General features: G+C 37.2%; 4 protein-coding genes and 1 pseudogene across 12 annotated transcripts; 2 read left to right on the forward strand and 3 right to left on the reverse strand.

Moving 5' to 3' along the window:
* Positions 1-17,271: 17,271 nt before the first annotated feature.
* Positions 17,272-24,833, forward strand: LOC107823692 (phragmoplastin DRP1E-like; annotated as a pseudogene).
* LOC107823693 (haloacid dehalogenase-like hydrolase domain-containing protein Sgpp) lies at positions 24,644-27,768 on the reverse strand. Its single transcript, XM_016650384.2, has 5 exons — positions 27,347-27,768; positions 25,880-25,994; positions 25,511-25,662; positions 25,155-25,416; positions 24,644-25,074 (listed from the first exon to the last, which is right to left on the reverse strand). The coding sequence occupies exons 1-5, from the start codon at positions 27,379-27,381 to the stop codon at positions 24,883-24,885; spliced, it is 756 nt and encodes a 251-aa protein (XP_016505870.1). The 5' UTR covers positions 27,382-27,768; the 3' UTR covers positions 24,644-24,882.
* An 8,451-nt stretch (positions 27,769-36,219) lies between these two features.
* On the forward strand, positions 36,220-37,784 carry LOC107823695 (expansin-like B1). Its single transcript, XM_016650387.2, has 5 exons — positions 36,220-36,361; positions 36,463-36,569; positions 36,674-36,855; positions 36,977-37,109; positions 37,341-37,784. Exons 1-5 carry the CDS (start codon positions 36,220-36,222, stop codon positions 37,542-37,544), a joined length of 768 nt encoding a protein of 255 aa, XP_016505873.1. The 3' UTR covers positions 37,545-37,784.
* A 489-nt stretch (positions 37,785-38,273) lies between these two features.
* LOC107823694 (pentatricopeptide repeat-containing protein At2g20540) lies at positions 38,274-41,084 on the reverse strand. The gene is given in 2 exon segments (XM_016650386.2): positions 38,274-39,546; positions 39,548-41,084. Coding segments are annotated over 2 exon segments (1,920 nt in total). The 5' UTR covers positions 40,856-41,084; the 3' UTR covers positions 38,274-38,934.
* Positions 41,085-42,110: 1,026 nt separating this feature from the next.
* On the reverse strand, positions 42,111-53,776 carry LOC107781047 (SUPPRESSOR OF ABI3-5). 9 transcript variants are annotated; one of them, XM_075249391.1, is made up of 17 exons: positions 53,572-53,776; positions 51,645-51,779; positions 51,405-51,445; positions 50,970-51,179; positions 50,435-50,858; positions 50,290-50,361; positions 50,076-50,168; positions 49,915-49,994; positions 49,153-49,306; positions 48,364-48,448; positions 47,601-47,692; positions 47,452-47,520; positions 46,834-47,004; positions 45,887-46,070; positions 43,773-44,717; positions 43,267-43,448; positions 42,111-42,592 (listed from the first exon to the last, which is right to left on the reverse strand). In XM_075249391.1, the coding sequence occupies exons 2-17, from the start codon at positions 51,690-51,692 to the stop codon at positions 42,410-42,412; spliced, it is 3,033 nt and encodes a 1,010-aa protein (XP_075105492.1). In that variant the 5' UTR covers positions 51,693-51,779; positions 53,572-53,776; the 3' UTR covers positions 42,111-42,409. The 9 variants fall into 9 exon arrangements, with proteins under 9 accessions (XP_075105492.1, XP_075105497.1, XP_075105493.1 ...); XM_075249396.1 differs by having other exon boundaries at positions 51,527-51,779; positions 53,572-53,774; XM_075249392.1 differs by having other exon boundaries at positions 49,153-49,303; positions 53,572-53,773.
* Positions 53,777-72,089: the final 18,313 nt, after the last annotated feature.

The following is a 72,089-nucleotide window of genomic DNA, read 5'->3' on the forward strand; positions in this document are numbered from 1 at the left end:
ACCCAAACCATGACCTTGTTCATCCTGCGGTGCCTTGAAACAGTTTTCCACCAACAAACCTTTCTCACTTGTTGACTTTTCACCTTATTTTCGCCTTAAGGTGCCCGTGAGGGTTTTCACCAATAAGACTCTCTCATTTTATTTCTCTCAACTCCTGTCGCCTTATGGTGCCTGTGAAGGTTTTCACCAATAAGACTCTCTCGTTTTTATTTTTCCTGCTTGAATCAGAGTGTTGCCCCTGACATGAATTACCTTTACTTGCTCGACTTGGCATTTCTCAAAGACTGATCAGAAGGTCTTTCTTTGGACCGTAATGTGGGCTTTTGGACAAAGTTAGAAAGAAATGGTATAAAAGGCTCAAAACACTTCAAATGTGTTAGAATTACAACTTTCGAAATTAGGTTTCTCACAACAACCACAACTTCTGCCCTAGTTTCTTGCATGAGGACTTTTGGGTTTTTGTTTTGGCGAGACTGAACTGTGAGACTGCCTACGTATCCTTAAAAGGAATCAGGTCGAACGTAAGTCATGTCATAGAGATTACTTTATTGTTGTGATTTTCTTTTCTCTTTCTTTTCTTTCTCTTTTTGCTTTCTTTTTCTCTTTTTATTATTTTTCTTCTTCCTCTTTTTTTCTTTTCATTCTTTTCTTTCTCTTTCTTTTTTTTTTCTTCTTTCTTTCCTTCTTTTTTCATTTTCATTTTTCTTCCCTCCCTTTTATTCTTTTCTTTTCTTCTTTTCCTTTACTTATCTTTCACGTTTGTGTTCTTGATCTTTGCTACTGATTCCGAAAGAGGGGTATGAAAGGAAACAAATAAGTCTCAAGAGGGGTGACAAGGGATAAAGTGTTTAGATAGCAGAACAAAATGCCTTCGTCATTTCAATATTCGAGACATGCTAGATACAAACAAGTACAATCAAAGAAAGAAATCATACATAATATCTTTTGACTGCATCAGAATTGATAGCCATTTCTACATATTTGCCTTCTACATCTGTCAAATACAATGCACCATTGGAGAACACTCTAGTCACGACGAACGGCCCCTGCCAATTTGGGGCAAATTTTCCTTTTGCTTCAACTTGATGAGGAAGAATGTGTTTCAATACTAACTACCCCACTTCAAACTTTCGTGGACACACCTTCTTGTTGTATGCTCTTGGCATTCTCTGTTGATACAACTGGCCATGACACACTGCTGCCAGTCTCTTCTCATCGATCAAACTTAATTGTTCTAGGCGGGTTCTGATCCACTCATCATCATCGATCTCAGCCTCTACGACAATTCGAAGGGATGAAATTTCCACTTCTGCGGGTATCACCACTTCGGTGCCATACACCAACAAATAAGGATTCGCCCCTACTGAAGTACGGACAGTAGACGATAACCGAGCAATGCAAACGACAACTTCTCATGACACTGCCTAGAACCTTCCACCATTTTTCGAAGTATCTTCTTTATATTCTTGTTGGCCGCCTCAACTGCTTTGTTTGCCTTAGGGCGGTATGGGGTAGAATTGCGATGTATAATCTTAAACTGCTGACATTTCTCCGTCATCAGATGACTGTTGAGATTAGCGCCATTCTCCGTGATGATTATCTTCAGAATCCCAAACCGACAGATGATATCTGAATGCACAAAATCGACCACTGCTTTCTTTGTCACAGATTTGAAAGTTTTCGCTTCAACCCACTTGGTGAAATAATCAATGGCTACCAGAATAAATCTGTGTCCGTTTGATGCTGCTGGCTCGATTGGCCCAATGACATCCATGCCCCAAGCAACAAAGGGCCATGGTGCCGACATTGTATGCAATTCAGATGGTGGGGAATGAATCAAATCTCCGTGCACCTGGCACTGATGACACTTGCACATAAAACTGATGCAATCTCGCTCCATAGTGAGCCAGTAATAACCTGCTCGGAGAATCTTCTTTGCCAGGACGTACCCACTCATATGCTATCCACAGACTCCGGAGTGTACCTCAGTCCTGATAGTTGTGGCATGTCTAGCATCTATGCATCTTAGCAATCCTAGATCTGGCGTTCTTTTGTACAATACCCCTCTACTGAAGAAAAATCCACTTGCCAATCGTCGAATTGTTCTTTTCTAATTGCCTGTGGCCTCTACCGGATATACCCCCGTCCTGATGTATTCTTTGATATCATGGAACTATGGCTCCCCATCAAGTTCTTCTTCCACCGTATTACAGTAAGCGTGCTAATTACGGATATGAATCTACAAAGGGTCCACATAAGCCTTATCTGGATGATGTAAAATTGATGTCAGAGTAGCCAAAGCATCGACAACTTCATTATGGATCCTTGGGATATGCCTGAATTCTATCGACTGAAACCGTTGACAAAGATCATGCAAACACTGTCTGTACGGTATGAGTTTCAAATCTTGTGTTTCCCATTCTCCCTGAATCTGGTGCACCAGGAGGTCCGAGTCACCCAAGACCAAGACTTCCTAGACACCCATATCTACAGCTAACCTCAAACCCAGAATGCATGCCTCATACTCCGCCATATTGTTAGTACAATAGAAACGAAGCTGAGCCATAACAGGGTAGTGCTGCCCTGTTTCAGAAATAAGTAACGCTCCTATCCCTATGCCCTTCATGTTTGCAGCCCCATCAAAGAAAAGTTTCCATCCTGGCTTCTCAACTTGTTCCAACTCATCAACGTGCATCACCTCTTCATCGGGGAAATAAGTTTTCAAAGGTTCATAATCTTCATCAACCGGATTCTCGTCCAAATGGTCCGCCAAGGCCTGTGCTTTCATTGCAGTTCGAGTCACGTAGACAATGTCAAACTCTGTTAGCAGGATCTGCTATTTTGCAAGCCTTCCTGTAGGCATAGGCTTCTGAAAGATATACTTCAATGGATCCAAGCGAGATATGAGGTAAGTAGTATAAGATGACAAATAATGTTTCAGCTTCTGTGCCACCCAAGTTAGGGCGCAATATATCCTCTCAAGATGAGTATACTTAACCTCGTACGACGTGAATTTTTTGTTGAGGTAATAGATGGTCTGCTCCTTCCTGCCAGTGATATCATGTTGACCCAATACACAGCCGAATGAATTGTCCAAAACTGTCAAATATAGAATCAAAGGTTGTCCTGGTTCTGGCGGGACCAACACGGGTGGATTTGACAAATACCCCTTTATCTTATCAAATGCCTCCTGACATTCATTTGTCCACTTGACCGCAGCGTCTTTCTTTAACAGTTTGAAGATAGGCTCACAAGTTGTCGTGAGCTGAGCGATGAACCTGCTGATATAATTCAATCTCATCATCAAACTCATCACCTCGGTCTTGTTCCTCGGAGGTGGCAATTCCTGGATGGCCTTGACTTTTGATGGATCCAATTCAATGCCCCGGCGGCTGACTACGAACCCCAACAACTTTCCAGAGAGCACCCCAAAAGCACACTTTGTAGGATTAAGCTTGAGATTGTACCTGCGAAGCCTTTGGAAGAACTTCCTCAGATCCCTGACGTGGTCAGACTGCTTTCTAGACTTCACGATCACATCATCCACGTACACCTCGATTTCCTGGTGTATCATATCATGGAATATTGTTGTCATTGCCCTCATGTAGGTTGCCCCAGCATTTTTCAAGCCAAATGGCATGACCCGATAGCAGTACGTTCCCCACGGCGTGATGAATGTCGTCTTTTCTGCATCTTCCTCGTCCATTAAGATCTGATGATAACCCGCGTAATAATCCACAAAAGAACTAATCTCATATTTGGCACAATTATCAATCAAGATATGGATGTTCGGCAATGGGAAATTATCTTTTGGAATCGCCTTGTTGAGATCCCGATAGTCAACACACACCCTGGTCTTGCCATCCTTCTTCGGCACAGGCACAACATTGGCTAACCAGGTGGGATACCGAGTGACCCGAATGACTTTGGCATCGAACTGCTTGGTGACATCTTCTTTGATCTTTACACTCATATCCGTTGTGAACTTTCTCAGCTTCTGTTTGACAGGAGGGAATGCTGGGTCAGTGGGCAATTTGTGAACCACTAAATCAGTGCTTAAACCCGGCATGTCATCATAGGACCATGCAAAAACATCTTTGTATTCGAACATTGCTTTAATTATCTCCTCCCTGAGTTGAGATTCCAGATGGACACTTATTTTAGTTTCACGGACATTATCTTGGTCCCCTAGATTAACTGCTTCTGTATCGTTCAAATTAGGTTTGGGCTTTTCCTCAAAATGACTTAGTTCCTTACTAATTTCTTCATAGGCCTCATCATCATCAAACTCCAGCTCATCATCACACTCAATTTCTTGTATTATTATTTCAGAGTTAGATTGGCTTTTAAAACTGGGCCGATGATTCCTCATGTATGTCATGTCATTGATATCAGCATAAAAAGAACTGTACAAAAGAAGAAAACAAAAATAAAATTAGAAGAAATAAAGGAAAAGGAACAATTGCATTTCATTGAATTTAAAGATAACATGGTTTTAACACATCCAACTAGACGGAACATAATATCTAAATTACAGACCCTGGAATAGTCCAGACAACTAAAAGAAAATCAAAACCCACTACCAAGACTCCCTCCGGGTAGGAAGAGAAGTAGCTTCCTATTTGTTGACTTTTGCACGTGGTCCCACGAATTGCACATCTGCCTTGTTGGACCCTTCCCCATCCTCAACCATGTTAAACTTGGCGAATAACCTTTCGAACCCCTTTTCCAAGTCTCCATCAGCACCAATCAATGATCTAGGAACCTTTGACAACAATTGCTTTCTGATACCCGGCCTGACGAATGATCTGGACAGACGCGGGATTGGCCTTGGCAATGCCCACGCTTTCTGTTTCATTTTGTGGGCTCGTCTCACATCTGCAACTGTAGGCTTGAACCCCAGACCAAAAGTATCCAGATTCTGTGGAAGAGAAATTGGCTGCACAATACCTTGCAGAGATGCACCCAAACCCTTTCCCGGTACAAAACCATTTTTCAACATTTCAACGGCTACCATGACTGATGCAGCAGCTATCCCTGGAGTTGGCACGCACTTCCCTTCAGAAACTTTCTCCACCACTACCGTGTCAAAAACCTGATAGACCCACGACCCCTTGTCATCTTCAAACTCTATGAATGGAACAATGACATCACTGGGAACACACAAATTGTCTTCGCCATGCACAACAATTTCCTGTCTATCCTATTCAAACTTAACAATTTGGTGCAGAGTAGACGGGACCGCTTTGGTAGCATGAATCCAGGGTCGACCTAATAACATATTGTAAGAAACTGCCACATTGAGCACTTGGAATTCCATAGTAAATTCAACCAGCTCTATTGTAAGCTCGAGCACTATGTCCCCGACTAAATCTTTTCCTCCCCCGGCGAATCCCCGAACGCAGATACTATTCTTGTGAATTCTTTCATCATCCACCTTGAACTTGTTCAGAGTAGAAAGAGGGCAAATATTTGCACTGGAACCATTTTCAACAAGTACCGGAGTAACCACGGAATCTTCACGTTTCACCGTCAGATAGAGGGCTCTATTGTGCTCGATACCCTCCACGGGCAACTCATCATCAGAAAAAGTGACTCTATTTACCTCAAATATCTTGCTAGCTATCTTTTCCAAGTGGTTTACCGAGATTTTGTCAGGAACGTGGGCTTTGTTCAAGATTTTCATCAAAGCCCGACGGTGTTCGTCTGAATGGATCAATAATGACAAGAGCGAGATCTGAGCTGGTGTCTTCCTTAACTGCTCCACAATGGAATAGTCTTGTACTTTCATCTTTCTTAGAAATTCTTCTGCTTCTTCCTCGGTCACCGCTTTCTTCACGAACACTGGATTATCTTTTGAGGTCTTAGCTTTTCTCAACTCTTCGGGGGCAAAGCATCTCCCCAATCGAGTCAAACCATGAGTCTCACACACTTCTTCTTTAACATCTTTCCCTTTGTAAGTCATGGTCACTCGTTCATAATTCCATGTGACTGCCTTGCTGTTGACTATCGGTAATTGAGTTACCGGTTTGATAATGACAGGATCTGTGAGGGCGCCTTTCACAATTACTACAGGCTTGTTCGTCACTCCTGACACAACCACTTTTGCTCTTTCATGTTTTCCTGCAATGTCACTTGAGGACCCCTTCTTGACCTCCACAGATGGTTCATTATTTTCCCCGTTCAACTTGATCACAGACTTCTCACTTGTTGACTTTTCAAATGGCTTGGATTCACTAGCCCGAATCATCATAACGATTTGCGAAGGCTTCTTAGGCTCCCCTCCCTTATGCACTATCTCAATCATATTTGTTTCATGATGGGCTGGAAAGGGATTCTGATTGATATTAGGCGCCTCCGGAGCTTGGACCTCAATCCGATTGGTGTCAATGAGTTCTTGAATAGCTGTTTTCAATTTCTAGCATTTCTCTGTATCATGTCCCGGGGCCCCTGAACAATACTCACAACTCACCGAGCGGTCAAGATTTCTGGGAGGGGGATTCGACAATTTAGCCTCAATCGGATTCAACATACCCAACTGTCTCAGTCTGTGGAATAGATTAGCATATGATTCTCCCAATGGAGTGAAAGTCTTTTGCTTCTGCAACCTCTCATTCTTAAAGGCTTGGTTAGGTCGAAACCTGTTCCAGGAGGAATTCTGTAGGCTTTTGGGGGTGGATAGCTATTTTGTGGAGCTTGGTATGGATTTTTTGGGGCTGGCGCACGCCATTGTGCGTGAACGGGAGATTGGGTATAGGTTTGTGCGTGATGGACGGAAAGATAGGGATCAGGCGGTGGGTAGTAGTGTTGTGGTGGACTATATGGAGTGTGGGGGTAAGTTTGGTGGTAGGGTCGAGGCGGGTTGTAGTAATGTGGAATGTTCCTAGATCTAACCCAAGCTCCCGACTCAATTGTAGCAACATCCTCTTTCCTCTTCTTCCCGAATACCCCTCCAGTATCGTTTTGAATGGCCTGGGTGGTCGCTTTGATTGCTGAATAACTCATGATCTTGTTGGACTTGAGTCCCTCCTCAACCATGCCTCCCATTTTTACAACTTCATTAAAGGACTTACCTACTGCTGACACCAAGTGACCAAAATAAGTGGGTTCCAAAGCCTGCAAGAAATAATCAACTATCTCGCTTTCTTTCATCGGAGGGTCAACCCTTGCTGCTTGCTCTCTCCAACGGAATCCATATTCCCTAAAGCTCTCACCGGGCTTCTTCTCAATCTTTGTCAACGACAGACGGTCTGGGATAATTTCGAGGTTGTACTGAAAATGGCAGGCAAAGGCCTGGGCCAAATCGTCCTATGTGTACCACCTGTTGTGATCTTGTCTGGTACACTATTCTAAGGCCGATCCACTCAGACTTTGGCTGAAATATGCCATCAGTAATTCATCTCTTCCACCTGCCCCTCTCATCTTGCTACAGAATCCTCTTAAGTGTGCTACTAGGTCACCATGCTCGTCGTACAGATCAAACTTGGGCATCTTGAACCCGGCTGGTAACTGAACATCTGGGAACAGACATAAATCCTTATATGCCACACTTACTTGACCTCCCAACCCCCTCATATCTCGAAACGATTGTTCTAAGCTTTTGACTTTTCTGATCATCTCTTCATGCTTGGGATTTTTGGGTGGCTTCTCGGTCTCTACCGGGAGATCAAGATAAGGGGTGTAAGAATATGGTTCTGGAACTTTGAAGGTGGGTTCAGGGGGATATTACTAGTTATCGTGAGTTTGGAACAGAGGTTCACTAGAAGATCGGTGTAATGTAGCAGGTAGAGGTGCCACAATAATAGGTGTAACTGGTGGGGGAGGGTATGGGACTTGTTTGGGTGGTGGAGCTTAAGAAGTATGAGATGTGGCGCCATGGCATTGTTGGTAGAGGGGAAAGGCTGGAGATGAGTTCACAGTGGGAGGCTCCGGAGGTTGGGCTGATGGTGGGATATAAGCAGGATTGGCAGGATAAATCGGTGGTGGATGCCCCTTGGCCCAGGCTTGGTACATTTCAGCCATCTGCTGTTTTAACTTATACATCTCTTTCCTCATTGCATTAACATCTAGTTATTCCACCTCTTTTGACGGGTCAACAATACTTGTCTACGGTTCTTGGTTGGCCATATTCAGCCTGTCTTTTGATTGGGTGTTGCATGAGTGGGTTGTCAGAATGCCAATCAACTAACCACCTGCATGTACTCAATACATCAAAACAACCTTGTTAGCGATTAGGTTTTAATAGATTGGTAACCGCACATTGGGCATGAATGCACCTAAATAGTTAACCGTTTCTATTATGTATTTGATCGGTTGCATGCGTCATCCCAGCCTTTTAATTGCAAACTTCCCCCTTTTCTTTCATTTTCATTTCCTTCCTTTCACTCTTGCCTCTGTTTTCTCTTTGTTTTTATTCTCTCTTTTCTTTCTTGTTTTTCTGCTCTTTTTCTTTTCTTTACTCTCTTGTTTTTCCTCTTATTTTCTTTCTCTTTTTTTTATTTGGTTACGGTCGAATCCTATGGAGATTGCCTACGTATCATGACCCCGCATGAATCAGACCAAGCGTAGTTCTTGGGGATAAGTGTGAAATAAAGTAAAAAACATTTTGGGATTTTTAGTTTTCATATATATAAAAAATGCTATTACAAAGACTCGAAGCTAACAGACTCAAAAGAAACTAACAGACTCTGATGAAAGAACGAGATACAGACTCTAAAATAAGCTATTGTACTCCAACAAAAGAAATTACAGACTCGAAAACAACTGACAAACTCCAGCAAAAGGAAAATACAGACTCAAAATAACTGACAGACTCTGACGGAAAAGGAAATGTAGACTCAAGTGAAAAATCATGAATACATCAATGCCTCCAACCTTGCCCTAAGAACACCAACCGGTCTTGCAGCGGGCCTACTTGCCATGTCATCTTGGAACCGATAGAGTTCCTCCATTATCTGACGAACGAAAATCATTACAGTGGCAGAAAATATGTACCTAGTCATGTCCTCACATGCACTGCACTTCATGGTAATGTAGTCAGCAATCCTTCGAACTCTCTCTCTCATAATGCCCTTCTCTTGCAACAGACGGCCAATCTGATGGGATCTAGCTTCTAAGACCTGAGTGGCAACGCGGTTTTGTTCTTGCAAGTGCCGCAAGTCCTCTTCCAACCATGCCATTAAGGCGTAACAATGTTCTCTTTCAGCCTTAAAATTTTTGGCTTGTTTAGCCATTTCACCCTCGAGGTTGCCAATTGCCTTTTCCCAACCTGTGACCCCTCTTTCATATCTTTCTTTTATCTGTTGAACGAAAGTTGCACGCCTTTTAGTACTTTTAGCCAACTTTGCTTGTGCTTTTGCTAGTTCAGACTCAGCTTTCTGCAGGTCATCTTCATAGTCACGTACCTTTTGAGTAAGGTTATAAATGAGCCTTTCATCTTTCCTGCTTCGGCCTGGGTTCTCGGCTTCGATTTTCAACCGTCGAACCTGAGCTCTGATAGCTTCATTTTCTCGCACCAATATTCTCCTCTCACCCTCGGCCTCTTGTGCCTGTAAATCATTGTTGAAGGTGACATTTCTCAACTCTTCTCGTAGATCATGGATGGTGGCCTTATATTCCTTTTCCTTCTCCCCCAGGCTAACCTCTCCTGAATTTTATCATCAAAGGCTTGAACATGAGGCCTTTTGGCGGGCCTCTCGGGATCTGGCTTGTTATTTACAGAAGACATTTTCTCAAACCAAACAGCATAATTTGGATCTACTTCCCCCTTGGCGATGTCTGGTACCTGGGTGCCATTTTTTAGATACCGGCAGCTATTCCAATCCTGCTGAACTACAGCCTCAGGCAATGCAGCTTCTGGATGTAACTCTATGACCTAGGTGCTTAGATCTTCATCTTCGGGCACAATCTGATACCTTCCCAATTGCCTCAAGACTCTCTATGGTGCTTATGGCTAGATACTCCTTACACCCATTAACCTCAGGTAGCCTTTGGTAGCAGTCATATAGATGGCTTCTGTCCTCGGGAGCCATCCTATAGTCCACTCGACCTGACCTGCATTAAGAACTTTCAAGTGAGAGACTCATGCTTCAAACCCTTCTGGTGCGTTGTAATCTTTTACCCTCTCCTCGTAACTAGTGATGAAGTTATTCGGGCTCGAACCATAACTCATGAATCTGGGATGATGGCGAAGGTGCTCGATCAACCACATTTGCAGAAGGATGCTGCAACCTTCAAAAAATTGAGCCCCTACTTTGCATAGAGTCAATGCTCAATAAATATCCGCCAGCACCAACGGGGCAAGTGTATGATCTTCCTTGGTAGTCAGGATTTGTGCAATTCTAGCCATACGAATATCCACCGTCCCTTTCTCATTTGGAAAAACCATGATCCCCAAGAATGCAACAATAAATGCGAACCGGCGATGAATTTGCCAAAGGCCCTTGTCTTGTTTGTTGCTCAGACCTTTTTCATGCGTTTCAAAACCAGCAGAGTGCCCGAACCTGAAGTATAAGAAATGGAAAGCACAACACCCGTTGCTCACACGTTCTTTATTTGTCTGTTTACTAATATTCAGGAGGTCAAAGAACTTGTGCACCAATGGAGCCCTTGGAAATATAAGTCGTTGCTTCCTCAAATCCCATCCAAATTCAATGTACCCGGCTATTTCCTCCAAAGTAGGGGTGATCTCAAAATTCGAGAAATGAAAGACATTGTGGACAGGATCCCAGAAAGTTACCAAAGCCTTGATCAAATCTTCCCGTGGTTTGATCTCAAAAATGTTTATAAGAGCACCCAACTGCTTTTTCACCCATTTCTGACCATCTTCGTCTAGATCATTCCACCACATACGCAAGTGTAGCTGAGCCTGTTCCCTGACCACTTCTGGCGGTTCCTGGATGGTATTCATTTGTTCCTGTGGAGGGTTAAGGTTAGGGTTGACTCGAGTGGACCCTTTTGTAAATAGTTTTTGAAGAAGAAAAGAAAAAGAAAGAGAAAAGAAAAGAAGAAAAGAAATCAAAGAACCATAATTTCTTCCCCTGTAGGCCAACTTTAGCCAAATGACTGTTTTTGCAAATGCGGCCCCTTCCCAATTTCATGCGAATTTTGAGGTCGGGAGGGATTATTTTATGACCCTTCACAAACTTGTCCATTCTTTTATGAAAATAGCCTTTCGTCAACTGAAGAGTACTCTGAGGCTATCTCGGCAAGAACGGTTTAAGACATTGCCGAAGCTGGATCGGCTTATTTTGATCAAAAATCCAGATTGCATTCACTCGACCACCAACTCTCTTTTCTTGTTTTTCTCCTTTTTTTTCAAAAAATAAGGCCGAACCTTATGTAGGTTACCTACGTATCCCACGTCCAGTGAGAATAAGACCTGCGTAGTTCGGTCAGTTTTGACACATTTGAAAGAACACAGTGTTTGACTCTTTTGAAATAACTCTTTTTTTTTGAAAAATTTTGGGCAGAGTTTCAGGACGTTTTTCAAATACCGGGATTATTAGAACCGGGCTTTATTTCCTTCCCTATATCACTCTTGGTTTTCCTTTTTGCTTTATTTTCCCTGGTCGGTCAGCATGCAAGCCAAAACAAATAAATGTTCACATAGCACGTAGAATGCATCAGGATGGACTGTTATTTCGGGCACACATGTCCTAGACGGACCCAACCGCTGTCTTGAGTCCCCTAAGTCAAATGCACATGATGCAAACAAACGTTCCTACTAGGGATCCGGCATGAGACTATGGTTTTCTAGGTTTAAATACTGGGGTTTTGGTCTAGACTTGGGGTATCCGAGCGGACAACTGGGGCCGAGGAGGGGGCGACGTACCAGGAGCACTGAAGTCTACCCGGCCTTATCGCTTGCCCAGCCTCGTTCTATTTGGTATAATTTCTACAGAAAAAGCGGGCTACGCGAACGTATGCACCATTTCCAGAAGACTCAGATGGGTGGTGTAAGAAGACAGTTATATACAATTCAAATAATATTAAAGCAGTAAACAAATAGCATTTAGCACAAAAGATTCACAGAATACAGTAATATTAACAATAAAGCCAAACAAAATCATATTAACAAGCTCGAATTCTTGAACCCTGAACCAGAGATTCTGGGTTCGGTCCCCAACAGAGTCGCCAGAGTTGTCACACCTCCTTTTTCCACCCGAGAGGGTATAAATATAAGGGAGTTTTTCCAATTAAAGGACAATCGAAACGGGATTTGTTTAAAGATTTAGAGTTGCCACTTGGGATAATTTATGGTGTCCCAAGTCACCGGTTTAAATCCCGAATCGAGGAAAAGCTTGACTCTGTACTACCGTCCGCGAACCAGAAATCCGAGTAAGGAATTCTGTTAACCCAGGAAAAGGTGTTAGGCATTCCCGAGTTTCGTGGTTTTAGCACGGTCACTTTGATCATACCTGGCTTATTACAATTGTTTAATTACTGACTTTAGATCCTATGTGCATTTACCCTTTACCGCTTTTTAATTAAGAAAACTATCTTGAAACGGGTCACGCGTACGTGTACCCTTGTTTGGTGCATCAAAAATCATGTCATGCAAACGTGTCCACAATTAATAGTGCTTTATTATTATTAAGAAAATTTAGTCGAAGTTGCGCGAACGCATACTCCGAATTAATTTTTTTTTAAATCGTAATTATGTTACGCGAATGTATACACAATCTCGGTGGTATCTTAAATGGGCCTAAAACAAACTACAAATATTTGCTGCTTATATCTAAATCACGAGAATTAATAGAAGGCCGTGTGTTTTAAGGTTTGTTTAGTGTTGCACCCCCTGGACTCCAATTTTAAAGGGAATTCATGTTAACCCCCAAAGGCCACGACCACGTCCAATTTAACGACTCGCCTCCGCCTTTTTTAAAAAAAAAACTAATTACTTACTCGTTAATGAAACGGGGATTATGCCACTGTCCAGACCAACTAAAGAATTGTCTGTTATAAGGGTGGATTGATTATTTAAAACAATTGTTTGGGTTTAGCGTGAAGCCCAACGGCCTACATGGCACAAGGCTGCTCCAAAACTGCCTTTTCATTACGCTGGGCCCAAAAGAAAGCCCAAACTGGAGGACGAACCAGCTTTGGCAGCTTTGGGTCCTGAGATCGAGCCTTCACATGACACAAAACAGGAGGCACTCGAATCCACAGCTGCGAATCATATCATTGCATGGAAATTTAAAACAAATATTGGTCATCTTTACACAAATACCATGGCATATTTAACCTTAATGGATTTCTATACAGAAAATACAATAGGACAACGATCATTTCTGCCATCCAGCATTCATACCCATCATCATTTTAACAGTCAGTATACAGATCCTCAAGGTGATAGGAGTAAAAAAAATATGCTAGCCTATATTCCTAACAAGACCAAGCAAAGAGTGGGTTCAGCAGTCCAAAAAATAATGTTAATTAAGCAGTGACCAAGCAAACTTTAAACCAAACCTCTACAAACCCAGATTCAATCCATTTCCACCCCAGATGAATCAGAAACTGTTTCAGAAATTGAAAATTTCAAAAATCACAGGAGAAGTTCAATGAAACAGTGGTTTCATTGAAATTTTCAGATGTTTTTCTTTTGTTTTTTGGTTTTTTATTCCTGAATTCCTCTTCCGCCTCTCAGCTCTTTTTTTCTGCCTTGAAAGGCAAGAAATGATGCCTTTATAGGCAAGAAAATAGGGCAGCAAAGAGTGGGTTCAGTTTTGCACTTGAACCCTTTTTGAATTTTCATTTTTGCTCTTATGTCCTCAGTTTTAAAATCAGTATTTCATATAAGTCTCAATCCCAGCTTCTAGGAAGCTTCCCTATTCAGTTACAAGAGATTCCCCCACCTAAATTTCCTATACTAACCCCTAGACCCTCTGTTTTTACTTTGGGAACCAAATGAGTGATATTGACCCAATAGCTCAAACAGACATGGGCTCAGATCCGACCCCAAAACCCAAACAAACCTTTTGAGGTGAGGTCTAAATTGTCCTCAAAGCCCAAGCAGCAAAGACAACCCAAACCAAATCAGTATTTCATAGCAGGTAAAAGAAAACACTCAAACAATTTTCAAAACCCAAAACCTAAACTAAGTGACTGACTAATTAACAAAATAGGCAGGGACTCAAAATGACCTAATTAAATTAAACTATGCGACTAAAACAAAAGATGAAATGAGAAGTTTAAGCATGACACTAATAAAAACTAAACAAACCACAAACTTCAGATTTGAAAAGGAAAGCTGAAAAGCCAATGGAACAGATACGAACACAAAATCAATCTAGAGGGAAACTAGGTTCCAAACCTTGCTCGAATTTCAATCAAAGTAAAAAAAAGTAAAGAAAGGGAGAAGAAAAGAAGAGGAACAAAAGGTGAAACTCGGACAGAAAAGAAAAAAGGGGAGAAAACTTACCCTAGTAAACCCGACATGGCATTGGACATCTTGATTTAAACGGAACTGATGCTAATCACTTGTTCTTCGTCAAAAACAAATGAGCAGCATCAATTCGCGTTGAATCAGACTTCAAACTTGAACAAATCGGAAGCCTATGGTCATGCATGCTAACAAATTCGACGGAAATTGACTTCGGGCTTTTTAGGGTTCGAACTTGGATTTGAAATTCGAAGAGTTCTGGGGTGATTTGAGGGAATCTAAGTGGGGATTTGGAGTGAAGGAGACGCGGGGGTTCAGGGGTGTGATTTTGGGGTCGAACAGAGGCGGCGCCGCCACCGGAGAGCACAGGGGCGACGCTAGGGTTTTTCTTTTAAACCAAGATTTGAGACGTTCTGGGTTTGTTTGATGGAAGGTACTTGTAGATTTGGACTGAGGGAGTTGAGGAGGATATTTGGTGTTAATTTGAAGTCGGTTCGTGGTGGCGCCGCCTCCGATGGTGGGGGATTTGGAGGCGGCGTCGTTGGGTTTGCAGAGACGGGTTGCGAGGGAGATGAGTGAGGGGTAGGGGGCACGTTTGGACACTTAAATATTAGGTGATCCAAGCTTCAGGACCGTCCGATCAAGAAACCTCGACAGTCCTGATCTGTTGCCAATGAAACGGTGTCGTTAGGGGAAAAGGGTGACCGGACCGGGTTTTGGCTGGTCTGGGCCTGGGTTAATGGGTATTTTGGGCTGGAAAATCAAATTTGGCCCAAAAATCTGATCTCATTTTTTGTTTTTTTTTTTTTTCAATTTTCCCTTTAATTTCTTTTTAATAAAATTAAAATTAAAAATAAAACCTAAATTAATTCCTAATCAAATTATCTTATCAAATTGAATTAATTAATTCTAAATAATAATTACCACTATTAATTAAATACCAAATTAACGAAAAGTTACCAAAATTCGAAACTAAAATTAAGAATGCAAAAATACGTTATTTTTTTCCACTTTTATAAAACAATTGAATTAATAATTAATTTTTTAAGAAAATGCAAAGTTAAACTCTAAATGCAAATGCAATATATTTTGTATTTTTCATTAACTAAAATGCACACACAAAATGCAAACAAATAACAGAACATGTCACGAAAATCTACAAAATTGCGAACACTGAAAGAAATTATTTTGTTTTGAATTTATGGGAGTAATTCATATAGGGCAAAAATCACGTGCTCACAAGAGCAATGGCCAAAGTTTTTCAAAATATCAAATCTTTCACCTATTTATAGGATTGGGAGGCGCCAGAATCGAGGCGGCAAGCTTAAAAGCAGCACCAGAATCGAAGCACCAAGCCGTCAGTCCCCACCTCGAAAATCTGTGCAATGATGATGCACGTAAAGCTGACATCATTTCCCGGAGAAGTGTACCACGCGCATGTCTTGCTAAGCACGATGACCCCCCTCATTTGCCACGTCATAACGCTTCCACAGGTCAAATTTCTCCAAAAAGAGTGCATGGAGTCCGCTCATCGAGGACGCATCCGGTTGCGACCCCGACAAGCGGAGGGACTAACTGTATGAGTCCGAATTTGACCGACCACGACGCATAACGAGTACAACAAACAACCGGGTAATTCCGAACCTGCGTCCCGAGGGAGACGACCGTAAAGCGAAAGAAGAAAATGTACGACCCTTGTAGAAGTGTAAACCCATTAGGGGACATTAAGAATATTTCGTCGAATATTCCTTGTATTGGATTTCTTACAACTCCGAAGGGTTTCTCCCTAGTATAAAAAGAAAAAAAAGACCTTGTAAGGGGTAATGAACATTCTGGGAAGCTAACTAATCTTGAATAAAAAGAAACTTTGCAACTCTCTTCTCCCTACCTATTATTATTCTAGAGATTATTATCTTAAACTATGATTTACTCCTTCATCTTTGATTGATTTGTTCAAAAGGGTTTTAACATCTTTTGAGTCAAGCAGTAACTAGTAAGGATTTAAAATAGGCTGATTTTCCATAAATACACATCATTTCATGTTCCCTTCTTTATTATTATTATTATTATTATTATTATTATTATTATTATTATTATTATTATTATTATTATTATTATTATTATTATTATTATTATTAATTATTAATTATCAATATTAATTCTTTTCTTGTGGATATGTGAGGACGATACATATTTAGGATGCAAATTATCTGAACCGCTTTCTAAGATCATCATGTGATGACAAAAAATAGTAATTTGACTCGTATTGTTACGAATTTGAATTTTAGTGATCTTTTAATCAACATCACCTAGTATAATCATGCGGGGGAGGGGAGGGGGAATATTACTTCGTACGTTGCAATTGAGATGATATGTTCGCTTATCAAGAGTCAAATAATATTCATTTTGACCAATATTTTATATTGTATCTTTTTATTATATTGATACAAGAAAAATTATAATTTATAATAGTATTTTTTGTATAATTTTAAATATCTAAAATTTATTTTTAAATATTGACTAATCCAATTTAACATCAAAATTTAGTCAAATTAACTCTTGATAAGCGAATTATGTCATCTAAATTTGAAATAGAGTGGGTATATAGACGCGCACGAGTAGGTCACTTACTTCTTTTCTTGCCACGTAATTATTATTATTATTATTTTACTTTATATAGTACGTACAGGAGATAAAATAAAGTTTTTTGTTGACATGAAATAAAAAAATAAAGCTGACAACACATAAAAAAAAATGTCGTCAAAAAAGATCCCGCCCAGAGTCAAAATTTTAAAAATGTTGACAACTTCCCATGACCTGAAAAAGACTATCCCACGTGGCGCACTAACTCGACCACCAACACAAACCCCCTGGCAGTCACACTCCTTATCAAGTCAAAAAATAATAATATAAAAATAGATTCCGTCACGTTCTCTACATTGGTACTACTACTATTGCTCGTCGTCATCGCCGATAGGGATCTACGACGTCGGAGAATCGATAGGGTTAGGGTTTTCGTTAAAATGGAAGGCGTCATTGGCCTTGTGAATAGAATTCAGAGAGCGTGTACGCTCCTCGGTGATTACGGTGATGATCGAAGTTTGCCTACTCTTTGGGATGCTCTTCCAACTATCGTCGTCCTCGGTGGCCAGGTCCGTTTCATATACACTTATTTTCGTGTGTTTTCTCTCTGTTTTTGCTTCTTCTTTTTTTTGTTTATTATTTTCTGCTTATGTATGTGTTTTGGTTATTTTATGTACGTGAGAATCTGTAGATGATTGTTTTCTGTTTTATCAGTGTTTGTGATGGTGTTAATGCTTTTTATGGAATTTTATTGGTGTTGCTAGTTAATTTAGCGTTCTTGCTTTGTTTTCTGAACTGTTTTGATTGAATTATGGTGGTTTTGTAGAGTTCGGGGAAGTCTTCGGTTTTGGAGAGCATCGTCGGCCGGGATTTTCTTCCTAGAGGATCAGGTAATGGTTAATGCACGAATTATATATACTTTTTTTAGGAAAAATAAGTGCAAAACTACATTCGTAAAGTTAAATCTGCTGTTCTTTTCAGTTGTTTTAAACTATAATTTCTCAATTGGAGATTTTTTTGCCAGTTGGTTGGTGCTAACAAATTATTAAAAAGCAAAAGAAAAAAAAAAAAAAAACAGAAACAGATTTTTGCAAAAGCCTAGGTGATGTTTTCCTATCTGCCCAAGCCTTGTTAGGTGAAGTTACTCGATATTTGTATTGGTGAGAGAGGTAGCAAGAATCCGGGAAATAGTCGAGATACACACATATATGGATCAGTCAATGGAATAGAATATCAGAAACTTAAAAATCTGATTCTTTTTCCCAGAAAGATAAAATGAAATCAGCTTTAGCAAAATGTTAGCTCTGATTATGTCCAATAAAATAAAGAAGATATAAAAGACACGTAGTTAAGCCCTTAATTACTTCCTTGTAAATTACTATAGTTTTGGCTTTTTTGTTTTTCTGGGAAGAAGAATAGAGAAATACCGGATGGCTGGTATCATTGTAAGTGCTGTACTATTAACACATGCAGGTAGAGAAAACTAAAATAAGCTGTTACTTTAGTGAAAAAGAAACTAGTCTTTTTTAATTGGACCACAATTTACATTCTCAGTGACTCTTATATTGAGATATTTGACTAATTAGGGAAAATGCTACTTTTCTAGCCGGTTTTAGACCTTTTGACCTAATGATTGGAGCTTATGCTTATGTCATTATGTGTATTATCATGATTTGCTCGAGTTAAACTTTTCTTATCACAATGATAGACACAAAAAATAGATAAGACACTGATTCTAAGTGTCTGTTTTTTAAAAGAAAAATTATGTACTATTTATTTCCTTCTCTACCTTTCAGCATAACCCAGTTTTAACCATATTTGCCCTGGACCTACAAACTATACCATTTCACTAGTTTAGAGATACTCCAAATTGATACAATTTTCAGGAAGCTGCATTGCAATTTTATAAAAACACCTTACAATTCTGCTCTATTGCAATCTCGCTCTCCTAATAGAAACAAAAATCTATAATTTATTGGAAAATAAAGCGATAAACCACAATATTTCTCCTTTCCTCCCTTTTGTTCAGTTTTCACATAGCAGTATTTATTTTGGGCAGGAATTGTAACAAGAAGGCCATTGGTTTTGCAACTTTACAAGACTGAGCCAGGACAAGAAGACTATGCACAGTTTCTTCACACTGGAAATAGAAAGTTTATAGATTTTGGTATGTTGGTTTTTTGAAAATGTGGTACAATGCGTAGTTGCCTTAGAGCTTTTTCATTTTTTCCTTTACTGTTGTGCTTTCGACATTACCTTGTCATATTTCTTCTGGTAGTTAGTCCATTACCGTAGCCATTTTGGAAGTGAATCTTCCGTGTAATATCATTTCTAACTATGCAATATTTATGTGTTGATTTGATTTGTACATTTCTTCTTAATGAAGTTATGGTAAGATCAGAGATCCAGGAAGAAACGGACAGGGTGACTGGAAAGACAAAGCAGATTTCTTCTCTTCCTATTAATCTCAGCATCTACTCTCCAAATGGTGCGCCTTTTATGTTACTTTCTTTTATTTACAATAGTGTGCTGGCTTTCATTGTGGATTTAGCAGTGTATCTACAGGAAGGCATGCAACTGATGGTTTGCTTTCTTGCTTCTATATGTATATGTCCATTATGTTGCATTTTGCTGTTCCAAAGTTTTGTCTGTTATTACCTATTGTACATATAGCACACAAAAAAAGAACTTAATAAAGTTATTATATATGTAGTTCATATTAACATGTTGTAAAACGTCCTTGATTTAAGGAGGGTGGTGCAATTGCTTGATTGTAAGTTTTTAGCTTTACTCTATGGTTGATAGATTCTTGGTGGTATTCATATGAGTACTCAGTATTGGGGTTTTGGTTTCACTATCAATCAGATAACTCATATGGGGTTTCATTGCAGTTGTCAATTTGACGTTAGTAGATTTACCTGGTTTAACAAAGGTTGCCGTCGGTATGTTTCTTCATTCTCATGTTGTTGATCTTTCATTCGTACACGTTTCATGATCTATTTTGCTCAATACAATTGTGTGTGTTGACAGAGGGGCAGCCTGAAAGTATCAGGAAATCGAAGATATGGTTCGCTCATATGCTGAGAAGGTAATATGCTGAGAGGCAGAGAATGTCTTTGTTGATTGGCAGAATCTAACTATGTTTCTACCCTTTAGAGATGAGAAAGTGGAACTTTGAGAATTATGATCCTGCCACACAGAAGTTAGAGACTTTGATGCTATTGCTTAGCTTGTAAATTTTGCTCTCGACACTTGATAGGAACCAACTGACAACACTTTGGTTCTTGCATTGTAGCCGAACTGTATTCTTTTAGCTATTACCCCAGCCAATCAGGATGTTGCAACATCTGATGCTATAAAGATTGCTCGAGAAGTTGACCCAACTGGTATTATTTTCAGATCTTCTCTGGCATAATATAACATTTGCTTAATTTTTCCTGTCTTTGTTTTTTCTCCCACATTTTGAAAAATACTTTTGAGGGTCATTGGAGCATTAACTTGTTTCCATGCAGGTGAACGTACACTTGGTGTGTTGACAAAGCTTGATTTGATGGACAAGGGAACAAATGCATTGGATGTGAGTCTTTTTTCCTTTCTACCTAACAAATGGCTTTTGTTTGTTGAAGAGGTGTTATATTCTCTGTATCAGTCAACATCTTTTGATTCCTGATCCATTTTTTTAATGAGGAGTAGTTTATAATTATTCAGTGGCTTATACCTATTAAATCTTCTAAATTTACGGGAAAAACCCCCGCTAAACTCTTCTTAAAGTCTGTTCCATGCTGATTCCTCCACAGGTCATCTGCAATATCCATTACCACTTTGGATTTGAGTATAATGTGTTTGTTTTGAAGTGATAATATTCATTGAATGTGAGTTTTATGTCTGCCAGAGTATGAGGATAGAGCGTATAACTATTTTCATCATCTGTGGCTATATGAAGTCCCTTGCATCAGGCATGCATTTTAAAACTGTACATTTATGGACAAGAACTTTCAGTTAAGTTATACCATGCTGAACTTCAAGATTGGTATAAATAGGTATTGATGAATAGTTGAATGTAGAGAAGGCACTGATGCCCTCTCGAGGCCATAAACTACAGTAGGATGTGGTTGTTTCCTTAGGATTATGCAACATTCATTAGGTTCTCTTTACAAATACGCTTAAAATTCTGTCATTAATAGCAGCAGTTTTTATGTTATCTTTGCTGCTGCTAGTCTTTTCACAATTACAGATAATTGCAACATCTTTTTGGCTGTATCCTATCATATATTGACATTCCTCTAAGGTACCTTTTCAATTGTGTGATGAAGGTTCTTGAAGGAAGATCTTATCGTCTACAACATCCTTGGGTTGGAATTGTCAATCGTTCACAGGCCGATATTAATAGAAATGTTGACATGATTGTTTCAAGGCGCAAGGAACGTGAATTTTTTGCTACAAGTCCTGAGTATGGACATTTGGCTAATAGAATGGGTTCAGAGTATTTGGCAAAACTACTCTCGAAAGTATACACTCTACCGAAGCTGCTTATACCAAGAAAGATTTATCTCTAATTCTTGCAATTGATATTTGTTACTCTAATTCTTGCAATTGATATTTGTTACACAATGCTGATAGGAAATATTTGTTTTTCCAGCACCTAGAATCTGTGATCAAGGCCCGTATACCAACCATTTTGTCTTTGATCAATAGAAGCATTGATGAACTTGAGGAAGAGCTGAGTTACCTAGGGAGACCTGTTGCTATTGATGCAAGCGTAATGATACTAATATTTTCCTTTTTCTGAAAACATGCTACTGTTTGATTCAATATCTTTAATAGTTTTGCTTAAATCGACAGGCGCAGTTGTATGCCATATTAGAGCTGTGCCGTGCTTTTGATAGGATTTTCAAGGAGCATCTTGAAGGAGGGTAAGAATATACATTTTTCTTTAACCGAACAAAGGAGGAAAAATTGTTGATTTGACTACTACTGTATTTTGCTTCTGTCTTCACAACCACAACTATATTTTCTTATGTAAAGGAAAACACACAATGTTTGGTTCCATTAACATGTAAACCATTGGCTGTCAAATTGTGTTACAACCTGTGAAAATGTTGGAAACATGTAATGAGGATATTTTCAGTTGTTTTCATGCGTAGTGTCTTAAAAACCAAGGACATATACTACACTGCCTTATAATGAGGTTAAGTTGATCATATTTGGTCTTCCACATCTGCTTGTATAGGCGGCCAGGAGGAGATCGCATTTATTGGATTTTTGACAACCAGCTCCCTGCTGCTCTAAGAAAGCTTCCACTGGATCGTTATCTCTCGCTGCAAAATGTTCGGAAGGTTGTCTCTGAGGCAGATGGCTATCAACCTCATCTAATAGCACCAGAGCAAGGTTATAGACGGCTTATTGATGGCGCTCTTAATTATTTCAGGGGTCCTGCTGAAGCCTCAGCAGATGCAGTAAGTACTTGCACCTTTTTATTCTTTTATCCAGTGGATGTGAATTGTCATGTTACTTCATGTGGCTATGGTTAAGGGAATCTTTTTATGACATTGGTTATGCAAGTCCTTTTTTGGGACCAAAGGTTGTGACCAGTATTCCTGAAGTTATTGAAAATGGAAGCTTTCTGAAATATTCTCTCCAGGGATTGGAAGCACTAGCTTAGCTTATGTACTAGGGAATTGAGTAGGAAAATAAAATCATGGTCATGTCAAAAGGAGTTTGTCATATAAGCCAACTTAAAGACTTGGAATTGTATAGCAATAAACCAATTAATAATAACAACGCTGCTTAAAATTGAAAGCGCATAATTTTCCCCTCCCCACTAAAGAAAAACGAACCAATAGTTCAGGATTCCAATGCTCAAGTTGAAACTGCTATTTCAACTTAACTCTATGAATTGACTATGTAGGTTCACTTCATCTTGAAAGAGCTGGTGGGGAAGTCAATAGGGGAAACTCAGGTATGATCCGAAACCTCTACTACTTCACTATCTAATGGTAAATGATGAAATTGATATTTTCTGGATGCAGGAACTAAGTCGCTTTCCAACTCTTCGAACAGAGATAGCATCCGCTGCGAATGAAGCATTAGAGAGATTCCGCGATGACAGCAAGAAAACTGTTCTGAGGATGGTGGACATGGAATCCTCATACCTTACTATTGACTTTTTCCGGAAACTCCCACAAGAAGCTGATAAGGGTGGAAGCCCAACTGCTTCAACTGCCGACCGTTACACAGAGGGGCACTTGCGCAGGATAGGCTCAACCATTTCCTCATATATCGGGATGGTGTCTGATACCCTACGAAATACAATACCAAAGGCCGTGGTTTATTGTCAAGTTCGGGAAGCCAAACGTTCTTTACTTGATCATTTCTATACGCAACTGGGCAAAAAAGAGGTATTCCACTGGTCTACTTAAATTAGATACCCTCCAGAGATTCTTTTTCCCTTATGCTTAACATCCTTAATGACATCAGTAGAGTCAATGGATGATGATCAATTCATCAAATTGTGAACATGTCATTAGAGGTGAAAGCAATGTTATCTGCTGATGCAATGTTACAAGCACTTTAAACCTTTTCTTTTACTTCTATACCCAAAAGTTTCCAAATAATTGCAGAGTTTGATATGATTTATCAGGGAATTTAAAAATATCGAATAAATAGTCTCAACCAATTTTAGTAAGACCTTTCACAGCAGAGGTTGAAATTATGGTCTGCTTTCCTTTCAGGTTCAAAGTTAGTCTACAGTACTTAATGAATTTTTCCCAACGTGTAGGGTAAAACTCTCGCCCGGTTACTGGATGAAGATCCAATCCTGATGGAGAGGAGGCAGAAATGTTCAAGAAGGCTTGAGCTGTACAAGTCTGCTAGAGATGAAATAGATTCAGCGTTATGGGCAAAATGATGTGAAAGTGTACATAGTTTGCACAGACTAATTGGAAAATGTTTTTTGGTCTAAACCTAGGCTTTTCAAAGCCACAGCATCTTCTTACGGGTTTAAACTAAGTTGCATTATTGGCAGTTTTGAACTTTGAATTATGCCTGTCTTTTACCATTGGCAATATCTAAGAAATTTAGGCTTTTCCAAAGCTACTGGGTCGTCCATGGAGGGGGGAGTTTTTTAAATTTGCATAATTTTTTCTGTCACTGCCTGTCAGACTTCAAAAAAGGCAGAGGGAAAAAAGTAATGGTTTGTATATCTTATGCACTAGCTGTGCAATGGAAAAGAAAATGGAATTTTAGCTATATTTACAACATCATCTCACAAAACATACTACGTCCTAAGCATAGAGGGTTGCAGTAGGTTGACCACTGTAAGAATAATTCACTGTGATAAGCTCTACATATGGAACCGTGTTAACCTAAACATATGACAATGTGACAATACCAACAACGTAAGGTAATTGGGGTCAATGTTACAGAACGTGTCTACCCAATCATGTTATACCTGGAAACAAACATGTTAGACCACATATGAAGAACAGTTCATTGATATTGATTGATATGCAACTTCTTCATAACCAAAGTCCAGAGCATTCAAACAGATATGAAGAAGTTGTACTTTTAGCTCATTATCTTATGCACTAAATATAATCACTCAAGGCCTGCAAGCATGGCAAAATGAATTCAAAAACTGGTATCTAACAAAATGCACAATGAAGCTAAGCCACAATCTGGTAAAAATGAACAAGTTATGGTCAATGAATAGCCACCATATTCGGTTTTCGTATACTCTTAATTCAATATCAATGGTAGGACCTAGCACAATTGATTTTATGAACGAAAATAATGCTAATACCTTTTCCCTCTTTGTTTATTATGACAAGAAAATACAAAGCTTCAATGAATCATACCCAATAAACTCTTTAGAGATCCACGTCAACAACATCAGTTTTCACCAGTAAGCGTATGTCTCAGACTGTGGTTGTTCCAGCACCTGACTTTTTGTCGATCTCCTCAAGATCTGCCCATAGTTTCGGATCTTCATAATCTTTGATAAGAAAAGCAGGCTTTGCTTCCATAAGCAAGTGAGGTGGATTTCGGGTTGCCAATCCGACAACAGGCATCCCAGCTGCCACCCCAGCTTTTATTCCAGAAACAGAATCCTAAGCATAGAAGAAAAGTTATGACTTCTAATGGTGTGAGGATAAGAAAATGAAGAATGTGGTCGACAAAGAAATCAGACCTCAAATATGAATGTGTGATCTTTCGACACCTTAAGCAGTTCAAGGGCCTTCAAGTAAGGGTCGGGAAATGGTTTTGCACGCTTACACTCACTTCCAATAATAACCACATCAAAGAAATCCTTTAGGCCAAGTATTTCTATTATCAGTTCACCGTTCAGTCTAGGTGCATTGGTAACTGCAGCCCGTTTCAGCCCACGATCCTCAATCCACTTCTTCACCTTGTACAGGCCGTCTATAGGTTTCAACTGTTCTTTCACCAACCTAATTGTAACAAAAACAGCTTGCCTATGAGACTGGAGGAAGAGTAGCACAAGGTCAATTGAAATATACAAGTAGCGTAAGTAGAGTTACGAACCTTCTAAACATAGCTTCTTTCTCGTCACAGAATTTAAGACCCCTTTCCAGATCATCAGGGAAAAGGGCAGCAGCAATGTCATCATTGTGTTTGCCAGCAATAGTTTTGACAAACCAGTCCTCATCAACCGGCACACCACCATTGTAGCCTATCTGCAGAACCAAAATCGCCAGCAATTATGAGAAACATGATTGACATTTTCCCAAATATCAGTAACTTCTGCATAAACAGGAAAAACAAAGCTTCTTCCTCGGGTGGGGTTGCAAATGTGTCCCTGGGGTTGAGGGGGGGAGGAGGTAAGGAGCATTTCACAAGTCAAAAGGTACAAAAAAGCTTTTTCTATAAAGAAAAGCGATTAATTGTTGTTACCTCTAGAAGCATTTCACGGAAGGCATAAAAGTGAAGTGGATCTGAATCACATAAAGTCCCGTCTACGTCAAATAGTACTGCTTGAAGGGGAGCAAGTCTTGCTAGAGACGAAGAACTGCTAAGAGAAAATGTAATAGTTTAGCTTTGCTTTCTGAATGCAATCATAAAAATATCTCCAAATACAACTCGGTGTAATAACAAACATTAATCAATGCAAGCTTTATACATTCCATGGACAAATCTAGGCTTAAAACATTTGGTGCAATGACATCCACTGCCTTTTGTTAGGATGATGTGTCTTAAAAAAAGTAAACATATGCAACAAACCACACCACCCCGAAGTCATTGATTCTTATCTTGGACTACCTCTGACACAATCTCAAAGAATGTATTAAACATTAGTATGGGTATTTCCTGAACATTTTTATGAGGGCCAAGAAATCATGAAAAGGATTAAAGCATTAATGATAACAGATTAACAGTATCTCAATCTATGTTGCCCGGACTCTTCAAAATGTTACCACACCAGTGTCGGATCTTGCAGAAATACACTACTTTTGGAGGATTCGACACACACCCTGCAACATAGATCTCAATGATATAATGAAGTTCATATTTTGAAAAAATCAAGTTAAACGTGCACTAAGTTGCTGTTCATTAGGGGCTATACCAGGAACATTTTAAGCATAAGATCCAGCTTAAGTTCAATTATCCTGTTATCAATTTGGTTAAGTATGTTCTGGACCAGACATTTACTAATGTAGTATACCGATTTAAATTCAGTGAGGGGAAGAAAATTGAGAATAAATTGCAAAGAACTTAAATCGTGCAATAAGCCTAGTCCAATAGTCACTATGAAGCTCATACCAGCCAGGAGAAAACAGGAATTCCCATCATATAAAAAAGAAATTTCAACTAAATGAAAATAAACAGAAGTCATCAGTGTTATATTATGAACCAGAAAGAAGAAATCGCTAAAGATGCCCAAAATCACAATTGATCAATCAAAAACTTAGTGAGAATACTGAGTTTTGGATTAGAGAAAACAGAATAAGAAAACCAGTAAGAAGGGAAGATATAGATCTGCTTAGCAATAAGAATACACTTTTTTTTTCTTTTTTTTTTTTTACATTTTACCTTTATATCAATCGATTACAAACAAATCAAACAAGTATTTCTTGATAATAACAGAGAAATCTCATTAGATGCAAAATTTTCAAATGGCACACATTGAGATCAATGGCTTCAATCATGCAAAAATGGAGGAATCAAAACAAGAAGCTTAGATCATATGATTATAAACGGATTTAAATAATTTGGGAGCTTAAGCAAATTCATGGAGGGAAAAAAAAGAAATTCCAATCAACAAAAATGCATCAAGAATCCAAACCCCAGATCAAATCTTGGCTAAAATTCAAATTTTGTCATCAAATAAAAGCAAAAAAAAAAAAGGATTAAAATTTTCACCTTTCTGTAGAATTTTCCCCAGCAGGAGCAGTCATCTTGAAAAGGGTATCAAACAATTCTGAGAGTTGGGTAGAAAAATGCTGATTTCCACAAAAGTGTGCTTTGAAAAACTTGAGGAAATAGAAAAGGTGGCGACTTTACGAAGTGAAGAAGAAAGAGATGGTATGGTATAAGAGAATCTTCTAAAGAATCAGAATAGTTCACCTCCAGCGTTCCAATAAAGCGCAAGTGTTGGCCATTCATATTTTCCCTAACTTCACGTGTTACATTTCATGTTTTTTTTTTTCTTTTTTCCGTGTATCTTTTATTTCAACCAAATATGTATCTCCAAATATGCGCAAGTTCAATAATCATATTTTGCAGGTAAAACCTAATATCGGGTCGGTTAAGCTTAGAGCCTAATGTAATAGGGATGTGACATGTGAGATGATATCTGATAGTAGAAGGATGTTTGATCAATTAATTGGTATTTATTCTCGTCATTTGTCAATTAAAAGAAGTGGAGTATTCAATTTTTCTAAGTGAGAGTATTCAATTCTGCTTCTACTTTTGTTCGTGTGGCTATGTTTTTTTCAGCCTTCCCTGCTTTTCTGGGAAGTTTCGCTACTAATCTATATACCAAACCAACCACATGCCTTTTTTTAAGAGTTCCGAACCAAAGTATTGGTTTTTTAAACTCGAAGCATCAAAATAGGTGAAAGAAAATAATTGGTAACCTTTTTTGTATAGCGTATGAATTACGCGCGCTATATCTTAATGACACGTTTGTTTGTGAAGGTATACTTGATTTTTCAAAAGCCGGTCAAAGTACAGCTATATATATTAGATGTGCTATAAGTACTGAAGTTGAAAAGACGGATAGGTATAGCGCATCAAATATATATATGCGTCATACCTATATTAAAAAAACAACCAGTCTCCTTCGGGACATAAGCCAAATTTTAGTGATCTAATAACACCCGATTCAAGGCGTTGTCGTGTAGTGGAACTCTTTTATTGCCCGATTCGATGATCAAATTTTCATTCTTTCAAACAACTCGAAAAAGAGGTATTCCGAATCACTTTTGTAATATAACTCATGTATATAATTGTCTATTAGCTGTTTTTCGAGGGTATTTGATGAGTTGTATTTTAAAAGTTGAAGGCACAGGGCAAAGTATTTTACCAATTCTTATCATGATGCCACTTGACATAAAGCGCGACATTTTTTTTGGTTTAAAAAATAAAATAAAATTTAAAATATATCCAAATATGAAAGATTATGGAGAATAATTGAGAAAGAGAAATAAATGTTATCATGAATATGTATGTTAAATTTTTTATGTTAATATGAGTTTATCACAAAAATAAAATAAATAAGTAAATATGAAATTTTAGTCCTTATTAGAAAAGCTAACAAATGAGTTATGTGCATTCTTTCTTGCACAAAAATATTGTTTTTAGGATAATATGTGCATAATGCTAGTATTAAGTTTAGTTTACTGGATTTGAAAACATACAAATAGGAAGAGAAGTCAGTTTCAATTAATGTAGAATATATGTATAGTACGTGCATCTTGTTTTGATAATTATAGACTTCATACGTGCACAAGTAGATTCACCATTCACGTGCATTTAGTTGTGCAATGCACATCCTGCGTCAATTATTAAAAAATTTATTTACAAGAACAACAAAGTTATAAATGTATACATATGTTATTGTAAAATAGAAATTGAAGTGAAAAAAGTAAAATTCCCTTAAATAATGATACAACCTCAGAATATTAGGAGCATGTGTTGTATGTAAAGCCAAAAGTTTTTGTAGTCTTGTTAGGACAAAATCCTACTTCTCGTAGAATAGAGAGGGCTGAATACATACAAGATATTTAAAGTTGACATGATTTTTTATTTAAATATTTTAATTTAGGGATATTATTAATGAGCACGTACATTACATTAATTTTGTTCCAATTAGGCAATTCTTGCTGAGTTGACACATAAAGTGAGTTTCACAAAATATAAGTGCGTGAAGAGCCCAAAATATAGATTTTTTTTTTTGGTCTTTTTTATTTCCTTCTACTTCTTCTTTATGTACGCCACCATTTCCATCATTGCCTCCTCCACTTTCACCATTTCCTTCTTCTTCTTTATCAGTGTCACTACTCATATCCAATTGAAAATTAAAGCAATTAATTTAAGCTTAAGCTCTCAAATTCAATCATCTTTCCGTTACAGAACTCTCAATTAATTTTGCGTAAGCTCTCAAATTCAATTACTAGCTAATGCTTCGAATTCACCTTTCCGTTACAGAACTCTCAGTTAGCTTGTACCAGACCAAACAACCAGTTGCCGCCAAGCTCCCCCCTCCTCACCACCAAATCCTCCGCCACCCTCCTCTCTAACTCCCATCGCCGAACCCTTCTTCTTCACCCACCCATCTCCGACCGTCACTCTTCTCCAGGAGCAGCCCCCTATTGATTAAAACTGAAATGAGTCAGAGTTCTTCATTTCAAATCGAAACACTATTAATGGGGTCTTTAAAAAGCTTAAAGGTTTAAAATGGGTTACTTGATTTGATGAAATTAATGTTGGGGGTGCCTTTGGGTCGTCTTGGGGAATCTTTAGCTAAAGTTATAACAAATTTGGAGGAGTTTCTCTTAAAAGTTTGGATTAAAATCTTGGTTGGAACAAGAACACACATGAAGATAGTGAAGAACATCAAGAACACACATTAAATAGATTTAACATAGTTTTTCCTCTCTTTTTTAACTCAAAAAGATATATGTCGTCATTTTATTCGCCATTTGCCACATCAATAGCGAGTGTATTGCACACACTTTGTAAGTTTCATTAAATGTCAAAAGAGTGTCTAATTGGAACAAAATTCGTGTAATGTACGTGCTCATTAGGAACACCCCTAAGTTCAGGTGTCTAAATGAAGAATCGTGTCAACTTTAAGTGTCTCCATATGTATTCAGCCAAAAGAGGGATAATGCATAAAATCCTCCTGAACTATACGAAAGTTGCTACGACACACCTTATCTTTGCGGGGTCCTATTATCCCCTAAACTTTTTTTTTCCATAATTCTTTGCACCTTTATTGCTGACGTGACATAAAGAACCAAAATTTGGCAAACGGTGAAATACAAGCGTTGCCACATGTAATTTCGTATTTTTTTAAAATCTATTTCATTTTCTTTCTTTTTCTTTTCTTTTTCATTTGAAATGTAATGGAAATATTATTTTGTATATAGAAAAATGAAAAGGACAATTATTTTTGTATGAACTTGAAAAATTATTAGAGGTGTTGAGCTTATTCGGACGTTGTTGAAGTTTTAAAGTTGAGATTCAAGTACTAAATTCATTCTAAATTCATAGTGATGAGATTCCAAAATGAAAAAAGAATTTCGAATCCATCATTGTTGAACCTTGAAAAAATTTAAAGAACAAAAAAATGGGTTTGTCAAAATTCTTGGTTGTTGGCTAAATTGATCACTGGGGTATGATGATGATGTTGTTGTGAGGTTGTAGTTGAAATTTGAGCTTGATTGGTGCGGATTTAGCCGAGTTTTTGTTAAATTTTGACACCAAAAATTAGATTTGGAGCTCTTGAAAATTGGTAATAAAATGGGGATGAAGAATTCTTAAAAATAAGCTTTGGAATTGATACGTAGCCATTTCGTATAGGTTAGAGCCCTTTTTTTTAATTCTCATGCGCTTGAAGGAGGTGTTCTCACACAGTGCTCCACGTCAACAATAAAGATGCAAAAAATTATGGAATTTTTTTTCCTATGGGAATAATAGAATCCCCGCAAAGGTAAGGTGTATCGTAACAATTTCGGGTATAGTTCATGAAATTTTATGCAATATCCCTAGAAAAGACTTCTAGTAGATTGTTAGATTAACCAAATCAATAACAATTTCGGCAACAAGCAAACTTGCTTGGATCATGTAATATTTTGCTACTGTAGCACTAGTGAGTGAAAACTTGACCACAAAGCAATTGAGAATATAAAAGTGCAAACTCACGGTTGGTTTTCTTTCTATCATGCATTACACACATACCTAGAAAAGGTCTTTGATTATCGGAGGCGGAACTAGAATTTTAAGCTTATAGGCTTGAGATTTTAATGGTCTTTAAGTTACTAGATTCTAGATTAATAATTTATATATATATATATATATATATATAATAAATTTTATAAGACAAATACAAAATTTTAATTACTGGATTCGGCCGAAACCGATCTCGGCGCTCTATCTCCCCCTGTTGGCGCTTATGGATAAACGAACTCAAGAAATATGCAATATATGCTATGAACTAAGGAAAGAAGAATGTGATTAATCAGGTAAGGAAAACAAACACATAGGTTTCTAAGACAGCCAGCTGAGGAACAATTATGATTAAGGGAGAAACATCAAGACAGCCATATCGAAAATTCTGAAAAGGAATAATACTACCTATCTGAAGGCTGATACAACTCTAGCTATCATTCATTTAAATCTCATGCAAAATGGGAAAAGGAGTAATACCTCATATTAGAATTTGCAAACCTTGTAACGTAATTCATTAGAAAATTAAATTTCATGATAACGTTTATTGTGCGTACGTCAACTGATTCTATTAAGTATCTGTTACCTCTCGCCATCACAGGTATCGAATGACTCTGTCCACAAATATGAGAAGAAATAACCTAATATTTTCTTGTTCTTTTTTTAGACCTCAGAGTCTGAAGTTTATTGGTTCTTTCCCTTCTCATTAGTTCAAAAGCTTGGTCAAATTCAGCTTCTTCTCAAAAACACCTTTTTTTTTTCTTTCAAAAGTTTGGGCAAATACTTCAAACTTTGAAAAATAAGCACTTTTTTGAAGAAGAAAAAAGTGTTTATTAAGTTTGGAAAAGCTTGGTCAAACAGATTCAGAAGTATCTACGCAACATCTGTTGGTTCCTCCTTTGTCAGATATTTTTTTTTTTCAAGAAGTGGCATAATTTTCAATATTTTTATGACAACAAATAGTGGAAATTGTTTACTGTTTACACATCAGCAAAGAGAACATTGATCTACTAGTGTCTAGTTGAATGCAAATCCTTACTTCAAGCGTCGACATATGTCTTTTATATACACATAAGGCCTAAAGTCTAGGTCTTGTACCTCAAACAATTGGCACAAGTACATGCATCAAGAGGTCAAATCCAAGTGAACAAGACAAGTAATTACAAATTTGTAGTGGTACAGTTGAGCATCTTCAAGTGGGATGATTTATACCTTAAGAAAATCCAAAGCAGAATGTTATGAAATGGACTTGCCAAGGTTCAACACTAGCACTGAAAATGAGATTCATATATAGCAGACACTGTAGGGTCCAAATTCTTCAGTGGTTTCCATGTCATGGATGATGTTTTACAATCTCCTTGGGCTCCTACCTCTGTTCTTAATTGAATTCATGAGATTATGACCAATTAGTAAGCTTAGCCACGGAGCGGTGCCTTGGCGTAACTAGTAAAGTTACTGTCATGTGACCAGTAGATCACGGATTCGAGCCGTGGAAACAACCTCTTGCAGAAGTACTGAGTAAGGCTGCGTACAATAGACTCTTGTGGTCCGGCCCTTGATCACCGAGCTTTAGTTTATGGGGCATGATGTGTAGGTTTGATGCATGTCGCGGATTCAAATTCTGCCGCAAACAAAGCCAAATATTTTGTGTGGAGAAGAATAAAGGAGCAATCTCATTATCGATCGAGAATTTGGAATCACGTTCCATTGGCCCTTGAAAAAATTTCGGTTATAGAAAAAGTAAAGTACTCATTTAATATTTAAGTCCATAAAATTCCAAATGATTATAACCTTTGAAATTGCCAATTAGAACTCTCATTTAACAGTTAATGTTCTTTTCTTTCCTAATTATAACTTGGGCAACTATCAATCAGATTGATGTTCTTTTGATCTTTTCAACTTTGGCAACTAGCAAGCTTTTCAGATTTCTTCTTTTTCTATTCCCATAAACAGTTTTGTGCCCAGTTGATTCACAGTCGAGAGAAAATAAAAAACTAACTAAATAAATAAATAATAGAAACGCCTTTGCATGTTTGGTAACATAGAAAGGTTCCAAAGCACTAATAAAAATCTCAATTTTCAATATTCGTTTTGGTGTTTTGTTTTTATACAAGAGATTACAGAATATCACAAAGAAAATTGCAACAATAACTATGCCTTAATCACAAAAAGTTAAAGTCGGTTATATGAATCATTAATGTCCATGTCGTCTCCATCTTACTGTCACTGTAACAATTACTATGATTGGTGTAAATTATAACGAAGATTTGGAACTTAAATATTAAGTTCGAGAATTTAGATGTATGTTTCCTTGCACTTTCAAAATCCAAGATATCAGAGAATCCTTCTGACTTTTAACCACACTAGTCTTAGGGTACGCGCGTTGCGCGTGTACCTATATCGATGAGCATAATTTTTAAGAATTATACATATATTATTAATCAGTATGTTTAAGTTATTAAATATAAGCTAAAAATAAGAAAAGTTTCTGAAAATGATATATATCGATTCTATTTAGGTGGCTAGCCATTTGAGCTGGTATAATTATTACTGTAGTAATTATAGTTATAAAACATAGGGAAAAAAATATGAACTAATAAGATCCATAATTGATATGTATTAGAACACCTTCCAAAAAATAAATTTAGATATTGTATATATTTACAAAGCAAAAGACTTAGAGTCTGAGAACCAAATATCCTTAAATATTGAAGGAGTGTCGCCTAATATTACCGACTTTAATAACAGTTAGTTCTCACTTATTCTTCATGGACTTTGCCGTTTAATTTTAGATTATTTTTATATTTTGTAAAAAAAATTATATTACATAATTCAAATAAGAAAAAGTGTTATACAAGGTATTTAATATGAGAATCTTTTATATATTCAAATAATGAAGAATTTAATGCACAAAATTTTAGTTGATTTAAACTACTCCCTCCGGTCCAAAATAAGTGATTTTTGGCCTTTTTTTTGTGGTCCAAAATAAGTGATTTTTCCATATTTCAAGAATGAATTAATTATTTTTTTTCTACATTGCCTTTGGAGTAAATAGTGTTGGAGTGTGTGTTAGGAGTATTTATGTGAAGAGATAGTAAAGGTTAATATGATCAAGTTCATTGTTAATTAATGTTAAAAGGTGGGTTTCTTAATCTGTGTGAAAACAACTAAAAATCACTAATTTTGGACCGGAGAGAGTACTAAATATTGGAACAAAAGCTTAATCTCAAGCAATCATATTCCAAAGAAAATAGAATAAGCATATCTAAGTTGTAACCCTATGTTTTGTGAAATAAAGTATTGGAAAGAAATACTAACAGTTTAAATAATCTAAAAAATTTAAAACATTATTTTTTGAACCGAAGGATCATAAAATCTTTTAACTAAAGTGGTAGAATCATAGTTTACCTTGTCCTAACTCCTAAGTATTGGTTCGTGATAATTGAATCACTAAACAAATTAGTTGTGATATCTAATTATAGAACACAATCGTTCTAACTGTAATAAAATAAAAACAAATACACAAATATCAATATTCTCAAAATTTAGAATTATGTGTAAATTAAAGCTCATTAATTTAAAAAGTAAATGATTTATAGAAAGTAAATTGTATTTGAACTTAAAGTCCTAAATATTAGGATTTCTTATATAGTTCAAATAAGGGAAGATATATTAAATAAAGTTATAGTTTTTTTTTTCTAAATTCCTAAATATTAGTTAAATGACTGTTTTGTCTAATGTGAATTATATTTTTAAAGGGTAAAAAAGGTTCGCCAAGGACCTTCGTGCTTTTAATATTATATCCAAGATATCAAAGAATCCTCGACTTTTAACCACATTTTTGAAATTTTTAGCAAACCGTTATTAGGATCTTAGACAATATAGTGCAAAAGCACCTAACTTGTCCCCTAATTTACTTGCACCACAAGCAAATTCCTAATGAAATTTGTCCTGCAATTGTAAAGTCAAAGATATATCTGTTTCATATCATCATACATCCTTATCAAAATACACACACTTACTCACACCCAGTGTTTGTGCTAATCCAATGGATACATCGCTTGTGTTTTTCTATACACTGTTATTGCTTAACCATAGTTAATTAATATAGATACTCACCTCAATTTTATATCACTTTGCTATGGCAAGCTAATGTGATCCAATAAATGAAATGTGTCTTTATATACCCTGTGATCACTTAAACGTAGTTAATTAATATGCATACTCACCTCAGTTTTATCACATAACTATGGCAAACTAATGTAATTTAGTGTAAACATCGAGTGTAGGTTATCACTATCACACAAGTTGGTTCAGACCACTAAGTAGTTCTGAGATTATTCTTATCAAGAAAGAGGCCATGTCATGCAACAACAATAAATCCAGTGTAATTCCACAAGTGGGGTCTAGAGAGGGTATTGTATACACAGACCTTACTCCTACTTTGCGAAGGTAGAAAAGTTGTTTCCAATAGACCCTTGGCTTAAAAAATAGTAATTGATTAGTAGTTCTCCCTCAGTAGTCAATATCTTTTACAATACTAATACTAATATAGTTTCTAATAGGAGCATCTGAAGGTTGGCAAGGAAACTGAGCCTCAATTATCTAAAACAAGTAATGCAAGGTCCAAAAAGGTTGCTAGGGAAAGTAAAGGCAGAATTCCATGCATTCAAACTGAAGTTGAACAGAATGGCAAAAGTCATACTTGAGTTTTACCCATGTGGACCTTATTTGCTGCTTTGAGTTCCTTATAAATACTCGAATGCCATCACTTCCCTGCAACAACAACTCGTTCTCTTTCGCTTAATTTCCTTTCTTGTGATCTTTACTCTTTAGTACAAATGGCTCCTCTTCAACTTGTCGCAGTCTTTGCAACAACTCTTATCTTCATGCAAACTACAGCGAATTCTCAGACATGCCCGGATTGTTTCGTTCATTCACGTGCAGCACACTATCCAAATTCAGAAGAAAAAGGAACAGAAAGTGAGATGCTTAACATGCATAGTTGAACAATAACATGTACCTAAAATGGAGAAAATAAAAGTTTTCTCATAGAATAACCTTTTGTGTTTGATTGCATGCAGCTGGGAGTTGTGGATTTGGTACTTTTGGAGCAACAATCAATGGCGGAGATGTGTCAGCAGCATCAGACCTCTTTCGTAATGGTCTAGGATGTGGTGCATGCTACCAGGTAATGATCAAAAAGGAAGAAAAATTATAGTTGATAAATAGATGATAATTAGCCAAGATTTTCAAATATAAGATGTCATTCCGAACTCTACCTTGTTTTGCTAGGTGAGGTGCACCAATAGTAACTATTGTTCTGATAAAGGAGTGACCGTAGTTATAACAGATCAAGGAGCAGGTGATCGCACAGACTTTATTCTAAGTCAGCAAGCCTTTGCTCGCATGGCTCAGACGACAGATGCTGCTGCTTCTCTATTATCACTTGGTGTGGTGGATATCGAGTATAGAAGGTAAGATGTATAATTGGGAAATATGGATATTAATTCATCGCAATACATAAGGTATCCATAAGCAATGTATTTTCTGTTAGAGGGAGACTCACATATTTGTCGCTCTTTCACCATCGAACAGGGTCTCTTGCAGCTATCCAGACAAAAATATTACAATCAAGATTGAAGAGAGCAGCGACAATCCTCATTACTTGGCTTTTGTGATATGGTATCAACAAGGGAAAAGGGATATTACAGCTGTGCAACTGTGCGAGGTACATCTGCTAGCTTTCAAGAACCTAACATCCGTTTCATCTTTCAGAATGCACTCAAGTTTCCACACAGCAAGAGTTTCTAATAAAGGCATAAAATAAAACCTGTAATAATGAAATACCTAAGAAAGATGTACATACACTCGCTAAAGAAATAACAGTTGGAGGAGGTTAAGGATGCTTCATCCAAATTCCTATATTTCAACATTTTGAATACTATGTTCTTTCATGCAGACACAAAATTTTGTATGCAAGCTGTTGGACAGGACACGTGGAGCAGTGTGGACTACTACTTCACCTCCAAGGGGACCTTTGCAAATCAGAATGCTATTGAGTGATGATGATGGAGATGAGACCTGGGTTATTCCTGTTAATAATATACCTGAGAACTGGAAATCTGGTGACACATATGACTCAGGAATACAAGTGGATGCATAAACACACAGGACTCTGTTGCTAAGATCAACTTGTTACTAGATAAGTTTATTGGCTCTTTGATGGTGTTAGCTCTCATTCTTTTCTGTTAGCAGTTCTAGTCAACAAAACGATCCTCACTCAATTATGTATTTTCAACAAATACAGTTCTAAGTTTTAAAGCAGTTTTTCATATTGATCATGACCAGATTGTACGAAATACAGAACTTGTCTAAATTTATTACTTTAAGCTGTGCATGAGCCCATCATCTTCCTGAACAGCATCCGACAATACACATTCAATAAGTACATGGACATTCCTTTAAGTACTAAATTCTGCATTGCATAGAATTACTCCCTTCATTTCATTTTATGTGAAGGTGTTTGACTGGCTACGGAATTTACGAAAGAATGAAAGAAAGAAAGAAATAAAGACATTTGGAACTTGTAGTCTTAAACGTGCCAGGGCATTTTTAGGGTAAATGGCAAGTTTAGAGTTAAACTTTTATAAAAAGATACCATTCTTTTTGGAACAAGACTAAAAAGGAAAGAGTCACATAAAATGGCACAGAGGGAGTAGTATTTTATTCAACTATTTTAGCATATTCTTTCATATGTAAACTAAAGTTCTTCAATTAGATCACAGATCTGACTGTTCGAACTTAAAATATTGCTTGCATTACATTAAACAACAAATTTTCTGCACATTAATTCAAAGCAAATGCTAGCATTTATTGGAAAATACAGCCACCAAAATTAACCTGTATAAATAGAACATTAATTCTGGTCACAAGACTGTAGACATGAGAACCTCTAAGCTCTTAATAATAACACAAGTAATCAAGAAGAGGCAAAGAAGTCAACTGCAAAAATACTACAGTAGCTGCGGGTGTTGCAGGCAAAGGGGGTGAAACTGTGATCGTTACAGAATACAAAGGAAGATGCTGTATGATTAGAATCCACCAGCTATCTCAACCTGAAGAATCTTCAGATATATTATGGGGGGAAAACCTAAGTAGGAAATCTTGGAGAGCTCAGCTTATTAACTTTGGGATTTCACTGCCATATGTGATTATCTTAAGTTATCAACTACTGACTTTTTCTTCAACCTGAGGATATCTCAGCCTTTTTAAATTCTAAACTTTCAAGAATTCCATCAGTGATGTTCACTTTCGCTATTCCAATTGTCAGTTCTCGTCCCACCACAAAAGTTGCAGGTCAGTTGTATAAAGTCAAACAAGCATATAATGTACTTGCGGTACCATGCCAAACTTTCTGATGTACCTGAAATATGCAGAGAAACGTGGGTCTTAGCTCAAAAGCTCTTGCAGTTTTGTTCTGTGAGTTTGATGTCCTCGATCCGCTATCTCTTTTGCCTCGAAGGCATTCCCTATATTCAAGTTCCTTCATTCCATCACCTTTCACTCTGGCATTTGATCTGAACTCCCATCTCATTCAACATGGAACACAATATATTTCTCTTGTGTACTGAAACATCTTCTGGAAAACACCACATGTTCGAGTTTGCAAATTGGACTAGGCTAGATCCTGCTTCCTTTCTAATTCCCTTTACAACCATCATATTTCTTACCTTCTCCACGTCACCCCATCTCTCTTGCGCAGCATATATGTTGGACAGAAGCACATACGATCCAATATCCTCTGGATCCCTCTCAATTAATCTCTTGGCTATGATCTCACCAAGTTCCACATTTGAGTGGGTCTTGCAAGCCGAAAGCAAAGCTCCCCATAATGCCGGTCCAGAGTCCATAGGCATATTCTTGATAAGGTCTTCAGAATCTCTCGTCAAACCAGCTCGCCCAAGAAGATCAACCATGCAGCCGTAGTGCTCAACTTTAGGCTCTATTCTATAAACTCTAGTCATCACATTAAAATACCACCAGCCCTCTAATACCATCCCTGAGTGAGTACATGCACTTAGAACACAAACGAACGTAGCATCATTAGGCATCACTCCACTTTTTTCCATCTCCATGAATGTTTCAAGTGCTTCCTCACCGTGACCCGTGGGTTCCATAACCCATTATCATAGAGTTCCACGACACAACACTTTTCTCTGGCATCTGAGCAAATACCTCCTTCGCTAAATCCATCTGCCCGCACTTGGCATACATTGTCAACAGGGCAGTTGAAAGCAACGTGTCAGGGTTAATCCTCCTACTATAACTTATATAAGAATGTATCCACTTTCCTAGATCAAGTTTCCCTAAATGTGCACAAGCAGTCAAAACACTCATAAGGATTGCCTCATTTGGCTGAATATCTCTTCCCTGCATCAATCTATCAAACAATCTCAAACATTCCCCATAGTCCTTTAGTCTCACATAAAGAGCCATTAAAGTTGTCCAAGATACTACATCCTGATAATCCATCTGCTCAAACAGAGAACGGGCAGCTACTACATTTCCAACATTAGCATACCCATCGAGCAAACAATTCCAAGTAACAATATCCCTCGAAGGCATATCCATAAACAGTAAATTTGCAGCCTCCATATCTCCAATCCCCACATATCCAGATAACATGGAATTCCAACTAAATACATCCCTTTCCGGCATTACATCAAAAACACGACGCGCAAAATTCACTTCTCCATTTTTCACATACCCGTCAATCATAGTATTCCAAGTCACCAAATCTGAGTCAGAACTTAAATCAAACACCTTCCGTGCATCATCAATCCGCCAACAAACTGAGTACATATGAATCAAAACATTCCTAGTGTACAAATCCAACTCAAACCCACATTTCACAATATGGGCATGAATCTTCTTACCTTCTTTTACCATACCCAAATCAGCACAAGCCTTAAACAATATCGGAAAGGTATAATTATTCTGAAATATTCCATTTTTAACCATCTGATCATAGTAAAAAAACAAAGCTTTACTTGGTTCATCAAAATTCACAAAACTTTTCATGATTGTATTACAAATAAAAGCATCTGGGGTTTCAAGATTCTCAAAAATCTTTACAGCATGAGTTAAAGTGAGCTGTGAAGAGCAAAGTTTCTTCACAACTCGACCTGCAGCTAAAGGGTGTTGAAAAATGCCTGAAAGTATGAGCTGGGAATGTATTTGATTAAAATATTTCAAGTTTGGGGTGCAAGAATCTAAGATACGTAAAATGGGGTGGCTTAAATTCAATATCTGTGCACTATTGTTGTTGTATGGGTCAAAAGATTCAGCATCATGTTGATCAGACCAGAGCTTTGGAGGGGGCTTTGAAAGGTTTATTTGGGTTTTGATGAACTTATTAACGTATTCTGAAGAAAGGGAGAGGGATTGCTTGGGATGTTTAAATCTAACGGCCATTTTTTCTCCCGCGAAATTTGGCGGCCACTGGAAATGTTATTACTAGAACCCTTAAGAAATTCGTGCTTGCTGCTTGGTGGAGAATACGCGGCGCGGGCTTTTATTGAAGTACCAAATTTTATTGCAAATTTGCATACATCCACAAATTCTATTACTTTCTCATGGCGTATGTAATTTTTTTTATTAAGATCATATTTTTATTGTTACTCATTTCTAACATAATACACGTTTCAAGTCCGGATAAAGGATGTTCATTGCGATAAATTGGCAGTTAGTATAAAATTTGTCAATTTGTGACGAATTTCATCACAAAATATCATTGAGACGTGCTCACCTAGGCACGCATTATGCCTGACACCCAGAAGTGATGAAAAATGAGTAGTGGGTGCCACCACAAGTCGGAACTGAGGCATAGTTGTTAGTGTTGCTACTCATTTGTGATATATAGTCTTTCACATTTTTAATAACTAAATATATCCACATAACTGGTGTTTTTCCTTTACCTACTTTCTTATAAATATATATTATTTTATTTGCTATTCAATAATTAGTTTTATTAAAGTGTATACATTTAATAAAAATCAACTTAATTTCGTTTGGTGAGAAATTTTAGTTTTGATTGGTGAGAATATTATTCAATTATGGAATATAAGGTTTTCTTTTTTTTGTGCAACGTCCACAGAATTTGATGTTTTTGGCAAGAAATTTACGAAAAAGCATCACCATATTATAAATATATCAATTTTTGGAACACATATTAGGTTTCTAATTGCCAGAATTTGAGTTGAGTAATATTGCCAATTTCATGTTAGTTAAGGGAATAAAGAAAATTAGAATGTGAGAATAATAATCAGAAAGACAAAATAAACTATGTGTTGATAGTTTAATAGAAAATTGTCGATCAAACATTTGACATAAAAGACTGGCTATAACAGTTTATGTAAGGCAGAGTAATGTCCTTGACTAGTTAATTTCCATTATCTTCTTCTCTTTCTTAACATTCGTGTTTATCTACCTTTTATTTACGTCCTCTACTACTTAAGTGACCATTTGCGTATTAAACCAACTAAAACAGCTCCCGCTTGACTTCTGTCACTCCATATCTTGCAAATGTTGTTCCCCCTGTATTTACTACTTAATTGTGAGCGGAAAAAAATTAAATTTATTCAACACCATTTCACAGCACCCAATGTTTCTTCTCTAGCTCAGCCAGTCACCCAGATATCTTTCAAGTAACCGATCAAGAATGCGTCACTTCACTAACTAGTAGATCCATGAAATAAAGAGAAATGTCTTAGCTTTGCAAAAAATAGGCACACAAGTGCGATATTCTGATTCCAACATTCCTCAGATAAAGGGGGCATTGCAGAAAACCAGAACCTTATCCTTCACATTTTGAAATAATTCCAACAGCAAAAGGAAAAACTAACAAACAAATCAATACACTAACTAACTAGAGTTGCAACCCTAAATCGGAAACATTTCTAATCAACATCTCCAGTCCACATCCTGGAATGGTTGTTATATACTTCTCCATTTTTTGCCTCTAAGTTCTTACGACATCTCTCTGAACCGAGCAATGGCCTTCTTTTGTATGAGAGTCTTGTAACTGTCACCAGCCTGTACTTCAAGGTTTGGGTCAACCTTCTTGGGCTGATGAATTCCAAGTCCTGCTCTACGTTCAGATGCTTGAGCTTGGACTGGCTCTACCATACCACTTCCATCCTTCCCCAATCCCTGAATTCATGACAATAAAAGAAACCAAAAACAATTCCCAAAATACAGTGTTAGGCTTTGACATACGAGAAGGAATACCAATTTGCAGCCAGGGCATCACGAGCTCATACAAGTATATACACAAAATGCAGTGTTAACCTCCCACATATTTTAGAAGAAAAAAAAGGCTGTAACCCTTAATAAACAATTCAGCAGCACCGGACCGATGAAATCGATATAAGCTTCTTGTTTTTTATCAGTATAATCAATATAAGGTTATTAGTCGGGATCCATATATGGTACAAAGGAAGAACTAAATCTGTATTAGGTGATACCAATTAGTTGGAATACGTTTTAGTAATGTCAGCATGTTTACTTTAGGTCCAATGTTTTTATGAGTATTTTGGTCCTGTAAGAGATCTACAGGCTAATGGAGAACCTCTAGTGCTTTCACTTCTATTTTTTAATTTTATTTTGATATAATAGCGGACTAAGATGAGCTTAAATGGAGCGATATGGCAATTGAGGATCCATAAAGCCATCCCAACTTGCTTGGGATTGAGGTGTAGTTATTGTAGTTGTAATTAGTATAAGGTTATCAACAACATTTTTAGATGAAGGAGATTATGAACAACATTTTTCTGCGATCAAATAGATATGAAGTCTATGAAGAGTTGTAGGGTAAGAGATGATACCAAGCCCTCCTGCCATCCCATGTTGCGGAGCATACGGTTGCCCACATTACTCTCGTCGATAGCCCGGTCAGCAGAGATCACCTCAAAGCTCTGACTATTTGCTTCTGCACTACGTCCACCTCCAACACCAGGTGGGAAAGGTGTTGGATCAAAAACACCTCTTCTAGATGTTGAGTCTCGATCTTGAAGCCCAGCAATAATAGAAAACAAATTTTCTCACAAGTTAATACACATAGAAACAAATCTAGCAACCACCATTGGAATCTTCATCTTTTGAAGTTTTCCAACTAAGCAAGGTCTGGACCTACAGAAAAGTTTTCAACTATGGAAGAATTGCATCCTATTACAGAAATGAAGAGAAGACTCTTACAAAAAACCATGGCGCATTAGAAACCTCAGGAGGAAAGGGAGGGTGGGATAGGAGGGAGGGAGAGAGGGAGAGAGATGCAAAGCTGAGAAGAGTTGAAACAAGCTGCATTAGCCCAAAATGTTGAGTGAATTCTTACTTGAATCTCCAAGATCTGATGCATCATCTCCAAAGGCTGAAGATGAACCATACAAGCTCCTCCGCTCAGCAGCACGATCTCGGTATGCAGTTGTAGTTTGAGACTGCTCCTTAGTAGATGGAGGCTGCGATGGCATCTCTGAGAACCTTCTTTTACCACCTCCAGCTGGTACTGGGGGCATATAAGAACCCAAAGCAGATGCATCTGTCCTAAAGGGCGCTGCAGAGGCATCTGCATTTGTTAATGAGGGAGCTGTGCTTGGTGGCATGGTATGTGAGGTGGATGAACTTCCAGATGATCCTGTATACAGGGTATCCGATTTCACAACTCCTAAACCAGAACCTCTTATTACGCCCTTCAAAGTGCCCCCAGAGCTGTTAGTCACAGACCTAGGCTTATCCGGAGACTCAAAACTCACAGACTGAAAAGTTGAGTTTCCTGCAAGTCCTGGACTAGCTGTAGCATTCTCTCTAGCAGTCAAGGGCTCAGCTTTTAACTTGGTTTTCGCTGCAGGTCCTACTGAGTTAGATCTGTCTTCACCCACTGTCTGGTTGTCTTCAAGCGCCACGCGGGGAGCTTGACCTTCATGACTTCTTTGCTTCCACATTGATAATACATTATTCATTTTCTTCTTATTGGCAAGGATGCTGCTTTTTGAGGCAAGTTTTATCTCTTTTGCCTTCTCCTTCTCTTTCTTTTCAGCAGCTATTGCTGCAGAGGCAGCAGCCTGGATAGCGTCGGGTAGTGAGGAAGCCTTCTCACCAGCTACTACAATAGCTGGTGCAGATATAACAACTTTCTTAGTGTTTGAGCCATCAGATGATTTGGTAGTTTCAGTTTGTCCCTCTGCTGCTTTGGTGTCATTGTGATTGGTACATGGTACATATTGCTGAGTTTTCTGGTCGTAAGTATACCAGATCCCATTGTTACCGTCATAATACAAACCTGCAAAAGCAACAATAATTGCGATGGTGTCACATTTTACCTACACCCGTAATTACGTCCTAGGGTTTACCAAGACCTTTTCATAACCCAGCTCCCAACACATAAACTTGAGAAAAGAGAGAATCACTACAAGATGAAACAGAAATAGAAAGATAGTTTTTTCCCAAGTATTATTAATGCAATAGCAGCAATAATCACATAAAAAATAGGCTCAAACAAGACTGCCAGATGAAACACAAACCTCCTGAAAGAATGAAACCTAGCACACCCTTAAAATAGGCAATTGGACAATATTTGGTTGAAGTTGGAGGGAAAAAAAAAAAAAAGAGCACTTGAAGTTGAAGTTAAAAAGAGTATTTGAAAGTTAAATGTGTTTGGACATTAATTTCACCTGAAAAAATGAAGTTGAAGATTGGTGAGTAAAAACAATTTTCACTTGAAATGCCCCTCAAACAAGTCTTTCAACACTTCACCCCTATTTGAAATACTAAAGTTCAGTTCAGTATTTACAAAATAATAAATGATATTTATGGCCAAACATAAGTGGAATTGGTAGATTATTGGACTGAGAAAATAAGACAGCAGGTGCACAACTCAGTTAAAGTCATTGTCATTCACCCCCCCCGGCCCACACACACAAAATAAAAATTCCCCCTGATCATAGTATAGATTCTCATACAAAAGCAAAAGAAATAATGTGGAACCATTTCTCCCTACATGTGAAGAATTTTCAGATGGGTGACCTTTCACACTTAGCAGCTTACGAGCAAGGGACCCGAATGCCATCACAGTTCCCAGCACTTTATAGACCAAATGTAGATATACTGGACTATAATCTCTAATTGTTTATAAAGTAAAAAAAAAATCTCTATCCAGCCAAGTCTTCACGAGAAGAAACGGGCACCAAAATTGCACTAGCTTCTCACATTCCGGGGTCAACTTGAAGGACATTGAGATCTGCAACATTATCTACTAAATGGACCTCTGCAGTCTCACTTAGACTGCCATACAACCCCATGGCACCCAAAAGGCACAAGACGTGAGCAGACAAAGTGTCCACTATTTCATGTACTTAGTTAAAAAGCATCAGCTAATAATATGTGCTTAACCAGACTTGGTTCATATATGACACGAAGCGAACAGTGGTTTAACATAAACTGGAAACAAACCTGTATTCCCATCATAATAAAAACCAGAAGCAGCATCATAATAATAGCCAGAAGCTTCATCCCAGACAAATCCAGATTGTGGAGCAGAATTCTGACCAGCAACTTCTCCACTGCGCTCTTGTCCACCAGTTGACAGTTTATCATCAGGATTATATTCTTTTGGTGCCCATCCAACAGCATCATACTAAAAGCATGGAGGAGGTATAATTAGACAAGTGTAACTTGACCTAATTCTATTGGATGATTATAGTGTGCTAACATGCATCAAATGACGAATCAACATTTTAGAGTCTTCTATTGAAAGATGAACAGATGTCTATCCAACCAACGTAAAAGAAAGCTACAAACTACACAATGCCTAAGCTATCACTTGGTGACACTCAAAGCTCATTCTTTGCAGCAATAGTCTCCCCATCTCACCCACCCACCCCCAACCCTGCCGCGAAACAGAACAGAATTATGAAATGAAACCGTTGCATATGGATAAAAACAACAATAGTTAGCTTTTACTCCCATTTATTCCAAACAATTACAGAGAGAAGTACAGCGCAGAGTCAGCTTAATTAAGAGAAATTAATAAAAATGATTAGTAAAAGCGCAGTGATTCTACTAATCTGCAGAAAGTACCAAAAAGGAAATACAACATCGGAAGTCTTCAATACATTTGAGAAAAGGATGAATAATGTTTCAATATTTGAGAAATGGATGACATATCTTAAGTTATTCGATTGATACACTCTGACCAACTGCATGAGATGTATTTAATCAACTTGCAGCAATTTAGAAAAGCTACTAAGCAGATATGAATGGAAGGAATTCACCCATTCAGACTAAAATTACTTGTTCAAGATCATCTCTCTCTAACAAAGGTATCTGTAGGCAGCAAATTTCCCCAGCGTAACAAAAAAAATGAACAGAGCTATAACCAAGGTAAAGAGTAGGAGAACCTGTTGAGCAAAAGTTGCTGCTTCAATAGCAGCAGCTGCAAGGCTACTAGTCTGAGAAGCATTTGATCCTGGTCCAAGGATACTTTTTGCATATGCAACTCTAAGAATCTGCCCATTCTTCTCCAATGTTGTACCGTTTGTTGCTTCAAGAGCTTTAGTAGCTTCCTCCACCTGAGATATACGAAAATAGCACAATTAAGATAACTTCAGAAAAAGATCAAGTTCCTACTACAGACTTCATCCAATTTGCTCGTTGACAAATAAAGACTAGAATCCTTACAGGGAACAAGCCTCTAAGCAATGCAGAAAATGGAAATATTATACATGACAATGGTAAAATACTATATGAAGAGAACATGAACCACCTTGTATGTTTTTCCCTTTTGTGAATGAAACCCTTACTCATCCACAAAAAACAGAAGGAAAAACATATTGATATTCATGTTCCTAATCACCAATATAATCTACAAAAAGAATGTTTTACACAAACTTCTCAAAATGAAAATATCATATAAATTTTCCCATGGCCAACCAAAAATAAGGATGTGTACTCCTATTGATGCTCCGTGCCATATATGAATATTCAATCACTTCAATAACAACCAAAACTAAACGTACAGAATAGAAGTGCACAAATGCAAATCCCCTCGAGACGTGAGTGAACTTGTCTCTGACAAGACGAAGATCCTGCACATATTAAGTTGTTAGACAACTAGATAGGAGCCAGGAAACACAAAAGAAGGGCAACAATGTCAAGAAAAAATCACCTTAATAGGAGCGTGTTTGGAAAATTCATAACGAAGCATCTCCTCATCTGCATTTTCATCTAATCCACGGACAACTAAGACATGTGTGGGACCTGATAAAGTATCAAATTAAGATCAATCCAACTATGCTAATTAAGTGCCCGTTTGGGGAATTGGAGACCCTCTTAATCAGGATTTAGTGGGAAGGCAACACCTGTTCTTTTCTAAGAATCCTAGTTTGGCAAGAACCTGAACTCCTGAGATGTGTGGGACAACTAAGACATGTGTGGGACCTGATAAAGTATCAAATTAAGATCAATCCAACTATGCTAATTAAGTGCCCGTTTGGGGAATTGGAGACCCTCTTAATCAGGATTTAGTGGGAAAGCAACACCTGTTCTTTTCTAAGAATCCTAGTTTGGCAAGAACCTGAACTCCTGAGATGGCCTTAAGCTGGATTTGGTCCAAAGAATACGGCCTAAAAGTCTGGAGTGCTGTGACCACATCTTTTAATTTTCCTTACCCAAAAGTAATTACCACCTTTATACCTATCTCTCTTCCCATTTTCTCTCTTTCCTCCATATAAATATAAGTAATAACATGCCAAACCAAGATTACGTGAAATCCCAAATAACCTTTACGTTTTAAAAAACAAGGACCGAACGTGCATTAGATTATACTGGATATAAATTGCCTTTAAAATCGGTTGGATTCAATCTATTCCATACTTGGAAGTTCCAAACAAGAACCTAGATATGAGCTGAACATATCATATATTAGTAACCTGCTTCGCCTCTCCTCCCCAGAGAGCTAGAGTTGGATGATGCCATGTCTGCTGGAGGAGCATCATCTGTCCGTGGCTCATTACACTGTTTCAAAGAGGAGAAAACAGGATCACCATAGCTATCATAGGATGATACCAAGAAAAAACTTGTGCGCTGGAGCTATATCATGATAATAACTTTATGCATCTATGAACAACTCAGCCAAGACATTTGTCAGACTGCAGATAAAGAAAATATCTGATCGGTGTAAAGTATAAAAAAAACAAGACTACCCAATGTTACTATTTTGAACACAAACAGCAGCATCCTTAACTCCAACTCTCTGTTCACAAACCATTGCATACAAGACATATTTGCATCTTTTAATTAGATCAACATTGATAGCAAATGTAGTTCAGTCTTCAATCAATAAAAAATGGCAGAAATCTACATTTCATATAAGTTGTATATACACAAAAGAGCAGGGGCTGTGAGAATGCACCGATTTTTCCCAACAAACATGTGCAAATATTGTTTTTTAAAGAAAAAAAAACAAAATTGAACACGAACAGTGAAAATATATAAAATTACCATCTAGGAAAGATGATAAAAATCATGTGTGTGTGCATGTATGTTGGATAATGGGTGGCTTCGATCAAAGTCGAAGCAATTTACAAGTTTCATAATAAATTATCTTCTTCCTCTTACAATAGAACTCTAAGGTAATGAAATCCCTTTATTAACAGAGATTGTCAACTAGCAAGGTAGAGTTATAAGAGTACTATAAGAATAAGATTAAAAATAAGAACCTGAAAACAAGATGTCCGCCGTGCAAAATTCACACATCCACAGATGGTGCACATCCAATCAGATGGAACAGTGATACTCCGGTGGTTACCATGGTTAGATCTTGAAGCACTGTCTAGACTACCAGGCCCACCGGGTCCTCCAGTTGGCTTGCTACTGCCAAACAACAAATTAGAGGTCTGTTAATTCAAACTTTGCAGCGGTACCAGAACATAATATTCAGAAACGCCAAGAGTAATTTCTAAAACTGCTGAAAAACATGGTACCTCTACTACTAAGAAAATGGACATTGCAGCTTGTCTGAAAATTGCAGAAATAAAAGATGAAAATAACCGGAAGTTGAAGAAATATTAATTACTGTCCTGATTGGGGGCCTAGTGGGTATATTTTCCTCTTTTTGAAGGAAGAGCACACTTCCTGTTCTCTTTTACTCCCTTACCTTCCCTAATTTGCAGGCAGCATCAAAATTCAAGGAAAAAGAATAAAAGGGATGATGACTTTTGATATACCATGAAAGGGAGTGCCGCAGTTGCAATGACAAAGCACAAAGAACTGATGGTTCAAGAAAGCTTGAATAAATTTACTCAAAAAGGGTGCTCCAAATTTGAGCCCAAACAGAAACTAAACCCTAAATGTGCAAGAGAAAGTAAACACTTGGTGCATTATACCCTTGGCTTCACTAGACAATCTTGCAAAGTATGAACTGGCAGTGATAATAAAGATAACAAAATCAGTACTCTCATATGCAACAAAATAATATTTACCTGTACTCGAAGAAAAGCTTCCTACCATCCACAACTAGACCCTCATCCCCAAGTTTATCCATCATTGCTTGCGCCGCACCCTATTTCACAGCACTAAGCTCAATTCTGTGCTAGAATGAAATGGAAAATATGACATTTGCATATAATTTTATTGGTCATACCACAGAAGGGAAATCAATAAAGGCAAATCCGCGAGAAACGCCAGAATTTCGTTCTTTGATCACACGAACATGGCGTAGGGGCCCCCACTCAGCCTTTAAAAAAAAAGCATACAAAAGGAAAGAAATTTGATGAGCACAAATACAGCAAAACTGAGTGGGCGACAAGTAGCACATAGAGAGTTGAGTGAGAAGAAGAGATTGACAGAGAGAGTACAAGGATCTGATACAAATCTTCTTCGGTCGTTTTCTGTGAAAGGCCTTTGACAACAACAGTCGCTGAAGGGGCCTACATTAAATAGCAGAAGCCATGAGCGCTTCTACCATAAACGCAAATGGGATATGCAATGTATGAAACATACCACAGAATAATTGTCATGGTATCTTTTATCATCACGATCTCTTCGTCTCTCACTTCTATCGTATCGGCCATCATCATAACTGTCCTCTCTATGACTGCGACTATGACTTCGACTTCGAGGAGATCTTGACCTCATGCGATCATCACGACCACGAGAACGTGAGCGGGAATGCTCATGTCTTCTATATGGACTCGGATCCCTCTCACGACTCGATTCTTTGTCACGTTCACGCTCACGGGATTCACGTCGTCTCCAATTACCATCTTTCCCACTGCCTCTTTCATAGTCTGAGTCATAACTATATCTACTGTACTCATGGTCCCTTTCACGGTTATCCTCCCTGTTCGGGTGCGCCATACGATGTTTGTAGTCATAATCATCATAGGGGTAGTCATCACGCTCGCGTCCCCCATACCTAGCAGGCCTGTCAAATCCAGCATCAGGGTAGTTGTCAAAACTGCATAAACCATCTCTGAATGTGTTAATCTCATGATACTTATCAGCTTCACAAATTTCATGATTGGAATCAACATACAGCTTCTCATGCCTCCTGGAATCTCTCTCCACAGGATACTCTTCTTCATAACTTCTTCTCCTTGTTTGAGGCCAATGTCCAACTGCTGGTGGCGGATGAGGGTAGTGCTCTCCTTCCAGTATATCACGGTGATAGGCACCCCGTGAGTAAACACCATCCCTCGAAAATCTATCATCTAGAAACCTCCCGTCATCATAAGAACCACCAGCCCTGCAAGAAAACCATGAGGCAAAGGCCAATTGGAAAAGGCAAAAAAATAATGGAAGAAAATGAAGTGTCAAGTACCAACCTAAATAGGCAGTACATTAAAGATTTTAAATAGTTCTATTACATGTTCATGCAACAAATGTGACAAGTATTATTTGAAGTCTTAAAAAAATTAATTTATCATCAAGCAACTTGATTACCCTTTTGGTGAAAGATGATAACACTCACCGGAAATCTGGCTCATGAACTCCTCTATAACCCTCCAAAGCCTGTGGATTCAAGAGAATAAGTTGTGTCAGCAAGTTATAATCAAGGATGGAAGTTTAGGCAAATCCATTCCACATCCTCACTCTCCCATGGCTTTCATTCATTGTTCTTTAAGAGATGCTGGAAAATTTTTGGACAATCACATGACCCTAGTTTCTTGTCTATCATCCATTATGTGATTAAGAAGGAAACCACAATTACGCTGTTATTTTCCCATCCATGATGGAGCCCATATCGACCAGGATCCATTTCTTGCAAGAGCCACTGGTGTTATCCCTGCAAAACTCTTGATGTTCTTTTTTGAAGTTTCAGCAGCAAGATGACTGTAAGGCTTTCCTGTAATGCATGCACAAATAGATAGTCAAGCCATCATGAACCAGGAAACAATCTTCATGATTTGGCCTCCCCTTTACTGGACTCCTCAAAATCAAAATCTTCCCAGAACAACTCTTGAAACAGTGTAACGTACAACTAAGATCTTCATGTAGGAATCATCAGATATAATGTTACTGAATATCATCTGAACCTGAAGAGATTACTAAACCCAAAGCAAAAGATATGGGTTCTCTTGTTCAAAAATAGAAAGCCACATGACAACTTTCTCAGTACAAAGGACATCACCACTTCAAAAAAAAGGTCATAGGATTACTCAATGAAAGTAATTCCCATCTGTGAAAAGTAGACGATGATGTGCATTTGTAAGGGTGAAACCACTATGCACTAGTCAATTAGAAATTCCAAAGATATATGATATTTGGAAGTAGAGATCCTTCTGATTCAAATACATCAATTATAAGCTCAGAAGTTACTGTAAAAACTGACATGTGGAGACCCCAAAGTGGTAACTTTTTCTTCAAACCATGCATGGCCTAATACGATAACAGAATGCTTATGCACCAGCATTCCGGAAGGATAAGGAATAACCTCACTATTGAGACTTGTATATCTCTCCTCACATGGAAACAGATGGGCACATGTATATTTGTCAAAATCTCCACATATACCTCGTCTATCGAACAGCATAGATGCTAGAGTCAAGGCAGTGATCCATGGAGATACAGTTGTTCAAATAGAAAAATAAAAAGAGTTTTAAAAGTGTAACAGCCCATTAGAATTGCTGATTGCAATTCACTATACTATCCTGTCTTTCTTTGCAAACTTTAATGCTGTTTCAGCATTCAATATAGATAACAAAAGTGTGGAAACTAGTGTCCGCGCTCAAGATATGCTTAGAGGGATGCAATAGTCAAGAGTAAAGTGAGGAGACAGTGTGAGGTAAGCCATGAGCAGACAAACACCGGTTAGTAACAGCCCCAAAAAAAAATACGGCACAAAATCAGTCATGATGGACCATTAACTCTATACAAACTTTTCAAGCTCCCACATCAAGTAACTACAAAGTAACAATAATCACAACAACACCAACAGAAATTAAAACCACAAGAAACAAAAGAAAAATTACATTGAACACTATGTAACATACGACAATAACTTTGTACATATTGTAGAATAATTATCTCGGTAAATAAAAAATTTGTTCTTTTTTTCTTTATTTCTTTTTTTTTTTTAACGGAGAAATCCCCGAAGGCAGCACATGATACGGAAACCAGGTGAATAATGTGCCTGCCCCTCTACCCTTCTCCACTCAAATTTCAGGCTTTTGTCTACTGCAGTGTTAAAAAATACTGTAATTCTGTTTTGTTTACTCCTTTTTTTATAACCGAGAAATCATCTTTCTTTCTTCATTCCTTTCAATCCAAAAGTTGATTATGACTACCCAAAAATAGGGTAATAGAACCTATAAAAATAGGAGCCATTGACTTTGAAGTTTGAACATCACGTCAATTAATTTTTAATTTTTTTTTTATAACGATGAACAGATGCACAAATTAATTACCAATAGTCCCTCAAAACAACCGGAGAAATTGACACATTAAACTACCAATAAGCTCGTAAAATCACCCAAAAAGCAATAAATTATGGACATGAACCTTAATTTAAACCGTGAGAAATAGAAAACAAAATTACAACCCAATTCACAAGAGTAGAATTGAAAAAATTTGGGGAGAGGGGATTAGGGTTTTGGTTTGGGGAAATTAGAGGTGGAGGAATAAAGAGGGGATCTTACAAATTGGTTTTTTAAAAACAATCGCCGATGAGCCGCCGGAGCAATGTTTCGCCACCGATAGAAAAAGCTGCGTCAAGTGTTAACTCGACATAAGAACAAACTCTGCTTTAACGTGAAATTGCAGCGTATTCGATAAATGTAGTATTTTACACAAATAGCCACTGAGAAAGGATTGGGCTCGTGAGCTCGAAATCGTAGAAATGATATCGTGCAGCTACCCAAAGGCCTTATTTGTTTGTGCCTTAATGGAAGTATTAATCTTAATCATTAAGATGTCAGATATTAAGTGCGTTTGTTTTTATAGTTTGAATCATTAATTATTCAGTTCTTAATCATTAAGTGTATTTATTTTTTACTTCAAAACCACTTAATGGGTCTGAATAGGTCTGTATGATTAAGATCTATAACAGAGACTTAATTTCATTAAGATGCTATCACATATTCATTATTAACTGCCGTCATCGCCTACCATTATCAATTACCACCATGCCACCACCACTACCATACTCAACCACCACCACCACCACCACCATCATCACCACGCCACCATCATCCTCAATCATAGCCGCCACCATTATCGACCATCACCACCCACTATCCCCACCACTCCGACCACCATATATCATTCTCACCCACAATCAACACTCATCCACCTCAACTACCATAGCTAACCACTCCATCACCATCAACAATCACAGCTGGCACTGTCCATCATTATAACCTACCACTACTCGCCCACCACCTTCCTTAGTCACATCGAGTACCACCACCCGCCATTATTAACTATTACCACCCACCACCAACATCCTCAATCATAATCGACATCACTACCAATCACTACTAGCTACTAGCATGAACCACCATCATCAACCAAAACTACCACCAACCACCGCCTGTAGTCGGCATTCACCCGTTAGTCATCACCACCAACAACTATCATATTTTAAAAAACTATATATTTTATTGGTAGAATTTAGATTAGTTAATATACATTTGAATTTTATGTTTATTAATTTTCAAATAAAGATAAATTTTATATATTTAGATGTTAAAAATCAAACAGTCTTAATTATTTCTATTGAGATCTTAATACACATCTTAATATATTTAGATGTATATTCACATTAAGATGTCTTAATCTTAATACACATCTTGATATTCAGATGTGTATTCAGATTCAGACATCTTAATCTTTAAAAAAACAAATGAGGCCAAAAGGGCAACTTTTCCGTTTTTTCCCTTTAATTCTTCAGATTTTTAATTTATAATTTCAGGATAAAAATAAATATTGACCGATCTCTAAATAACATCTCTAAAAATAGTTATTTGTGCACTCGCCCTCTCGAAATCTACAAGGCCCAAATGTTTTAAGTCCAAATAAATGGGGGCATTTGCATCTATACCCGCTTTTTGGGTCACGTTTTAACTTGTGTTCGCTTTGCAAAAAAAATTGCAAGCGTACCCACTTTTTCGCGTAACTTCAGCATGCGGCGCTGAAGTAGCTAACGCAATCAGGCATAACTTCAGCATTCTAGGAGAAGGGTCTGAAGTAGCAAGTGTGTTGAACTAAGTGTGCTGAAGTTTTTGTTTGTAATTGTTGAACTTAAGCATAGTAGCTAAAGTTTTGTTCTCTATTCGCTGAAGTTTTTATTTGTAATTGCTAAACATAAGCATAGTAGCTAAAGTTTTGTTCTCTATTTGCTGAAGTTTTTGTTTGTAATTGCACTAAATAAGCTGAAGTTTTTTTGTCCTAGATTCATTAGTTTTGTCATTAAGTTTTTTCAAAAACTTCAGTAGAAGATGCTGAAATTATTTAGTTCATTTATAAAAACTTCAGCACTAAATAAGCTGAAGTTTTTTTTGTCCTGGATAAGCTTTTTTAAAAACTTCAGCAGAAGATGCTAAAGTTATTTAGTTCATTTGTAAAAGCTTCAACACTAAAAGCTGAAGTTTTTTTGTCTTAGATTCATTAGTTTTGTTATAAAGCTTTTTCAAAAACTTTAGCAGAAAATGTTGAAGTTATTTAGTTCATTTGTAAAAACTTCAGCACTATATAAGCTGAAGTTTTTGAAAAAGCTTTATAACATACTAGATAAATAATCAGATTGCCAACAATATTTAAATAATAAATTTTGGAAACAACAAACGTGAAAAGAACAGAATTATCATTGTCTACTAACTTACGTACGTGGAAATATTCACAAATTATTGTCTACTAACTTACGTACGTGAAAATATTCACAAATTATTGTCTAATAACTTACGTAATTATTTATAATTTGTTTTTAAATAATTTGATAACATATTTATGGCAATCATCCCATTAACTGAAGTTTCATAGCAGCACTAACAGCAACAACATCAGCAACAGAAGAAGAAGAAGAAGAAGAAGAAGGAGGAGGAGAAAATGGGGCTGAAGTTGTTTAAAAAGTGGGTACAAGTTAAATTTTTTTTTTTTAAAAAAATAGGTATAGGTTAAATGAGGGCGACCAAATAGGGCGCCCCATACAATTTTTACAAATAAATGATCTTTTGGGGTTTTCTTAAAGGGATTTTTTTATTCCGATACCTAATTACACGACATAAATAAATTTTGTTTACAAAATATATACAATCCACCTCAAAAGGCTCCCAAATACATTATGTAGGCCTTCAATCAAGGGATTTAATTACACCATTTTTCTTTTTTTTTTCCTCCTCTCTCCCCTTTCTCTCCAATCTTCCATTATCTTTTTTCTCTCTCTTTTTGGTTTTTGTTTGTGTTAAATGAATTGAAGTCTCCCTTTGGAGGCAGTTGGTTATATAGGGAAATTTTAGGGGGGGGGGGAGGTGTAAAGTGTGCGGATGAACTTTTTGAGTATGATAAAGTGAAAAACTTGTTGAAGTTTGGCAAAATGCCAAAGTCCCACATTGGTTGGGAGTTAAGTTTGGGGGGGATTTTTCCCCTATAAAAGAAGGTCTTATGTTTAGGATTGAAATACACCTCTCATTTGCCTTCTCATCTGTTTAAGGCATTTGTATTTCTCTCTTTAGTATTATTTCACTTGTATTTTTGGAGTGAAATAAAATATTGGTTGTGTCTGAGGAGTAGGCAAAATTAGCCGAACCTCGTAAATTCTGGTGTTCCCTTTATTGTTGCTTTATTGTCTTATTTATTATTTGGTGGCTGTCATAATTTTTGGTATAGTAGTTGTGACTTATTCACACTATATACATTTGGCTTCCGCAACAATTGGTATCAGAGCCAAGGTACTGTCTAAGTATGCTCTGTGGTTGCAGCATAGTCTGATCTTCCACATCAGAAAAGATTTATCTTGGTAACTGTGTCAAGGTTCTGTCTGAGTATGCTCTGTAGTTGCAGCTTAGTCTGATCTTCTACATCAGAAAGGAAATAATCTTGATTTGTGTCGTCAGCTATTAAATAATATTTGTGTCAAATATGGGAGATAATAAACAAGAAGAATCTACATCAAGTGTCAACAATACGTCATCATTGGCATCTTCGCTTATGACAAGAATTGTGTCAAATGCGAGATTTGCGGTAGAAATTTTTGACGGGTCCGGGCATTTTGGGATGTGGCAAGGCGAGGTTCTAGATGTCCTTTTTCAACAAGGGCTAGATCTTGCTATTGAAGAAAAGAGACCAGATGCTATTGGAGAAGAAGATTGGAGAATTATCAATCGTGTTGCTTGCGGTACCATTCGATCCTACCTTGCTAGAGAGCAGAAATATCCATACACAAAGGAAACTTCTGCAAGTAGATTATGGAAAGCACTGGAGGATAAATTTTTGAAGAAAAACAGTCAAAATAAATTGTACATGAAGAAGAGACTGTTTCACTTCACCTATGTTCCTGGTACCACGATGAATGAACATATCACCAGTTTCAATAAGTTGGTCACAAATTTGCAAAATATGGATACAACTTATGATGATGGTGACTTGGCCTTGATGTTGTTGGCGTCACTTCCTGATGAGTACGAGCACCTTGAAACTACTCTACTCCATGGAAATGACGAAGTTTATCTCAGAGAAGTTTGTTCGGCTTTGTACAGCTATGAACAAAGAAAGCGATAAAAACAGAAGGGCGGAGAAGGAGAAGCACTATTTGTGAGGGGTCGTCCTCAAAATCAAACGAGGACAAAGAAGGGAAGATCCAAGTCAAGATCCAGACCCAACAAAGATGAATGTGCTTTTTGTCGAGAAAAAGGGCACTGGAAGAAAGACTGTCCGAAGTTGAAGAATAAGGCCAAACATAACAATGGAAAGGCCATTATGGATTCAAATGTAGCTGATTGTGATGATTCAGACTTTTCATTAGTTACAACAGAGTCATCAACATCATCAGACATATGGTTGATGGACTCGGCTTGTAGCTATCATATGTGTCCCAACAGGGACTGGTTTGTGGAATTTCAAGAAGGAGAATATGGAGTCATCCACACAGCGGATAACAGCCCTCTTACCTCATATGGAATTGGTTCAATACGATTAAGGAACCATGATGGAATGATCAGAACATTAACAGATGTTCGATATGTACCGGATTTGAAGAAGAATCTCATCTCTGTGGGAGCCCTAGAATCAAAAGGGTTCAAAATCATTGCAGAAAATGGAGTGATGAGAGTATGCTCCGGTGCACTAGTGGTAATGAAGGCTAATCGGAAGAATAATAATATGTACCGCTATCGTGGCAGTACAGTTATTGGGACAGCAACAGTGACATCCAGTGACGACAAAGAGGCAGAAGCAACCAAGCTATGGCACATGCGCTTGGGACATGCTGGAGGAAAATCCTTGAAAACTCTATCAGATCAAGGATTGTTAAAAGGAGTAAAGGCTTGCAACTTGGAGTTTTGTGAGCATTGTGTCAAAGGGAAACAGACAAGGGTTAAATTTGGTACAGTGATCCATAATACTAAAGGCATTTTGGATTATGTACACTCTGATGTTTGGGGTCCTTCCAAAACACCTTCATTGGGTGGGAAGCACTATTTTGTAACCTTTGTTGATGATTTTTCCCGAAGAGTATGGGTGTATACAATGAAGAGCAAAGATGAAGTGTTGGAAATTTTTCTCAAATGGAAGACGATGGTGGAGAATCAGACAGGCAGGAGGATCAAGTGTATTCACACAGACAATGGAGGTGAATACAAAAATGATCATTTCAATAAGGTATGTGAAAATGATGGCATCGTCCGACACTTCACTGTTAGACATACACCACAACAAAATGGAGTGGCAGAACGTATGAACCGGACCTTGCTGGAGAAGGTACGGTGTATGTTGTCCAATGCTGGCTTGGGCAAAGAATTTTGGGCTGAGGCAATTACATATGCATGCCACCTCATTAATCGCTTACCATCTGCTGCTATTAATGGCAAGACACCATTTGAAAAATGGTATGGAAAACCTGCTGTAGATTATAACTCTTTGCACGTGTTTGGCTCAACTGCATATTATCATGTGACGGAGTCAAAATTGGATCCAAGGGCAAAGAAGGCTATTTTTATGGGAATTACTTCTGGAGTCAAAGGATATCGCTTATGGTGTCCTATGACAAAGAAAGTAATATTCAGCAGAGATGTTACCTTTGATGAATCTGCTATGGTAAATAAGGTAACAGAAGACACCAAACAAAATAAAGGTGCTTCTAAGCAGGTGGAGTTTGAGGGAAAATTTATTTTTCCTACACAAAAAGCAGATGAGGAAACAAATGAAGATTACCCTCTGGAAGGAGAGCCAGTAGAGGAGATTCCAACTCAGGAACCTCAACAACAACTTGAATCAATAGCAACCAGCAGGCCAAAAAGAACAATAACGAAACCTGTTCGTCTCATAGAGACGGTTGCTTGTGCAACCTCAATTGTAGCTGATGATGTTCCTACTACTTATAAAGACGCTGTCCAAAGTTCAGAAGAAGATAAGTGGAGGATTGCCATGAATGATGAAATACAGTCCCTTCATCAGAATCATACATGGAGATTGGCCAATCTCCCGAAGGGAAAGAAAGCAATTGGGTGCAAATGGGTATTTGCAAAGAAGGAAGGATTTCCTAACCAAGTAGATGTTCGCTACAAAGCAAGATTGGTGGCCAAAGGATATGCTCAAAAGGAGGGAATTGATTACAATGAAGTTTTTCTCCAGTTGTAAAACATTCCTCCATTAGAATTATGTTGGCTTTGGTAGCACAATTGGATTTGGAACTAGTTCAGATGGATGTAAAAACTGCGTTTTTACATGGAAACTTGGAGGAGGAAATCTACATGACTCAGCCAGAAGGATTCAAAGTTGCTGGAAAAGAAAATATGGTGTGCAAACTTGAAAAATCGTTGTACGGATTGAAACAATCTTCTAGACAATGGTACAAGCAATTTGACGAGTTTATGTTGCGGCAAGGGTACAAGAGAAGCAAATACGATCATTGTGTGTATTTGCACAAGCTTAAAGATGGTTCCTTTGTATATCTTCTCCTATATGTTGATGATATGTTGATAGCTTCCAAGAATTTGGAAGAAATTGATAAGTTGAAGATTCAACTGAAGAAGGAGTTCGAGATGAAGGATTTGGGTGAGGCAAAGAAAATTCTTGGCATGGAGATAATTAGAGATAGACGTTCAAAGAAATTCTGTTTATCTCAAAAGGAATATTTGAAGAGAGTACTTCAACGTTTTGGCATAGATGACAAGACTAAGCCAGTTAGTACTCCACTTGCTTCCCATTTTAAGCTAAGTACTACTATGTCGCCAATGGATGAAGCTGAACGAGAGTATATGTCAAAGGTACCATACGCAAATGTTGTTGGTAGCTTGATGTATGCAATGGTTTGCACAAGACCTGACATTTCACAAGCTGTTGAAGTTATTAGCACAATCCAGGGAAGGAGCATTGGCAAGCTGTGAAGTGGATTCTACGGTATATTCATAATACTGTAGATGTCGGGTTAGTTTTTGAGCAGGAAGACAATCAGTCTGTAGTTGGATATTGTGACTCAGATTTTGCGGGTGATATGGACAAACGAAGATCAACTACTGGTTATGTGTTTACTTTTTCAAAGGCACCAGTTAGTTGGAAGTCTACTTTGCAGTCAACAGTTGCTTTGTCTACAATAGAGGCAGAGTACATGGCTATTACAGATGCTGTGAAAGAGGCAATTTGGCTTCAAGGATTGCTAAAGGAGCTTGGTGTTGAACAAAAAGGTATCACAATTTTTTGTGATAGTCAAAGTGCTATTCAATTAGCGAAGAACCAAGTTTATCATGCAAGGACGAAGCACATTGATGTTCGGTATCATTTCGTACGAGAAATCATAGAAGAAGGTGGAGTCACGGTGAAGAAAATTCATACTACAGAGAATCCTGCTGATATGCTGACAAAGGTGGTGACTGCGGTCAAGTTTCAACATTGTTTGGATTTGATCAACATTGTTGAACACTGAAGATTGAAGATGAAGACACAACCAAAATTTGTTATTGAGAGAGAATTGAAAATGTGGAATTTTGCCAAGGTGGAGATTTGTTGAAGTTTGGCAAAATGCCAAAGTCCCACATTGGTTGGGAGTTAAGTTTGGGGGGGATTTTTCCCCTATAAAAGAAGGCCTTATGTTTAGGATTGAAATACACCTCTCATTTGCCTTCTCATCTGTTTAAGGCATTTGTATTTCTCTCTTTAGTATTATTTCACTTGTATTTTTGGAGTGAAATAAAATATTGGTTGTGTCTGAGGAGTAGGCAAAATTAGCCGAACCTCGTAAATTCTGGTTTTCCCTTTATTGTTGCTTTATTGTCTTATTTATTATTTGGTGGCTGTCATAATTTTTGGTATAGTAGTTGTGACTTATTCACACTATATACATTTGGTTTCCGCAACAAAACTATCGGTACTTTAACTAATCATAAATACGATTGTTATCAAAGTTTTACCAAATTATCAAAGTGATAGTAATTTTTACCAAATTATCAATCATCGATTAATATAAAAATTAAGTTATTATTACCTTGTACGTGACTTCTGATTGTTAAATTTTACACTTATGTTGCACAATACTTAAACCCTTGAGTAGTAAGAAAACCAGTTTGCTGTTAAAAATTAAGCTATTATTATACAACTAATTATATATTATACAATTTATTTACAATTTTCACACATTATTTTTACCCAGTTAAATACAACTACAATAACATACAACTTAAATAAAAAATTTATATAAAATTTATACAATATGTCTTTTGTATATTTGGTATCTGATTTATATATAGTAAAAACAAATTTCATACAACTAATTATATATTATACAACTTACCTACGACTTATCTACAATTTTCATACATTATTTCTACCCAGTTATATACAACTACAATATATAACTTAAATATAATTTTTACACAATATTGTTCAACTTTCATACAATAGTTAAATAAAAATTATATATATAAACAACAGAATACAATTTTTCTATAATTTTGTAAATATAATGTATATCATATCGTCTTCTTCTTCTTCTTCTTCGAGTTTCAATATGAAATTCAGTCAAAATCAAGTCTAATCTTCACCAAAACACTCTCAAAATTGAGATATAAACTTCAAATCATATTTTCAATTGTTTGCAACAACACCCAATTCAAATAAATAATGATTTTTAAAAACCCAAATTCGAATTCAAAGCTTTAAAGCTTTTTAATGACTGTCAATAGTGGAATTGCTGCTCTCTTTTCCGTTGCTTTACAATACTGAAATTAGGGATTAAGAGATAGAGAGACGTAGAGACAATTCTCAATTCTTTGCAACAACACCCAATTCAAAGAATATTGTTCAACTTTCATGCACTTGTATCTTACAGCTGCCAATATGTTAGCTTAATGTGAATTGTTCTTCCAAAAAAACTATTCAACACATGTAAACTAATTTCTATCTTTAATTGTTTTTTTTTCTGGCCAAAGCAGCGAAACTGTTTGATTATAAAGATGGTAAAGTTTCTCCTTCAAATAGAGAAGAGATCATACCAGTGATTCTCAGTATTAAAACTATATTGAGCAAATCTATTTTGCATTACACGTAATGGAGGCTTTTTTCTTTTTAAAATTCAAATTCGAATTCAATGTTTCAAAGCCTTTTAATGGTTGTCAATGATGGAATCGTGGGTGAGTGCAAAATACGTAGGAGAGGGGGGTGAGATGTGGAGAAAGAAACGTGGGGGAGTGGAAGATACGGTAGAATTATTTTAGGACATTATTTATTATCATTAATTCCCTTAAAATGTAGATAAATGGTAATTAAGTATATAAAATATAATTATAGTAAAATTTAAGTAAAAAAGTTTATATAATTTCATATAGTATATAGGAATGTAATAATTCCTTTCTTAAATAGCACTCATCTAAGACAACAGGGTGATAGTTTCGCAACCATTTAACTTTTGTCCCCGTTTTAAAAATTTGTGTAAAAATGGATTTTTTAAGTTTAATAAACAAAAATTAGATTAAAATACCCACCAACCAAAAAATAGAACAAATTACTTACAAGTCATTCACAAGTTCTTAATGATTGGAAAAACGTGTACTATCGTCATCCAACATATCTTGTTTAATTGGCCCAAGTACTACCTGATGTGAAAAAGTTGGAAATATCTTCATTACAGTTAAATAGTTCATGAGTCTTATTGGATTGACAAATTGTGGTATTACTTTGTTTGTTCACAATTTTTTCCCCCATAGTTGTCGCATGTTGTGGCTCCCTATGGTATTCATTTTCTTCCCTCGTGTTCTATTGTAGTTTCTAATGAAGCTCAGATTTAATATGACCATGTTTTTCATATTTGCGACAAGGCGATGTAAATATCTAATTTTTGCCTTGTTTATATATTTGTATGTGTGTGTGTTTTGTTCTTATTTGTATATGTATAGGTTTTAAGAGTTGTTTGATGGTTTGATAAATGGGGTAGGGATTGTGCTAGTTAAATTTTAAAGAAATTAAGCCAAAAGTTAGCCCAAATCAATGGCCCAATTCTATTTGACCCGGTCTGGTGAAGCCCACCTGAGAGGTAAGCTAAACGACATAGTTTCATGGTGAAACTACGCTGTTTCGTTTAATGACTTGGAGATTCAATTTCAGTCGTTGATCAACCCTTGATCTAATGGTCCATATTTGATCTCTCAAGAGGTAGATAACCCCTTAAAGAATCAGGAAATTGCCTCATTTTCACCTTATTTCTCTTCTCCTCTCCCCCTTTCTTCTTTCTCTCTCTTTTCTTTCTCCTCCCGCAGCTCCGCCCGTCGTCGCCCAGCGCCGCCCGTCGGAATTCGCCACCGGCGGCAGCCAACCTCCAATCCACCCTAAAATCTCACCATCTCTTCCTCTCACTTCCCTCACTCCTAATTCGAGCCCCAAATCCTCAAAAAACCCTCTAAACTTCGTGAAATCGAAACCTTAGATAGCCGCCTCTTACTTCTATCTTCGATTTTCCGGCAAACCAGCCACTACACACCCACAAAACATATATAAACGCATATATCTCAAAGAGATCTACACTTTCCCTACAGCCCCACCCCAAAATAACACACCGCCGCCGGCTAGCAGCCCCCACTGCCGTTAATCACCACCAAACGCATCAACCTCTGTTTCTTTTCTATTATTGACTTAGAGGAGCTCGTTTCCTTCTAGCACGATGCCAAACTTATTTATTTTGGTGCTTGCTAAGAGGAAACGTGCGCTTCAAGGTCGGGCAGCCACCATCTGTCACCCCCGGCATCCGTCTCGTTGCTCGATTTGGCATTGAATCCCTATGTATGGTAAAACATCAATTTCCTTTCCCTATTTTTATCTTTTATGATTTTTTGCTTTTGTTTTAGTATTAGCTCTAAGGTTTAATTTCCATTAATGTTCTGTTATTTATGTGCAATGAGTATTAGTTTTTAATTACATTTTACTTTATAAATGTGAATTTCAGTTTTTCGACCTAGCCGGTCGAGTAGTTCGTTATTGTGTGTTAATTCTGATTTTTGGTTCTTCGACCTAGCCGGTCGACTATTTTGTGTGGATTTGTTAAGTTTGAACTTTCAGTTCTTCGACCTAACCGGTCGATTATTTTTTGTTTGTCTGTTAGTTCTGATTTTTGGTTCTTCGACCTAGTCGGTCGACTATTTTGTATAGAGTTGTTAAGTCTGAATTTTCAGTTCTTCGACCTAGTCGGTCGAATAGTTAAGTCTTTATGTTAATTTCATGAAAAAACCAAAAGATTAGTTCAATTGTTTATATAGTTAGTCGTATATTTAGTTGTTATTAATCGTGATAGTTTAACGATGTTCATTTAATTTATGTTTCAAGCATTAGCTTGTGAAATTCAGTTGTTGTTCCATGTTAGTTTGCACAAATCGAATTCATTCTAATCTAGTTTGTCTGAATACTTAGTTCAATTGCATTTTGAGTCTTGTTTCTACTTTGCTAGTTCATATTTGGTTAGAGTTTGAGCGTATAAGCTGAATTTCAGTCATGTATAGATAAAAGTTGAATACTTGAGTTTAAAGTACGTGTTTGTTGGGTATGTTATTGTTTAAACATGCTGAAAATGCAACTACTCTGTTTTGTGTCAAAATTTGGTGAAACAATGACTGTTTTGGCACACAAAAGTTAGTCCTTATTGACAGATTTTTGGCGAATCAAAATCTGTCCAAAAGGACCTATTTTTCCTACTTAAAGAGGTCATTCTTCACACTAAAGGGGGGGCTCTATCTTACATTGAGAGATCACCTCTTACACTCTAAAAAAGACATATATCTTTGAGAAAAATCAGCAGCTTAAGATAAATAGCAAGCTGAAATTTCAGATCTTGGTGAGTATTATTTGAGTGCAAAAACTCTGACAAAAAATAGAAACATCCATTAGGCAATGTGTGAAGTTGATAGCTATGAGTTTCAAGCATCTTTGTTGAGTTTTCTGGGTTATCTTAACACTTGAGTTGTTGTTGTTTCTACTGTATTTGCTGCTAAATTTCTGTTGCTGCACTGCTGTATTTTATCATTCTGCAAACCAGGTAACTTTCAAGTTCTTATATTGCAGATTCTTGATGGTAATAAGAAGCATTTGATTCCGGTTTGGTTGATGGAATATGTTAGATTTGATTTTGTTTCAAGATGAATGTCATATTGTTGTTATCCTCATGTAAATATGTTAGAAATTAGTTAAATTATCATTTTCTTCTTTATATACATGGTTGAAATTACATTTTGTTAAGTTTGCTTAGTTTAAGGAAAAGATAAAGACCTCATTTTTTAGATATGTTTATTTAGTTTGGGATCTTTTATGTGAGTTATTTTTAAGGTTCATGTATAATTATCTAGGAAAGACTTCTAGCTTCAAATGTGTTTATGCTTTACATTATAGTCAACAATATGTTATAATATGGTTCTTCTCTTTAGCATTAAAGTATTACTGTTTTTTTGTAGTTTTTATATTTAGCTGCGATTCGTAATTATGAAAGTGGATTCACATACTTAAGGTGTTTTCGTTACTAATGAGTTTGTAGTCTGATTAGTGCCATGTTGGTGTAAATGAGTAAAAATATTATGTTAGTCCTTAAGAAATAAATTGATTAAAGAGATGAAAGAGCAAAGATAATGATTAGCATGCGAGTTTCTTTTATGAAAAATGTTTTTAATTTGGACATCGACGTGATGAGCAATTTGGGCTTAAGAAGAATACTTGTCAATTTGTGTTGTGTTTGTCATTGAAGCTCTTAAGCAGCATGAGCCAAATAAGCTAAAATCTGTAGGCCCAATGACAATAAAAAGTAAGTGGGTTTTTCCTTAAATCAATAGTTTGTCTTTTGTTAAATAAAATAAGTGGCCCAAAACAATAAAAGTTTAGCATAAGTTTACCGGGGTTTAATGTCTTGCACTAGTTAAAAAGCATTTGTTCTTTTTTGGTCGAATAAGTAACAAAAATAAAAAAGGGGGAAGGTTTAACCACTTTTTTATTATTATTAATTTAAACGCTAGGCAAATAGTAGGCACACTTTCACTTCACGGAATCGCTTGCATAGCGTGATGTTTAATATTCGTTAAGTTAATTCAATAATCTCATACCATACCCAAAAGCTTTAATTAATCTCTAATTTAATTAATTCCTTGCTTATAACCGCGAATTCGCTTGCATAGCGCGGTAGTTGACATTTAATAAACTCCAAACATTAATTTTTTTTCTTTTCTGAAATGTAGTCATCCAAAAGTAATAACGTGCTAATAATCGTTTGTCATGACTGCAGATTTGGTTGCGTAGCGCTGTTATGACTAAATAATAAATTTTGTCGATCACACATTCGCTTGCGTAGTGTGGTTATGACATCTTATTATTCAATTTTTTTTTTTAATTTTTCTAATAATCAAGGGATAAAAGTGGATAGGTAAAACATGAAAAATCATATAAATCAAAGTTTGTCCAAAATTAGTTCAAGCCAAGTTTTAAGTCAATAAAGCGACGGTGCTAGAACCACGGGACTCGGAGAATGCCTTATACCTTCTCCCCGTTCAATAGAATTCCTTACCCGAACTTTGTTTTCACGGACCGATAAAAATAGAGTCAAACCTTCCTTTGACTAGGGATTCAAATAAAAGGTGACTTGGAATACTGAAAACCAATTCCAAGTGGCGACTCTGTAAATAAAATAATCCCTACTCAAATTTGTCACTTCAATTGGAAAACTATTTAACCCATAATCCATAACATAACACACTATATCTTTCGGGGGTAGAAAAGGGGCGTGACAGCTCTGGCGACTCTGCTGGGGACAACCAGAATTCGAGCTTGCACATGTTGACTTTTTTTGGCTTTATTAATTTTGTATATATTGTGATTTATTTGTGCAATGTGCTACCTGTTCGATTTATATCGTTTTGATTTTGTTGAACTGTATATATAAACTGTTTTCCCACGCACCCCCTTTGAGTCTTCTTGAAATTAAAATTGGGCATTTGCTTGACATAGCTCGCTTTCTTTGAGATAGCCTAGGTGCTTGTTACCCGGTAAAGGATTTTAGTCACACATATTATAGGTGGGGAGCACCACCAGTTAAGCCGGAAAGCAATGCTACCGGTACACTGACCCTCCTCGACTCAAATTGTTCGCTCGAGTAAGCCAGTCTAGATACCTTCTCCACCAGGATTTAAACCTAGAAGAACAAACCTCATGCCGGATATCCCTAGTAGGTTCGCTTTATGTGCATCACGTGCATTTGACTTAGCGAAACTCGGCACAGGGGCCGGGTCCGTATAAGACAGGTATCCTCTTTGAGACCATCATGTTCACGTATGTGCTACTCGATACATCATTTGGAAGGCTTACTTGCATTGTCGATCGGCTTTTAAAAAAATAGTGTAATTATTAAAAATGAAAAAAAAAGAATAATTCTCCTAGTTTAGTGCAAATAAACCGTTTAAAAAAAAGATTTTGTAGTAGTCTGGTGTGGGTTGTAAAGATTAATTTTCATTAATAAAAAAGGGAGAGTACCCAGTTTTACCGAACTACGAGGGTTTGATTCTCATCGGATGTGAGATACGTAGGCAACCTCCATCAGGTTCAGCCCACACTTTTTAAAAAAGGGGGAGCATAAATCTGCATGTGCATAAAATTTTCGAAAAAGAGAGAGAGCCTATTTTGCTCACCTTTTTACTGTCTTGCCCTCATGTTCCGGCTGTTTTGCCAAGACAGCCTTAAAATCTGTTTGGGAAGTGCTGAAGGGTCGTTTTTGTAAAAATAGCTACTTTTCCATATTTATTCACCTTTTACCATTTTGCCCTTATATCTGACCATTTTTTGTCGAAGCAACTTTAAACCTTTCAGAAAATACCAAAAGGCTATTTTCGCAAAAGTAGCCATTTTTATCTTATTTTGTCTGGTTATATTTGCTGAGACAGCTTTTGAACCCCTCTCGGAGTAGAAAATGGTCATTTTCGTAAAAATATTTTTAAAAAAATTTATTTATTATTTTATCTATTTTTTTATCATTCTGTTCCTGTGTTTGGCTGTTTTTGCCGAGACATCCTTTATGCTTTCTATGGAAGTATCAAAGGGCCGTATTTCTAATAATAGCCATTTTTCCTGCTTTTATCATCTCAACTTTTGTGTCCGGTAATTTCAAAAAATATATATTGTAATAATAATAATAATTAAAAAAATAGATCGAGTCCTAAATTGGCAAAAAAGAAAAAAAAGAATGGTCAGAATTTGCATATAGTTTAGGTAAGTCCTGACCCTTTTTATCTTATTTTTAGGTTCACCATGAGTTCTCCACAAATAAGTAGTCAGAAAAGAGTAAGGGACGAGAAGCCTCCTATGTTCTTGATCAGATATAAGACCCCGAGTAATCTCTATAATTGGTGGGCTAGTTTTGCTACATGGGAACAGAATCAAGTATTTAAGCACCTCAAGTTCCTCACAAACATCATGGGAATTAAGCCTGATAGAAATTTAATCGAGGCACCCGATTGAGGACATGCGCCCATTCGTGTGGGAATTCAAGGGAGAGGAACCTCCAAGGGAGTCATATGTATAAAAGGTTTGGTTTGGTGGTCGATTTTCTGATTTGGACGAGATGGTAGCTGATTGTGAACGTGGGGAGGTAAGCCTCGCATACCTTGAGTGGTTTCACAACTAGGCTATCCCTGAGCAAAGGCCAGAAATATCCATACGACATGTAGTTGATTGGGTGGAGGAGATCGAGGCCAGAGTTAGAGAAACCAAAAGGGAAGTGGCACAAGAGTTCCAATCTCGTATTGACATTTTACAAGAAAATAAGGGCATTCTAGAGACAGCCACGGACATACAATAAGCTAATTTTGAGCGGGAAAAGGCTTAGTGGCACGAGAGAAGCAAGCACTCAAAGCCCAAATTCGAAAGAAGAACATAGTCACAACCGCTCAACAACAAAAGGACAGAGAAACCCAGTTCAGGGTAGTCCGTGATCATGAGCGTAGAGGTTTTGCTCCATTATCCAAGGTTTGAGGGATCAGATAGGGGGAGTTGAGTCAAGCAAGGAGAGCCAGATCGCGAAGTTTGAAATAGAAAGACACCACTACCAAAAAGGTGATTAATCAGTTAGAAGCGGAGCCGCTAGAAGTTCGGCGCCAGAAAGATATGTCCTTGGACCACGAGTGTGATGCACTGGATCTAGCTGAGACCCGTGGTCAGCAAAATCAAGAGTTGCATGTGGCTCAGGAATATACTAAGGGAAAGATCCTCGAGGTAGCCACATATACCTCAAGAGCATGCAGGAGTTGTCAGGGAATGACGCCCGAGCGGTTTGCAGAAGTATCATTGAACGTTGCTCGCCATATATCTGCAGACTTGGAGAGGATATACTGCAATGTTGGGGGCCAACCGCAGGAACAAGCGCCTTGATTACAATGATGCTGGTGGATTCTATTGCAGAGATCAAAGTCTTCTTTTAGTTATCAGTCTTTTTTCATTATTCTTTTGTTGTTTTTGAGTTTGTAAGAGTCTTTTGGTGTTTTGAGTCTTGTTATTTTGCCTTGGGATAAGGTCCAAAATTGCCCCTCTACTATACTATATTGTCTACTTCTGCCACCCGTTATACTATTCGTTTAATCTAGCCCCTACCGTTAATCAACATTTAACAATTGCCCTTAACATAACAGATCTACACAGTGGCAGCTGACCCCCTCAATTTTTTCCATGTCAGCTGCCAAGTCACATGGGCAAACAACCCCAAATCTGCCACCTCACCATCCTCTTCCCTTTCTTCTTCCACCCCCACTCAAAGCCACCAGCACCTCCAAGGCTCCAACCACCATTATCATCACTAGTACCTTTTTTTTCTGGTCATCATTAGTACTTCACCATTACAAATTATTAAACTATGACTTCAAGTTATCCGTAGTCTCCCTATTAACTAATACAAATCTTGCAAAATCAAAGACTCTTTTATCACACAATTGCAACTTCAGGCGTAACACCAATTTTAGTATCTAATTTTCCCTTTCTTTAATTTTCTTATTCTTCTCCGTCAGCTTTCTCTCCAAAATTTATCATTCATTTACTTTTTTCGACATCATAAAGTTTAATTAGTGACATTAATTCATGTCGAAAATGTAACAAAAAGTTATCCAAAAGAATAGAAAAACAACAGATACATACCAAATTCACATTACCAAAGAACACTGCAACAATAAATGAAAATATGGTGAAAACCCCAAAAATAAACTAAAATTACAGCTGCCACCAAAGATTATCAGTTGCGTTGTTGAGTTTTGAGCTGCAAGTGTGCTCAAAATCAGATTACTGCCGTCTTGGTTTGGATTAATTTTGAAAAAAAATCGAATATCCATTTTGGGTTCCAAATTCGTGGATCTGAAAATTTAATGGATGTTCAGTGATTTATTGTTTAAATCTTCCGGAAATCATATATTTGTGTTAGATTTGGAGCTTAACACTTATGTTATCAAGGTTTAAGAGAAGAAAACTTGAAGCCTCCATTTCTAGTTAGTGAGAAATGTTGAAGAACAAGTTCTTTGAAATCTGAAGAAGTCGTTGTGAAAAAAAAATGAGAATCAGTAGTTGTTGTTGTTTTGGGAAATATGAAGTTACTTGAATCCGATTTGGGATTGCTTGGTTGTAATGGTGGTTGTTTTGGGTGCTGGTGGCTTTGAGTGGGTGTGGAAGAAGAAATGGTAAGGGAAGAAGATGGTGAGCTGGCAGATTTGGGGTTGTTTGGTCGTGTGACTTGGCAGCTGACATGGAAAAAATTGAGGGGGTCAGCTGCCACAGTGTAGATCTGTTAGGGTTAGGGGCGATTGTTAAAAGTTGATTAACGGTAGGGGCTAGATTGAACGAATAGTATAATGAGTGACAGAAGTAAACAATATAGTATAGTAGAGGGGCAATTTTGGACCTTTTCCCTTTTGCCTTTTATTTTAAAAAGTCTATTTGAGTCAAATCTGGTCTTCTTTAAATATTTATCTTTATGTAGTTCTAGGTGTGTGTGTGTGTGTGTATATATATATATATATATATATATATATATATATATATATATATATATATATATATATATATATATTGATACAAGACTCAAAAAACAAGAACTACATAAAGATAAATATTTAAAGATTTTGAAAATCAATGTATATAAACATCTTATATACTATATATATTCAATATATATATATATATATTGAAAATCAATGAAAAATATTTTGATTAGAAAAATTCGAAAATAAACAGAAAAGATGTTTGTTTTGTAAAAAAAATGGACCTGAACTACGTAATGATCGGCTTCATGCGGCGACATGATATGTAGGCAACCCACGAAAGGTTCAATCAATTTTTTTAATGACTCTAAAGTGAGGGATCAAAACAAGGCGAGTGAAAGGAAAAAAACGAAAAAAAGAGAGGAGGAAATAACAGTGTCAATAAGTGTCACGACCCTAAACCCGGACCTGGTCGTGATAGCGCCTCTCGTGAAGACAAGGCCAGCCGACACTACCCATTTCAGTATTTAACAGTTAAG

Source organism: Nicotiana tabacum, chromosome 1 (assembly GCF_000715075.1).
Source record: "Nicotiana tabacum cultivar K326 chromosome 1, ASM71507v2, whole genome shotgun sequence".
In the NCBI taxonomy this organism is placed as follows: Eukaryota; Viridiplantae; Streptophyta; class Magnoliopsida; order Solanales; family Solanaceae; genus Nicotiana; species Nicotiana tabacum.

Bases quoted from the DNA above. Each gene is read 5' to 3' on its own strand.
- LOC107823693 (XM_016650384.2), bottom strand. From the start codon at position 27,381: ATGACTGCTCCTGCTGGGGAAAATTCTACAGAAAG. The intron at 25,663-25,879 runs GTAACAACAATT...TTGGTTCTGCAG, and splicing joins TCCGTGAAATGCTTCTAGAG to ATAGGCTACAATGGTGGTGT. The intron at 25,417-25,510 runs GTTCGTAACTCT...TGTTACAATTAG, and splicing joins AAAGAAGCTATGTTTAGAAG to GTTGGTGAAAGAACAGTTGA.
- LOC107823695 (XM_016650387.2), top strand. From the start codon at position 36,220: ATGGCTCCTCTTCAACTTGTCGCAGTCTTTGCAACAACTCTTATCTTC. The intron at 36,570-36,673 runs GTAATGATCAAA...TTGTTTTGCTAG, and splicing joins GATGTGGTGCATGCTACCAG to GTGAGGTGCACCAATAGTAA. The intron at 36,856-36,976 runs GTAAGATGTATA...ACCATCGAACAG, and splicing joins GTGGATATCGAGTATAGAAG to GGTCTCTTGCAGCTATCCAG.
- LOC107781047 (XM_075249373.1), bottom strand. From the start codon at position 51,692: ATGGATCCTGGTCGATATGGGCTCCATCATGGATGGGAAAATAACAGC. The intron at 50,169-50,289 runs GTACTCTCTCTG...TTTTTTTTAAAG, and splicing joins AAGATTTGTATCAGATCCTT to GCTGAGTGGGGGCCCCTACG. The intron at 44,718-45,886 runs GTTTGTTTCCAG...TTGCTTTTGCAG, and splicing joins TTATTATGATGGGAATACAG to GTTTGTATTATGACGGTAAC.